The sequence below is a fragment of the Lathyrus oleraceus genome, chromosome 1 (assembly GCF_024323335.1).
Source record: "Lathyrus oleraceus cultivar Zhongwan6 chromosome 1, CAAS_Psat_ZW6_1.0, whole genome shotgun sequence".
NCBI lineage: Eukaryota > Viridiplantae > Streptophyta > Magnoliopsida > Fabales > Fabaceae > Lathyrus > Lathyrus oleraceus.
The window spans coordinates 44,608,847-44,680,935 of record NC_066579.1 but is presented as its reverse complement, the minus strand read 5'-3'; the positions used below and the strand labels follow the sequence as shown (position 1 = coordinate 44,680,935).

Here is a 72,089-nt window from a genome sequence, read left to right as displayed (position 1 = left end):
TTTCTTCGTGTTACTCCGATAACAGGTGTTGGTCGGGCTTTGAAGTCGAAGAAGTTGACACCTCGATTTATTGGTCCTTATCAGATTTTGGAGAGGATAGGAGAAGTAGCCTATCGTATCGCTTTACCGCCGTCACTTGCGAATTTGCATGAGGTTTTTCATGTGTCTCAGTTGAGGAGGTATATTCATGATCCGTCGCATGTAGTCCAAGTGGATGATGTACAGGTGAGAGATAACCTGACTGTTGAAACATCGCCTATGAGGATCGAGGATCGGGAGTTGAAGCAGTTGCGGGGTAAAGAGATTGCCTTAGTGAAGGTAGCTTGGGGAGGACCAGCAGGTGGCAATGTGACTTGGGAGCTGGAGAGTCGGATGAAAGAGTCCTATCCAGAGTTATTTGCTTGAGGTATGTTTTCGAGGACGAAAACTCTTTTAGTGGGGGAGAGTTGTAACACCCCAAATAAAGAAAAAAGAATTATTTAATTAAGTTGATAATATAATTATTAATTTAATTAAATAAATTGGATTATTGGATTATTATTATTATTATTATTATTATTATTATTATTTTGGAATAATAATAATTGGAATATATATATAAGTGGGAATAAAGAAAAGGGTTTCATTCTTAACAAAGAAATTTCACGTGAAACTCAGAGGAGCTGCAGAGAAGAGGAAAAAGGGCAAAGAGCCGAAAAGCACGGTTGAGGAACGAAAAAGCTAAAGCTTAGAGAATTGCCGGATTATCTCAGGTAAGGGGGGTTTATCGTCGGTTAATGGGTATTATAGATTAACATGTCATGGGTAGTGATAAGCCGTTGATTTAACCCTAATTGGGACTGTATATGCTGAAATTGACGTTGGATAAACCGTGTTAAAAACTGCAAATTGAATTGATAGTTGTGTGAGTCGTAAATGTTAGACTATAGCACGGATCACAATTAAAAACTTGATTCGACACTACTAAATTAAAGACAAATTAGGTTTTCTTAGAAAGGGTTTTAGATGCGGAAGCGGCCGGAAAACCTGATCTGCGTGAAGCTGACGGAACTTGGAATAACTCAGAAAAATCTGAGTCTGCGCGCGAGCGGTCGACCATAGGGTCGGCGTGCGCTGACCCGTGGGGCATGCGCCGACTGCATGCGTCGACGCAAGGCATTTTGGCGCCGACCCGTGAGTTAAGCGTCGACCCCATGCGTCGACGCAAGGTGGTCTTTGCGCCGACTCCCTCCAGTTGAGCAGAGCCTTTGCGCCGACCGCGAACTTTGAGCTGACCCCTACGGTCGACTCAAAGCCTTCAATTTTGTTCATAGACGTGCATGATGGTTTTTTTTGTCAGCAGCGAAACTTGATAACACTGTTGCAGTGTGGAAAATAGTTGATTTTTATGTTGTAAATGCGATTGGTAGTTGCCTTATTGCAGTTAAATTGATGAATAAAAATTGTTGGGTTTGTGTTGTGAAATGTTGATGCAATTATGTTGAAAAGTTAAATTTTAAGTTGTGTTGAAAAATACTGAGTTGTAGGCTGATGAGCCAAAGTTGATTTTAAGTTGCTTTGTTGAAAAATACTGAGTTGTAGGCTGATGAGCCAAAGTTGATTTAAGTTGTTTTGTTGAAAAGCTGTTGTGTTGCTGTTGCTATTATGTTGTTAGAGTTTCAAGTCGTACATGTCATATACATCCATATGCATTAAGTCGGAGCTTCGTCTCACACCACGTTGGCCTGGATTGGCAAAAATATGGGGCTTTTGCTCACACCACGTTGGCCTGGATTGGCAAAATTTTAAGTTGAAAGTTGAAGGCTTTTGCTCCTACTTGCTTATTCAAAGAATAATGAGGCGTACACCACTTATTCCTTTATCCAAGTTTATTTAAAATGTATTAATCGGAAGTCGATGATTCGTGCAATATGGCGAGCGCCAATTATTCAAACAATCGAGAGATGGTGAGGCGAACACCTCCCATCTTTTATCATCCGAAGTTTAATTTAAGAAGAAATGTTTTTAGATGTTGTATTTGATATAAAAAAATGATTTGAATTTATTCGGTCACGTTTTAATTTGATGACGAAGATTCGAGCAATGTGGCGTACGTTAATTATTTGAATAATCGAGAGATAGTGAGGCAAACGCCTCCCATCCTTAATTTTCGAAAATTTAGAATTAAAAGAATCTGTAGTTGATTTAAAAGAAATGATTCGGAATGTTATGGTTTGATATTTTAATCGGGCGACAAGAACTCGAGCAATATGGCGTGCGCCAATCATTCAAGTACTTGAGAAATAGTGAAGCGAACGCTTCCTATATTCCTTTTCATCCCAAGTTTATAAAAAGGTATATTTTGAGTATTACCTTAATTTATGAAGATGATTTGTATTTTGTATGATTATTAGGGTTTTAATTGAATGACGAAAATCCGAGCAATATGGCGTACGCCAATCATTCGAATAGTCGAGAGATAGTGAAGCGGAGGCTTACTATTCTCCTTTTCAATCAAAATTAATTATTAAAATAAAGCTTTTAGGATTTGTAATTAATTTGAGGTAGTGATTTTAATTTTATAGAGTTTTTAGGATTTTAATTGAATGACGAAAATCCGAGCAATATGGCGTACGCCAATTATTCGAATAGTCGAGAGATAGTGAAGCAGAGGCTTACTATTCTCCTTTTCATTCAAAATTAATTATTAAAATAAAGCTTTTATAATTTATAAATAATTTGGGGGAGTGATTTTAATTTTATAGAATTTTTAGGGTTTTAATTGAAAATGACGAAAATCCGAGCAATATGGCGTACGCCAATTATTCGAATAGTCGAGAGATAGTGAAGCGGAGGCTTACTATTCTTCTTTTCATTCAATCATTAATTTTAAATAATTTTAAATAATTTTAAGAGAATATTATTTAAATACGGTGAATTTGAATTTATTTAGAATTAATATACTTTGAGAAAGACTATTTGGTATTGGACCAAAATCAAATTTATTTTAGCAACAATTATCATCCATTTGATTGACTATAAGAATCTAACGCCATAAATAACTAAAATAAAAATTAACGATAATAATCGAACTTATGTTGATAAAAATATTTTTACGGTTATTAATCATAATCATTATGCCATTCAAATACTTAAATAAAATTTTGGATAAAATGACAAATGAATAAAAATGCAGGCTGGGTGTGTGAAAGGAGAACGGGGGTGAACCCTTAAATCATGCTGCAATGGTCCAACAGAAGTCTTGGATTGTGAGGGACCCGAAATGGGCTATAAGGCCCATGACCTCCCAAAATAAGCAGTCTGTTAATACCAACACACAAAAAACGAAAGAATGGGCCTTAAGCCCACTCGACCATCCATCCGTAACAATCTGCAAATGGAAGAGAAAAAGGTCCCAAAGAGCAGCTGTACAGCCGTTGGAATTTCGATCGTTAAAGGCCACGAAGCATATAGGGAGTCGTATGAACAGTAATAACTAGTAAACATTAAATATGGCATGATGATATCCTAGGGAATCTGATTCATCCATCACTTTCCATCACAACTCTTAAATGAAGATTTTAGAAGAAATGCAACATAAACCAAATAGAAAACTTGTATACATCTCTCCCTCACGTTAATCATCCTTCCCATCCCACTATTTTATTTTTTTCTCTTTTTTATCCTAAGACCAAACTCAACATTTGAAACAAGCAAATTGGTAATGGCGTAACTCTACGACATCTTTGCACTGCCATGGCGGCGCCGTCGCTAGACTCGGAAACCATATCAAAACTCCTAACCAAACAATCATTCATAAACCCGGATTTAAACAAGTAGATTTACAAACCAAAGAAAAATCCAAAGAGCCAAATCGGAAAACAACAACAACCAGAAACCTAAGTTTTCAACCTAGAATCGAGTCCATGGCAATAGAGATTTCATGCGATAATCATATGATTTACACTCTATGAGGCGACATGCACAAGATAGTAACATCAAATCATGCAAAGAGAAGTTTTAAATACTAGATCGGAGCTAGTCCGATGTTCAAACTCCGGTCAAGGCGAGGTAAGCGATTTTTTAGCGTCTCTCGAGATTCTCTCTTCTTCCTTCTGATCTCTACGCCTTCTTCGCTCCCTCTCCAGCTCCGTTCGTCTTTATCGATTTGGTGTATCTAATGTTTGGCAGTGGTTTAGCTTAGTTTACTCAAAGTTCTAATGATGAACTTTGAGTACACTTCGGGAGTATCGAGCTTTGGTGATTGGGTGTGAGCAAAATATCAGCAGAGTAACGGTGTGGAAATCTCAGGTCTCTATTAGTGAATCAATGCCTCCTTTTTATAGGGTCGAGTACGAGGTTCAATCATTTTCATCCTTCATGAGCTGGCGAATTTTGGAAGAATCATTCCGTTAGCTAGCAGGATCTCTTCCAGATTTGGTGGTCCTCCAAATTGATGTGGTCCCTCAAATGAAAGGATAAGGTTTTGTCTCAAGTGAATCTATGGTAACCATCTATTTTCACTTTTCACTGCGGTAATTGTCCTCTTTTACTGGCGTATTGACTCTTTGTGATTGACCTTCTTTACTGGTTTGAATTTTGCAGTTTTGCTCTTCTTGGTCTTCCACCAATGGTTCATTATGACTTGTGCATCACGCTTTTGGAATGGCTAGCAAGGTCGTTCCTATTATGGTAATGGAATTCGGTCACGTGTGTTGCCTACGTTTGGATTGGATCCACTGTAAATTATGTTGATTTCTCGCTCCTTCTCGCAACTTGTGGTTGTTTTGCAGGTTGGAACATCGTGTCAGTTTTGTTCCCAATGCGCATTGCCATCTTGTTTGTCCCCTGAGGTGCTTTTCATGACAGAGATACCTCCCCATTTCCCATTTATGCACTACTATTAATGTCTATGATAATACACATCTCGCAGCAAGTTCATGATCATGGGAAGTCTTTGTTGTTGATGCAAAGTCTACTCGTGGTTGAACGCTTTGGCCTGCCGAGACCTGCTGTAGTGGTGACGCTTGTTATAGCACACTGCCTTGGGATTGGTTGCGGACTTTAAATAGCGGACTTGAAAATTCATGATAAGTATGCATTTCCATTCATGAATATTGGTTTGATTTGCGTTTGTGTTCATGTCTTACACATGCCTTGATTCACATGATCTTGGTTTTGTATTACAATATATTATCTCAAGCGTTTCACTTGTGACATACATTTTGCAGCAGAGTTCTGATGGTCGTACCATGCTTGGTTCATCAACATTCATGCACTGGAGTCTTCTTGGCGAGTATGCAGGAATCACGGTAACGGGATTAACTCATATGGTTGTTACACAATTACATACGCATGTATTGGTTCTGCAGCAGGTCATGTGTTGGATGATGCAACCATATGTTTGTACCAAAATACCTTATGGTTTAGGTAATTCTAACTTATATTCACGACTTTCATTTTTGTGACTTTGTGGCGAACTTTTATGCAACGACCTTCTCGCTTGTTTAGCACATTCCTATGCGTCGAGTTTTAACAACGTATATTCATGGCTCTGCTTTGTGCTGAATTTTGACTGAATAGTTAAATCCTGATGGTTGGTTTGCTATGACTATTGCAGGTTTGTTTGATAATGCCGGACATTGGCCACGAAGTCTTTATAATTCCCAGTCGGTATACCACAGTCACCTCTTATTCATAGCCTTGGCTTGCAGCATTAGCTACCAATTCTCGCGAAGTGCTAAGCCATGATTCCATTACGCCGTTGATACTCAATCTGGTGCGGTTTCTTGAAGGAACATCGACACTACAAGGGTGATGCACACTTTATCATGTTGGTTCACAAGGTAAGTGTTGCAATGTGCATTTTGTAATGACCTTGGACCTTGGCTTGTCTTGTATGTAGAATCTAAGACTTCAACATCACGGTCAGGACCGGGTATGCTTTATGCAGTAGCTAACCTCTAGGCCATTTGCATCTTTGTTTCGTATTCATGTGTTGCTTTCAATTTCATGACAGTGTGTATTTTGCAACAGGTATTGCTGATTTTACCGATGTAGCCTATGTCATGACGGTTTTGGCACGGATGTGACAACTTTGCGGCCTTTCAATGCGTTGGTTTGCTTTTGAAACGCAGGGATCATCACATTTGTTGAGCCCACTCTCATGACTAATTATTGCTTGCTCCTTTGAAGTCGATTTTTCTGGAAGTCCGTTCGTAGAAGCCAGGTGTATCTTGTCTGCTGAAGCATCACTTGCAATTTTCGTTTTCTGGTGATCGTCTTCTAAATCTTTATCATCTAACATTGTTGTATCATGTTGTATATTTTTATCAGACTGATCTTCCTCACTTTTAAAATCTCCCTCAGAGGTGCTTATTTCTTTCTTAGCATCTGGTGGATCTTCTAGAAGAAAGCAACTCCTTGAAGCAATCTCAGTTCCAAGAGAATTTTCAGACAAGGATTTTATGTAGTCATGAGCTGAAGCAAAAAGCCATATCAGAACATACCAATTGCGCAAGGAAAGGTTCCAATTCCATGACAGGATTACCCACCTCGGCAAGTGAAGACGGACCTTCAGGTTCAAGAGAATAACCAACAGCTGTAAATGCTTCCTTAAGAGTGCTTAAAACGACAATCAGTATCTACTTCCCCTTCCAACTGCTACTTCAATAAGACGTTGAGTTGTCATCAATGTCGTCATTGTGTATGTCCTCATGGCTTGTGGCTTCGTCCTCAGAACATGCTTCTGTCACATTACACGACTTCCATGGTATGCCGAATGTTTGTAGTGATCTTCTACTGTTGCTCACATGTTGTTTATATTGTTGCTCACATGTTGTTCATATTATGTTCAGTATGAGTCTAGGCAAATTGTTATTGCGTATGTCTGTAAGGTTTTGAATTGGTTTTGGACAAGTTAAGACATCTTATGCAGGTGGATGCACAACTTAACGGGAATGGAACGGACACGGAAGATCAACAATTAGACGCCTTTTATTCAGAACTTAATCTTTCTTGACTCAAGTGATGTAACATGTTGTTAACATGGTGTAGCACACTTAGAATATGGGTTAACTCATGAAAAATTGTTACATGCTTGTAATTTTAATTGATGTCCTGTGATTTTGATGCTTACAGGTGTCCCCTTGGGCGCTTTTGCTTCCCCATTTGTGAGATTTGACTTGGACTTCGTAATGTAACCCCAGGCTTGAAGCAATTCTCATACTTATTTAGAATTTCCCTCTTGAAATTGGCTTGGGATGCTTAAAAGGGTAATGATTTTTGACCACTAATTGTCACAAATATTTTGTAAAACCAAACCAAACTTCCAAGATAAAAATAGGATATTCGAACTCAACTTTGGGCCTAATCAATGGTTTTTTCTTTGAAAAAAAAGGTGGAAACTGAAACCAACTTAGAAAGAGGGTTATGACACAATGGTGAATAACACAAGGTGGAATGTCAGTATCCCCTTGGTAAAGAATCCTTAAATTAAGTTGAGCCATGACGAACGTGTGCATATATCAATGACTCGTACACTAGAAATACATAATCAAAAATTAATGACCGGTCCTTAAGGAATCTGGGACTCATAATGTTATGAAGTACGAGGCCCGGGTGAATATCTTGGTCGGAAGTACATGTGATAAACCCTAAAACAAAAAAAAAAACAGGCACAATCCTGCTTGTTTGGATGCCCCCAAAGTTCAAGGTTTGAACGCTTGGCGCACCTCAAATCGCTGATGAAACCAAATATTTTCTAAGTGGGAGTATAAAACCAACTATTCAAGTCATACGTCTCTTTGCCTTTTAAGCCATTCTTATTTTAACGCAAAAGGTAGTCCGGACAAAATTTGGGTATGACATGATGCACCACAGTATACCATGAAAGGTTCCTTTGGGTTTGGGAATATCAACATTTGAGTTGATTTCAACTTCTTTTTCAATTCTCGAAAATTCTCTTCACACTGCTTGTCCCATGCAAAGGCTTCAACCTTTCGAGTCAGTTAAGTCAAAGGTAGAGCTAACTTATAAAAGCCTTTGATAAATCTTCGGTAATAACGATCCAACCATAAGAAACTTATGATCTCAGTAACTGATTTTGGAGCCTCCCACTATAACACTGCATCTACCTTAGAAAGGTCAACTACTATACCACCACTGGAAATCACATAACCTAGAAAACTCACTTCTTGCAACCATAACTCACATTTGGATAACTTTGCTTATAACTTCTTATCTTTCAAAACTTAGAGTAGAATATGAAGATGTCCAACATGGTGTTCATCTGATTTAGAATATATAAGAATATCATAAATAAACACCACTACAAACTGATCCAAATAGGAATGGAAGATCTTATTCATATACTCCATAAATACACCAGGGGCATTAGACATACCGATTAGAACCACTGAGTACTCATAGGGATCATATAATGTCCTAACCATAGTCTTTGGAATATATTCATCTTTCACTCGAATCTGATGATAATTTGACCTTAAGTCAATCTTACTGCAAACATAGGTACCTACTAAATGGTACATAAGGTCATCGATCTTGGTAAGAGGATACTTATTCTTGATAGTAACCTTGCTCAGCTGGCGATAATCAACACACAATCTCATACTATCATCTTTCCTTTTCACTAACAACATTAGAGCTCCTTTAAGGTGATAAACTTTGTCTGACAAATTTCTCCTCAAGCATATCTCCTAACCGACTCTTTAGTCCCCCCAATTCGGATGCATACATCATGTATGGTTCCATCGAAATAGTTCTGGTACCAAGTATAAAATATATGGCGAACTCAACTTCATGTCTCGGAGACAAGTCACTAATATCTTCAGGAGTTCACACACTACCAGCATACCACTAGCCGCCACATCGTAATCAACTCTCAGAGAAGCAAAAATTGTAAGCATGTGATCGTTCTCCCTCAAAGACTTCTCAATTTGACCGACAACCCTTGATCTCTAATCCTCACTCTCTTCGGCTTTGGGAAACAACACAACCTCATCCATAAATCTTCACTCTCGGAATCAGCTTCATGCTGAACTAACCATCCACCCCTGAAACATCTAAGAGAAGCAAACACTTCTCCCCCACTTGTTTCAACCCCCTCCTACTGACAAGAGGTTATAAAAACAAATGAGCACCAACAATATATCACACACATGTAACATACTAGGAAACAAATAAAAATCACAAAAGCCTAACATGACGGACCAACTTGCTCTGATACCACTATATAACATCCTAAACTTAGACTCATAATATAAAATGAAAAATTGTACTATTTAGGATGCTACTTTGCACAAATCAATGCATTTCATAAAACATTTTCAAACATGCAACGAAAAACTCAAATAATCCTCATAACATTAATTAATGGATAAAACAACCAAATAACGAGAATAAACTTCCAAAGAAACTTCAAAGCAAGTAACGAGCCTGTTTCGGGTGTTACAAACCAGAGCAGATACAAACCAACTAAAAGCAATAAACAAAAATAAATGAAGCAAGCTCCAAGGACGTCTTCTACTCACAAGTGACTACTTCTGCTGAGTATCTATACATCAATTGCACAAAGCCAACAAAATAAACAAGAAAGGAATGAGAAATACCTTACAAATGTTAACAGTGAAATTTAGCAACATGATGGTAATAACGAATTCATAAGTACATCATTCACATCAGAGACACAATCAAAGTCAAATAATGATGCAAATGCTAATGCCACCAACTCCTCATAAAAAATGCATGTGGTATCGGATTTTAGGGATCAGAGGTATGTTACTGATTTACCCATGTCTTTGGTTCCTCTTAGACTGTGTCCCTATCTGGACGTAAGACCTCAATAGTTCCTTTCTAAACCAGGCCATCATTGGACCGAAGTCCTACCTAACTCCGAAATAAATATATGCATGACCATGTATAATGTAAGCATGAAACATCATCCACATCATAATCATCATCAACATCATCAAAAACATCATTAGAAGGTTCCACTGTTGAACATATAAGTTGTCAATCATAGACCGTCACTATAATCCTTTCGGATTACTAATCTCAAAATCGTCAAATTAAGGTCGTCATTGCAATCCCTCCAGATTACTATACTAAAAAGTTATGGTTTAAAAATTTATTTATTTTTCATCAAAAAGAGCAAAGTTATTTTATTACCCAAACCTTCAACTCATCAAAAATTATCAGGGAAATTAAACAAATCCCAATACCTCCCAATTCTCAAAAATAACTCTAGAGTATCCCAAAAGTACTCTAAAATAGTCAACATGCTCTAAAGGTAAAAGTTTCACATGTGATAACTCTACTAAGCATAAGGGCGGGCAATTTGACTCAATTAGCTTAAAAGTGACCCTAAGGTTACCAAAAGGGTTCCAACATCAAAAGTTGCTAAAAAATCATCGAAAAACTACAAAACTAAAAAACTGTCAAAAACCTCACAAAACACCTGAAAATCGCCGTCGGAAGGTCGCCGAACGCCGAGGCAAAGCCGCCGCAGGACCGCGGCGCGACCCTTTGCCGTGGCACCCGCCACGCGGCCCTCGAAAACTACCAGCTTTCGTTGTGGCACCTCCACGCGCCTTCGGTCACCGCCACCGCCGAACCGTGATATGGCTCTAGTTGTCGCCATCCGGCGCGACCCCTCGACGTTGTAGCGTCTCCGCCCTACGCGATTGACCGACTTCCCTAGAGTGGCCTCCGCCCCCTATATTCAATTTCCGTTTTTTTCAAAAAGTCCATATTTTTGATTTTCTGCGAAATTTTCCAACTCAAAAAATTTTCCGATTGACGGGTTCTACGAATCTTTTTGAAAAAAAAGGTTACAATTCTGAGGAAAATAGGAAAAATACATCAGTTCTACACACACAAAAAATTGGGAAACCAAACAAAGTAATCCAACACAAAAATCTTATCAAACAACATAGCACAAAATTCATACAATATCATCAAATCTAAAATAAGTTTTATAAACCTACAAACAACAACACTTTAGAGATTGTAGAGGATTTATCCCAAATCCCCTTTGGGGTCTCAGAGCAACTCATACTAACAAACAGATTTATCAATCGCGCCAATAAAGTTTTGCGTAAATCTTATTTGGCTAAAATTATATAGATCGTAGAAAATGAGGGGGAAATTACATTATCCCAAGGCGCTGATGGGAGGGTAAGGAACCCTCACCATCATGGTTGTCCAATTAACCCATCAATAAGACAATTTTCCCTTACCTTGGAATTGCATAGTTTCTAGGATAAGCTATTGCTTCTCCTTCCTAGAGCTCTCCTTATGGTTTCCTAGCCGATTCTCTGTTTATCCCAAATTTCACGTATCGACCTTCTCCCCCAATTTTTAATTTTTCTATTTAAATAACCTAATATGTTTTTGGCAAATTCTCAACTTTCCCCTCAACATTTTATTACTACACCTTAACCCTCAAATTTTATTAAAAACTCTAATTTCTCCCCTCACTCTAATTTTTTTTATAAATTATTATTTAAATTAAATAAATATTTAATTGAAATAAATATTTAATCAAAATTTCTTAATTTTCTACTATCTCAACTTATTACAAAATAATTAAATATATCCAATTATTTATAATAACCTAATAATTCTACTTTATTTTTCTGCTCTCTAATTATATAACTCCGATAATTAAATATAATGAATAAAATACACCAATAATTAAATAAACATACTCGATAAAAAACTAGGGTGTTACACACGATACTAACCATTATGGCGCGATGGGACGCATTTTGGCCTACACACAAATTTTTATTTAAAGGCAATTTAGTTACTTTTTAGGAGTTCTGAATTTTAGAGAGAAAGTGACTGCTAAAGACATTCAATAGGCAATTTTTGAGCACATTGGAGTCATTGGAGAGAGATTACTCCATAGATTTTGATGATGAATGCTTATCAATTCATGGTATTTGTTAATTTATCAATGAGTGACTAAGTTTCTCTAGATTAGAACTTTTTGAGATGAACCTTATTTTACTCTGTTGGATCATATGTATGTTTGAGATTTGTTGAGTACTTTTAATGTTATTATCTTTTTTAAAATTTTCTTGTATTTAATGTTTTTTGTCGCATACGGGCGTATGATTCGATATAGATAATTAGGGATTTCTGACTGTTAGTATAATTATCTAAACTAGACAATTTATTCAACTTTTTTAATGAACTAGGAATAAGAATTTAGAAGTTATTGCTTATGAATTAACGCTCTTAGAATGCCTAATTTAACCTAGAATTAGCATAAATAATTAGAGAATTATCATATAAATTAGTGAGTTACACACCAAGAAATTGGGTGTAGTGATTTTGTTAATTCGTAATGAGATAATAATTTAATTGAAACAAAACAAATACATAGTTCTTCAATAGGTAAAAATAAGGGGATTCGATAATGAATACCTAATTTCCTTTCTCATCTTGAATTTCATCCTTATAATTTCTCATTTTAGAACCACTTTTCTAACAAAAACCCACATTTAGTTACTTAACTTCACACATAGTTATCTTTATAAACTACAGTCCTCGTGGACACGGTCTTTTTATTATTACTTCGACACTTTTGCTACACTTTCCGAGAAGTCATAAGGATCCTAGGAGATATCAACCTCGGACAATACTAAAGCCCATGGGTAAGGGTGAGGGCCCAACCCTTGGTTGGGGATGGTCCTTTTTGAGATGAATAAGGTAGCTCATCTCCCCTCGAACGGGATGTGTAATTGCAAGGGCCCACCTTACCAATCTACACCAATTCCCATAAAATTAACATGTTAAGGTGAAGGGATGAGGGACACACCATAGCCTAACAAACAGACAAACGTTAACTAAAAGACAACATACACTAGAAAAATAATTAAAAATAGTGCATCAAAGTATTCTTTAGTTTATAAGTCAAATGATAAAAATAAGTTACAAAAGAACATTTTTGAGATCAAGTCTTAGCTCGTCACAGAGAACCTAAACATCCAAGTTCAACTGATCCACGACTTTCTTCAAATTAGCATCTTCAATACCCCCTTTCCGACAACTCTATGAGCTTTTTATAGAAGTTGACAAGTTGTCCTGAAAAATCTTCACTTAACATGAGCAAGCCTCTTTTTCTTATTTGGAGGCCAAGGCACATAAAGACAAATCTCTAGAGAAGACTTCACCTCCCAGGAAGTTTTCTTTTCCTCTTCAAGCATGACCACCAGATCAGCCACCCGTACGGCCATTTACGTGGGAGTTTCGTGTAGGTTTCCCTCATCTAAGAAGAGGGGAATTTGATCTAACCTTTGATGAAGCCCATACGACTCTTCCCAGAAGTGAAAAAAGAAATTAATTGACAAAATTGTGTCACATTCACAATGATTCAACCTCCTGAGTGAGAGAACATGGTGCCAAGAGTTCCCTATGACCTACCGTGACTAAAGTCATAATGGAAGCTACATGCGACATCTAAAAGGCTGACTCTACCAACAACCCATACTTTCCTGTTTCAGAGAGGTTACATGCGAAAGCCTAATCATCAATGAACACATGCACTTTATCTTTGGGGAAGTACAGAGCATTCGACAATCGATAGACATTGGGTAGTGGAATGGGAGGAACCCCTCCATGATCGGCCAGCAAAATCATGGCAGGAGCTTTTCCAGATAGTCTCATTTTCTTAGATGGGGTTTCTTACTGAAAACCATCTTTGCCACGGTATCTCCTAGTCCCGGCAAAGCAACGGTCTTATCATCATTCTTCTTGCTTCGCCACTCAGAAAATAATTGAGTCAATCCCAAGGGAACCCCTATTGCTTTAACCAATAAGTCTTTTCCCTCTTTGGATGAACAATAGGTATCTCCACTAGTGCAACAACCAAATAAAGTGTAGATTCAACGACTCATTCACCTTTCCCCATTGGTGGAGTGACAATACTGGATGGAGAGTCATCATCTCCTTCGCCTTTCAAATCATCTGAAAATAAAACAAAGAGTTTGGTGAAGTAAGAATAACCTAATTTAAGACTAATCAAATGCACTAGAGTCAGATCCATTACCAAAATTTTCTTCCTATCTTCAGTAAAACCTGCATCCGCGATGTCTCAACTGTTTATCAACTAATTAGAAAACGAAAGTAAAATCGCCTCCATACCCCCTCTCTTAGGAAGTAAATAAGCTATAAGGGATAGATTAAAAATTAAATTTCTGCTTGTACTGAACCGACGACCAGAACCTCCGATCTCTTTCGATGCGAGCAACAGGCCCCGAAGCAGAAGTTGGAAAGTCACATAATTCTGAATGAGCTGTCGGGGAGATGGGATTTATCAGGAAATAATGTGGTTTAAAAAAATTCTTCCAACTCTCAGTGTAAACGATGAAGACTTTGTTATTACTATTTTGACGAAGGGAAACTAACCCTTGGGCACACCTCTTTTTTCGTTGAATTACGGTTGACTGGAAAAAGATGAAAGAAGAGACTTTTCAAAGTTGAATCCGTTTTCCCTTAAACACATTCCTGTACTGAAACACTCTTACGAAAGTCCAAGCAACTGGGTTAATTTTATAGGGGGAAATACATAGGTGATCCAACACCCCTTTCTTAAAATCATTCAAAGGTAGCCTTACGCACAACTTCTGAAAGCTGCAATCATAAAAGGGAATAGAGCACCCCTAAGCTTGGATGAGAGAGATAGCCCATTCAGAAGATGATCCTACCTCATCAATATAATTCTTAACGATGATCTCTCATATGTATGAGGAAATCGTCCCTAGTTACAGATGATCTACCCTGCGATATTGGTCTGTACCACTCAAATTTAGCAAGCTTTTAGGTCAAACCATATATGTTTATGTGTCATAAAATGGATCATCCCGATCAGCGTCAATAGAAAAATTCTAAAAATAAACACAAACCCTAGAAAGCCTACAAGGAGAATCTTTCTCGAGAGACTAGATGAAGGAACCAATCTCATACTCTGCCTCCTTATATAGAGGAATACCTAGATTAAAGTCAGCACATGCGAGAAAGGTGGGGTGAATAACGATTTCCCCCACCACATGATCATCCTTATTATCTGAAGAGTCCAACTCTGACATAGAACTACTATTGGGAACATTTTGGGCAGGGAGAGGGGAATCCACCCTGTAGAAAATATCCCCAAGGTCTAGATCCTAACTCCAACGAATCATGAAGACTCATCACTATCAGGTTCGAGAGCCATATTTACGGGTACATTCCCTGGGTTAGCCAAAATGGTACACAAAGGGAAATAGAGAAATACCTTGGGGAAAGAAGGAAAACTCGAAAAGAATGAGAACACAAAGAAGAAGAGTGATATGTCGCAAGGAGACATTAAATGGATAGAATAACCGAAACTCATGAATAATAAATGGGCTCAGGAAGAGAAACAAATTTTGTATAATAAACAAAGTAAAAAGAACATTTAGAAAATGTTTCAACCATTTATAGTGGAACTAATAATAATACACAACCCATATTAGAATTAGGGGGAATCTAACAGTGTCAGTTCGATTGTTCCTAGGATATACAAGCGATTCAGATGCACTCAAGTGCCCTAGAGAGGAGCGCCACGTCCTAACCTACGAACTTAAGAACATGTGCATGAAAATCGAATAAATGTCTCAACAATGGGAAATGTATTTGATGTACTTGTTCCCCCATTACTTTTGAGACTACCTCATGGCTTTCCCACTCCTCTCAACTATCAACTTTGGTGACGAGATACCGACCTCAACTTGGAAAGACTTCTCGAGTGATAAAACACCCGACAAGCCTTAGGGGCAACTTTTTTAGGTCGGACAAAATACCAATACTGGTGGGATCTAAATGTCAAGCCCAATAACTCAAGCCCAAGTAAGATTATGTAGGGTATAAAAAATTTGACACACGTAATGAAAATGTACACTTTCTAATCTTATTTTTTCATAACAAACACTTTGGGCTCTCTAACTGACTTGACGTTGGAGTGTTAACCTTTCAGGTCCACCCTACGCTACTGTATCAGATATTAGCACCACCGTATTAAGAGTTCAACATCGTCAATAAATCACAATTATGGTTCCAGTATGAAACATGATCTAAAGAAGAGGATATGTCTGACTAGTTTGTAGAAGGTTTAAGTAAGAAAGTATGGCATGGTTTAGACATTTCCTTTTAGGATGATCCATGGACGGGATCAACCCCTCTAAAAGAGAGGTTTCATGGACCGTGTCAAATTGACTGCAATACAAGTAGATATATGATAGAGGTGGTGGTGCTTTGAGGGATCAGTTGACATGGATTTTCCATTATGGGAGACATTTCTTTATTCGGGAATAGGTGCTAGTGAATATTGTTTTCCACTTTTTGCAAGGGTTCTCTCTCACCTGGTAGTGATTGTTGGCGATGGAAGGTGGGGAAGGACAGGGTCTACTCAGTTGCTTTAGCTTATAGCTCTCTCATTCATGAGAGGCTCAACCCTTCTCTACCCCTGATCATGAGGGACTATGTATTATCTTCTCTTTGGCTTAGTTAGGCTCCATCCAAGGTAGTTGTCTTCTCCTAACAACTTCTTCTTGACAATTTCCCTTCCACAATTAATTTGACCAAGCGCGAGTTTCTCCTAGATGATGTAGGGGTGTCTTGTAGCCTTCGTATGAGTGTCGCAAAGTTGTCTTCCCATTTATTTGTCATTTGTGATATCGTATTGACTCTTTGATATATAATCTTTAGGTGGTTGGTTGGTATTTTGTTGTTAATGGGAATATTATGTCATTTTTTGAGTTTTTTTTGTACCTTAGAGTTTCGCCTAAAATGAAAGGGAGTCTGACATACTGTGATCTAGGTTATTTAAAAGTCTCAGAATAATTTGATTTTCTTCATGTATAGCTAAAAGCATGAAAGACTTAGAGATCACGAGCATCACTTTTTTAAAAGTTAAAATAAGTGACAATACATGCTAAAAAAAAGTTCAAATAATTAAGAATTTGTCAAAGAGTTTAATTAAGGGAAAGAGAAATAGAAAACAAAATTCACTTAAAATATACCGGTGCAAAACGCACACCATTGTAGAAGTGGATGAAATTACAAACTTTTAATATCAAAATAAAGTTACAGGCTTAAAAAGTAATCTAAAACCGTTTCCTTAGCTAACTATTCTGGTGACCAACACCTACATATATGATCAAAGCACGCCTCCTTTGCAGGATATTTGCACTTATAAGATGGACAATGGTGGTCTTCTGTACATGGCCAAGAAAATGCTGCGATGGAAAACAAAACAAAACTTTTACAGTATCATGAAATATTTTGCGTGAGATAAAGAAGAAAGATATTGTATGTGGAAGTTTTAAGTGCTACTTGTTATTTTGTCTACTCACTCACAACAACGAAAAAAGATGAAAAATGTGAAATATTTCTTACCATTGATGCTAATTGGAACAACAAAGAGATAAAGAAAGAGGACCACTATATAAACAAACTCAAGTGTTTTTACCATTTTTGCATGTAACAAAAGAAAAACTATTTCATCACTTTATATAGTAAAATACTCATGCCATGTTTACTTCAACTAAATACTTTTTGTTACTTAGACATATGCAAAAATACATGTTACTAATATTTGAGTAGATATAAAATGTATATTTTTTAACAACTATACATAATGTCTCTTAAGTACGTTGATGTATCGTGTTTAGAGGGTAATGATTTAACGTGATAAATTTTACCAATCATTAATTTTTTTTTTGTTGATTTTTAGCTTTTCATGATAGATGAAGGCAAAATATCAGGACAGTAATAGAGTTTGAAGACTATTCAACAAAATGACAATTCATGCTCTGTTGTTACGCGAAGGCAATTTTGTTTTTATATGCAAAGATTTTGCATTAAGACGGTTGCAAAAATGTCTCTAATATTCAAATATATAGAAAATGTCTCTTGGATCCGTTCATCTCACTCAACTAGTAAGGGTCTAACAAAATATATTTTTACCAACATTTTATCATTTTTTATTTCTTTTATATCTTTTCGTTACAGATAAAGGAGAAATATCCAATTAATGTTAGTTATGAAGCAATGAATTTACAAAAGGTTATGAATAAATTGAAAATATCCTAAAGATAAATTATTGAATAAAAAAAAGGGATATAAAATTGTTATCCATTAAACAAAATGATAGTAGGATATGTATAATTTATTTATAAAAAAAATTAAAAGTATAAATATGAAGTGAATCTCATCAAGTGTAATAATTAATAAAAAAAATTGCATGGATCGTATTTTTCTTTTTGAAAATCTGAGATATCTTGAATTTAAATGAACATATGTAAAGTATTTTGTCATTTAATTAACGGATGTCAAGGAACAATATTTACATTAGAAAATACACGAATGATCAATATTAAATCGGTTTTAAATTAAAGATTTCTTCAATTCCTCCTGCTAGCATATTTTATAACAAGCATGATTCCATGCAATTCAACTTGAAATGAGATGCAAACTCCAATCTTAGTTGAGAAAGCTCACAAGAATGTTCTTAAATTACCTCTAAATATGCCACAACAAGTTGATATTTCAAGATTTTCTCTTGAAGCTCCACCTATGTTGCACTTAATTCAATTATGACTGAGAAAACACCAACTAGTTTATATAATTCTAGATGCAGAAGGAGGTCAAGATTTGATGTCAAAGCATTTAATAATTATAAACTCGTGAATTCAAGAATACATGTGTCCTTTGAAATAAGTAGATGTCTTTTAGACTAATTATTTAAAATGAAGAATGTCTCTATCAAAGTCAATTTTACAGTTTTGAAATCTAACATCATTTCTTGTGTGCCATGTTTTCTAAATAAATATTATGATGAGAGTCACGATCAAAATTTGAGAGCTCAAACTTTAGCAACAAGTGTGAATAAGCTTTTACAACTAGTTCTATCAATGTTCATGCCAAACTATCTCTCCATCAAATGCCAGAAAAGTAAGGTATGCCCACATCTAATAAATAAGTATGCGCTTTCCACATCATGATTTTAGAGAGAGAGCCTCGAAACCCTATGCATTCCCCTTTGAATCAGATTATCTTCTATTGCAATAACATTATGCAGTAGTTTTCCAGTAACTAATGACTTATCAGGTTGTACATAGGGACACCAAATAAATTTTGTCCAAGAAGGCTCAATGTGATCCTTCATGATATATTCATAGGCATCTTTAAAAGATATATTAGCATTTGCAGATATCGTCTAAATGAGTTTATCAGCAATAATATTATCAAATGACAAGTTAATCTTCAAAAAGTTTTCAACTATTTGAGGAGCCAAAATGGATAAGTCATGAGAAATGTTTCAAGTGATGTCTTGGATAATCGAATTGACCTTACAAATTTTCATAAATTGAATATCCACTAGCAAAACTCGATTTAAATCTTTAATTTTGTATCCGAACTAATTATCAGTCCATAAATCAATGTTCTTCCTATTACTAACTCATCATCTACTATGTTCCTCTAGAAGAAAAAAAATGAATGCTTAATATCAAGTCATATTAAAGAAGAAATATAATGCATGATTAGTTTTTTGTGTCTTATATAACATCCCAACTTATTATTTAAGCAATTTATCTCTTCTCCTCATCTGAAGAGAATTCGAGGCATAAGGAGTACCAGTTGAGGAAGAACCACAAAAGCCATCAACTTATGGGTTTTAGGATTGCCGTCAAAAGAAGTTTTCTCAATGGATCCAGGTATTCTATAATCCATTTATCGATCCTATAATTTTATACATGCTTGTATGACTATTTTGATTCCGCATAAAATATATGTCATAGTATGTTGAACATGTAAATATGAATTGATTTAAACTCTAACAAGATTGTCTACACTTAGATGGTGATATCAGGCTTGCAGGATAGTGAGGGTTCCTTACCCTCCTATCAGCGCCCTTAGGTATTATTATGGATTTCTCTTAATTTTCTTTATATATTAATGAGCTACGATGTTTTCTGACTATAGTGAATTTTATTGAATATTGTTTTCTGTATGTTTACTCTGAAACCTATTAGGGGATTTGAGATAAATCTCCTAAGGTCTTTGCATGTGTTGTTGGATATAATATGAATTGATCATATAATTATCTGCTTTGTTTTGTGTTGTCTCTCTTGAGTTGAGTTTTCGCCCCATGGGATTCGAATGATTTTTTTGGGTTATTTGATTCCATGGATTTTTGAGATTGAGAACTTTGATCTATTCTTCCCAAGATTGTTTTCTGTGAATTTTTCTCAAAATTAAAAAAAAAACTTAACTTTTAAGCTGTTTTAAGGAAAATCACTTTTTGCCATAAATTTCGAACTGGAAAAATATTTTTTTTGAAAAATCATATCTTTGGTAAATAGTCTAAAAATTGGAACTTTAAAAAAATCGAAAATATGTTCAATATGGAGAAAAATGCATAAAAGTTGCAGTTAGACGTAGAAAGGGGTTAATCGCCTTATTCAGGCATATCTTGAGTTTCAGGACTCAGATTGAGGCGCAATTTGAAGAGTTGGAAACCTAGCGCAATAATATTTATTTTTATATAGAGAAATTGGATCCAGGGGCACTACAACAGGAACAGTTCACTGGTTTTTATACCATAGGCGTAGTCAATTTCAGTCTTGCATTGGTCATCATGGTTCAGGCATAATTGGAGTTTCGTAAGTCATTTTGGGATGTCGTCAGTTGGGTTAGAAAGAGGATTTAATGAAGTTATAAATTATAAATTTTCGTAATTTGTTCATAAGTATACAATTTTTTACGCCATTTTGAAGTCAGGAGAAACATTTTTCCCGATAAGAGTACTCGCCTGTGTTTTCTTATTAAACTGAACTGATTGATGTATTAAGTCCTAAAATAAAATTTATATTTTTAAAATAGATTCTCTAAGCTTTCAAGAAAATATCCGTTTTCTTGATTTCGACTTTGTTTGATATTTTAAATAATTATTTGAATATGATGTGTGACTAGTAGGAATCACGGTTTTGGTGTATTTCGAATTTTTTTGGCATTTTTATGTTTTTCGAGTTTTTGAGCATTCCCTGGGATTTTTGAAGTTCTGGAGCCTTTAGTGACATTTTGGAGCATCCTGTGGCATTGGAGTCCCTTTGGTGACCTTAAGGACATTTTTTAGCAAATTGAGTAAGTACTTGTCATTGCCCTGTTAGTGGTTTGACACAAATAATAATAACGAATTTTAAGATTTTTTGAGAAAATACGGATTTTGAGAGTTTTTGAGAAAATAATATTTTTTGAGAAAACTACGAGTCATTGGGATTTTTTGAGTTGTTGTGAGTAGTTTTATAAGTTGAGGACAACTGGTAATAATATAACTTTACCTTTTGAGATAAATAAATATATTGTTTTAAGAATATAATTGTTAAGTATAGTAATCTAGAGAGGGATTACAGGGATGGTCTTGAATGACGTTTTGTAATCCAAAGAGGAATTACAATGATGGTCTTGAATGACATTTTGAGTTAGTAATCCAGATAAGGATTACGGTGATGACCGAATATGGCGAATTATAGGTTCAAGAGTGGAACCTTTTATGAATGATTGAGACTTGTGTCTTGTTATGATCTTGAGATAATGATTTTGTTGTATGTTGTGTTATTGTGATCATGCATTCATGTATTTTGGAGATAGGTAGGACTTTGGTCCAGTGATTTCCTAGTTCAGAGAGAGACTATGGCGGTCTCACGTCCAGAGAGGGACATGGTTCAAAGAGGAACCAGAGACATGGGAATATCAGTAACATACCTCTGATTCTAGTGATTTTGATACCACATGCATATGAGATGGAGATGATGGTATTGCATTGTATTTGCATTATAATTTGTTTGATTGTTTTTTGCGTGTGATTGAGAATATTGTTATATTCATTATTATTATTATATTGTCTTGTTGTTATTCATCGTTAATAATTGTTAGATGTATTCTCACCTCGTGATTGTTATAGTGGCGTTTGTGCTCCTTGGGAGTACATGCAATCAGGTACATTAATAGATGTTAAGTTAGGAGATGGTGTACATGCCCTCTTTAGATTTTATCATTGGGTTTTAGAGGAATCGCTCTGATATATAACATTGGGGATGAGATGTCTTATGTTATTGTGTGATGTTCTTTTTTTGTTGTTGTTAGATTCGTTGATGAGACCTTATCTCAAACTTTGTTTAATTTCCACGGCTTACTTTGCATGACTATTTGGTTTTTGAAGTTTTAGGTTTTGGTGACACTCTAATAATTTATTTTATTAAAATTATTTCATTTAAATATCGAGGCAGGGATTAGGGTGTTACACCTGACGTATCTACTAATAGGCATAGAAGGTCATTGATTATTGATAGTCAACAACTTCCAACAAAGAGATAAATAAACAAATTTGTTCATTGTCTTAATATCTCTCAGACCAAAATCTCCATCAAGAAAATGTGAGCAAATAACCTTCCAAGATATAGTAATCGACTTTATATTGTCTATGTTACATGTCTATACAAATTTTCTTATACAAGAATCTAGTATGTTAAGAAGTTCGATTGGTCATTCATAAATCGTAAGTAGCTCTTCTAAGTAGCTAGATTATATGCTTTTGATTTTTGAGAATACGCTATTAAAATTATTAGAATTAAAATTGTCTTAATGAATTATATGCTTTCGATTTTTCCATATTAATATAGTGGCATGAACTTGGTTTAATAGGATTTCAATATTGTATGCTTTGGTTTTAGCGTTACAGTACCATGATAGTTTGGGAGTAATTTGAATAATATAACATGATTATATTTTTTTTATTACGTGGATTCAATGTTGATATGGAGAATAAGTTCAACTTTATTATCATTTCAATTGAATACTACTACAATAACATGATTTTGTTACAGTACCATGACAGTCTGCGAGTAATTTGAATACTACTACAATACTTTATTTCCATTCCAATTGATATCTTTATTATCATCGCCGAAGCAATTTCAATGTTGTAGTCATTGCCGAAACAAATTCAATACGTGAAAGAATTTATGTAATTGCAATTTTATTTTGTTTTGTTTTATTTTACATATAATAATTTGAAAATAAATTGTGTTACAATTATGTTTTCTTGTATAAAATATGTATATTTAATATTTTTTTACATGAGTGTTAATTTAATTTGAATTTTTTTTAACACTCTTCGAGTACAACCGGTTTATTATACCGGTATGTACATGATATTAACACAATCGTTAAGCAATCAAGTAAACATATAATTTTGGCATTACATTTGCGGATAATATTTATGTGAGTTTTAAAAATCTTCCCGTTTAGTTTATTAAATTATAATTGTCTAGTAACTTTGATTGGATTAGTTGAAACAACAAGTTGCAAAAGTGACATTTGTTATTCGAATTTGATTCAATTAGAATTACAAAAGATGTAGTGTGTAATTTTTCATGCGAACTGTTATGGTTGGCCAAAAGGAAGACACAGTTAGGCCAGAAATTTGCATACCTGTGATGATAAATATGTAGTAATTATCAAGTTTATCCGTGTGGATAATGATTGATGTTAAAGGCATCCATTATGTGACAAGACTTATTACTAATGTTTGATCATTACGTGAGAGTACCGTTTGTAGTTAAATTTTACAATCAAAGATTGAGAATTGATGGTGTTTTTTAGTATCTTGTCTAGGTCTTATTAAATTTTCATATAAAGAATATTGTGCATGCCTATATGGTTATTTAGCATGCATACTAATGTTATTGTATATTTGTTGTTCTTTTCAATGGATCTAGTTGCCACTACTACCGCTTCAAATTTTGTTACTCGGATTAACTATATCCCTATGCTGAGTGGGATAAACTTTAAGTCTTGGAAAGAATATGTAGAGATTGTTATAGGATGAATGAATTTATACTTATCTTTGAGGGATAAGCGTCCCACCGCCACTACTGAGAATCCAAATGAAACTAAAATAGAAAAATGGGACCGATCTAACTGAATGTGCCTCATGATAATTAAAAGATCCATACCTGAAATGATTAGGGGCTCGATTGCTAAGAGTGAAAGAGCCAAGAAGTTCTTTGAAATTGTGGAGCAATTCTTTGCTAAAAATGATAAGGTTGAGACAAGTAATACTCTTCCCAAACTCATTTCAATGGTCTATAAAGGCAAAGGGAACCTAAGGGAGTACATCATGGAGATGTCTAATCTCACATCAAAACTCAATGCATTGAAGTTAGAACTTCCTGAGGATTTGATTGTGCACTTGGTTTTGATCTCTCTCCCGACACACTTTAGGAAATTCAAAGTGAGTTACAGTACTCATAAGGACAAATGGTCTCTCAATGAGCTCATATCTCATTGTGTGCAGGAGGAAGAGAGGCTAAAGAGAGATAAGAGTGAAAGTGCTAACTTGGCTACCAATTCTCATAATAAAAGGAACAAACCTACGGGAAATTTTTCTCAAAATAAGAAGGCAAAGGAACAACCTAAGGAGACCACTTACTTCTTTTGCAAAAAGGTTGGACACGTGAAGAATGAGTGTTCCAAGTATGCTGCATGGCGTGAAAAGAAGGGTAATTTTCTCACTTCTGTTTGTTCTGAAGTTAATTTAGTTTCTATGCCTAAGGATACTTGGTGGGTATTTTGGTGCTACTACTCACATTAGTATGTCCATGCAGGGTTGCTTGTAGAGTCGTCCTCCAAATGATGCTGAAATATTCATCTATGTGGGCGATGGAAATAAAGTTGCAGTAGAGGCTATAGGGACTTTTAGATTATTATTAAAGACCGATTTTCATTTGGATTTGATTGAGACTTTTATTGCACCGTCTATTAGACAAAATTTAATTTCTTTTTCTATTTTGGACAAACCAGGTTATACTTGTTCGTTTAGAAATAATAAATTTAGCCTCTCATATGATTCAAATGTTGTCGGTTACGGTTCTTTGAATTGATAATCTTTATATACTTGATATTAAATGTCCTTATAACAAAATAATGCAAATAGAGTCACATGGTACAAAAGAAAAATTAAATGAGAATTCGGGCACTTTATGGAATAAACGATTAGGACATATATCTAAACAAAGAATTCAGAGGCTTATGTCGGACGGTATTCTTAGATCCCTTGATTTGTCGTACTTTCAAGTATGCATTCAATGTATCAAGGGTAAGCAGATAAACAAGAAGAATTTCAATGTTGAAAGAGCTAAGGATGTCTTAGAACTAATTCATACTGATATATGTGGTCCTTTCCCTACAGGTTCTTGGAATGGACAACGGTATTTTATTACGTTCATGGATGATTACTCGAGGTATGGATACTTATATTTGATTCATGATAAATCTGAATGTTTGGACGTGTTCAAGTCATTCACAGCTTAAGTCAAACTTTAACTTGGAAAGAAAATAAAATTTGTCAAATTCGACCGTGGTGGTGAATACTATGGTCGATATGATGGATCAGGGGAACAACGTTCAGGGCCTTTTGTGCTTTTCCTCAATGAGTTTGGAATTTTTCCGCAATACACAATGTCGGGAAAACCTAACATGAATGGAGTTGTAGAACGACAAAACCAGACTCTTAAGGACATGGTAAGGAGTATGATTAGTCATTCTTCACTTCTAAAGTTATTTTTGGGAGAAGAATTAAAGACCACAGTTTATATCCTTAATAGAGTACCTAGTAAAGAAGTAGCTAAAACCTCTTATAATCTCTGGACTAGGAAAAAGCCTAGAACTATACACCTACATTTTTTGGGATGTCTAGCTGAAGCGAGGCCTTATAGGCCTCATGAAGGTAAGTTGATGCAAAGACATTTAGCTATTATTTTATTGGATACATTGAACGCTCTTACGGGTATAGGTTTTACAATCCCTTCACTAGAACAATTTTTGAAATGGGAAATGTAAGATTCCTTGAGGGTGTAGAGTTTGGAGGGGAAGGAAGCATAAAGAGTGTTGTCTTTGATGAAGAAACAGTTTCTCACAATGATTAAGTCTTTGTACCTATCTTTGTTCTAGAAATAGATCCTGAAATAAACAATGATATTATTCCTAACATCCCTCAAGAACAAGATAATACTGAGTTTCTTCCCCCAAGCACCACCTATAGATCAAACTCAACAACCTCAAGAGTCACCTCCACTAGAGAGAGGAAGAGTGCAATTTAAGATGATTATGTTGTATTTCTTTAGGAACGTGAGGATGACATTGGTTTGACTGAGGAAGATCCTATCAACTTTAGTCAAGCTATACGAAGTCCAAACTCTCTTAAGTGGGTTGATGCTATGAAGGAGGAGATGAAGTCGATGGCTGACAATGATGTTTGAGATCTCGTTAAATTACTTGAAATAAAGAAACCCATTGGTTGTAAATGGATATTTAAAATAAAAATGGATTCAAAGGGTAACATTGAGTGATATAAATCCCATCTTGTAACAAAAGGCTTTACTCAAAAGGAAGGAATTGATTATAAAGAGACTTTCTCTCTAGTTCCATCGAAAGACTCTCTTAGGATCATGATGCTATTGGTAGCTCAATTTGATTTAGGGTTGCATCATATGGATGTAAAAACTGCGTTTCTAAATGGAAACATTGAAGAGACTATATATATATATATATATATATATATATATATATATATATATATATATATATATATATATATATATATATATATATATATATATATATATATCAGAAAACTTTGTATCAAGAGACCCAAAGTCTATGGTTTGCAAACTCAAGAAATCCATATATGGCCTTAAACAGCCTTCCCGTCAATGGTATTACAAATTTCATCAAGTAATATCCTCATTTGATTTTGAGGCTAATCTACCAAAAGTTCAGTGGGAGTAAATTCATTTTCTTGATACTATATGTAGATGATATGCTTTTGGCAAGCAATAATATAGGCTCATTGCACAAAACCAAGATATTTCTCATAAATAAACTTGAGATGAAAGATCTTGGGGGCACCTTCTTTGTCTTAGGAATTCAAATACTTATAGACCGTTCTTGAGGTATTTTAGGATTGTCACAAAGGACCTATATTGATACAGTTCTGGATAGATTCTCCATGAAAGATAGTAAATCATAAGACACACTTGTTGGTAAAGGAGACAAGTTTTGTCTCAAACAGTGTTCCACTATGAATCTTGAAAAGGAAGAGATGCATAAGGTTCCATATGCTTCAGTTTTGGGAAGTCTTATATAAGCTCAAGTTTGCACCCGTCCCGACTTAACACTCATTGTAGGAGTTCTTGACAGATATCTAAGCAACCCTGGTATGCAACACTGGATAGCAGTAAAGCGTGTAATGCGCTACCTGAAGAGAACAAGAGACTTTGTGATCACTTATCGGAAGTTAGATAACTTGGAGATCATTAGGTATTCTGACTCAAATTTTGTAGGATGCCCGGATAGCAGACGTTACACATCTAATTACATCTTTCTCTTGGCTGGAGGAGTCGTCTTCTGGAAGTCTTCCAAACAGACTTTAGTGGCTCCCTTCACCATGGCAGTAGAGTTTGTGGCATCAAATCATGCAATATGGTTGCAGAACTTTGTCACAAACCTACACATTGTTATGAGCATTGAAAGGCCCTTTAAGATTTATTGTGACAATAATGCAGTTGTGCTCTACTCCAACAACAATATGAGTTCTATAAAATCAAAATTTATTGATATCAAGTATCTTGTTGTGAAAGAAAGAGTTCAGGATAAGAAATTTTTGATAGAACATATAGGGACAGACTTAATGCTAGCTGACTCACTAACCAAAAAATTTGACACCTAAGACTTTTCATGGGCATGTTGGTCACATGGGTCTTGGTTTTAAGATTGTCTTTGATCAGTGAGAGTTTTTTCCTCATTTTTCTATGTTCTATATTTTGGTTTTATTTTGATACAAACTTTATGTTATATTTAATTTTCTGCATAAATAAAAAAAAACTTATGAGATATAATTGTTATAATAATATCAAATTTTTGGTTAGTGGATCATCTAAATTTATTTTTTATAAATTAAAAGATTGAATTGTTCATTATATAACATAAATATACATTATTGAAGATCAAAACATAGTCAAAATCACAAATTTTAAAAAAAATTGTATCTCAAAAATGATTTTTAGAAAAAACTATTTGAAATAGCTTCAAAATTAAGTGATTTTTTTAAATTTTGATATCCAAAAGAAGTTTCAATAAAATGATAAAATACCTAAAATCACATTTTAAGAATAACTATTCAAACAAAATTTTCATTTGAAGCTTTTATGAAAAGTTTCTTTGTAAAATTTTTTTACACTAAAATATATAACACTATAAAAATCATTTTTAAAAAAAGCCAAAACAAACGGGCCCCTATTATACATTTCAATCAAATTAATTAGTTACTCCCTCTGTTTTTTATTATAAGTCATTTTTGATTTTTCACGCGTATTAAGAAATTTTATTAATTGTGGTATAAAAAAGAGAAATTATGAAATATTTTATAAAATTGTTCTTCATTAATAGTATTGGAAAGACAAATTGATATAATTGAAATGAGAGAAAATACTCCAATAAATATCTAAAGATATAATAGAAAAACTAACATTAATAATTGATTGATTTACCTACTTTTAATTATGTTATATTTTTTATTCAATTGATAATAAAAACTCTATATAATAGCCAATTAATTCTTTTTTTTTAAGTGTAAAGTCGTAAAATAATATCAATTATCAACATACTTAATAATCTAATACTTTTTCTTAAAATTTCATTCTTTAATTAAAAAAATTCTATATTTAAGAAAGAAAGTAGTACTAAATTAATCTTTACACATTACTACGTTCAACGTTACATTCAACGTTGATTCTTAAAGTCTACCTTAGTCATAATTTAATGTGTTGGAACGCAAACCGTGCCCGGATTCCCGATTCCCCATTTCATTTTGACGCAGAAGGGTTCTTCACTCACTCATTGACCCAGAAACGTCCATATTTTCATGCTCGTCTTATTCTTATTCACAATTATGCACTCGTTTCGGAACCTACGTAAGATACTCCATTTCACATTACTCGTCTTATTCTTATTCTTATTCTAATTTGAACGTCAGATTTAGAGGTTTTTTTCCTCCAAACATTTATTTGAGTTCTATTCACTTTTATGTGAATGTATCTAGATCCGTGGTGGATCTAGATCGAAGGCACGGCCTTATTAGCTCCTGGATTGAGTCTTGCCTCAGTCCAAACATATATTGAGATTGATTTTTATGATCTTTATTCAATAACATTGTTTTGCAGCTTGAAGGCTAATTGGTGATTATTTTAGTTCAACAACATGGCAGAAACAACTTTGATGGGTCGAACTAGAAGTGAAGTAACAGTGTTAGGCAGGACAGAGACACTTGGTTTTCAAGGGCAACTTCTGCAGAAGTTGTACGCGGAGTTGGATGAAGAAAGGGAAGCATCCGCCACAGCAGCCATGGAAGCAATGGATATGATACTGCGTCTCCAGGGAGAGAAGGCTATGGTGGAGATGGAGGCGAGTCAGTTCAAGAGAATGACAGAAGAGATGATAGAACACGCCGAAGCAACCTTTGAAGCTTATGAAGAAATTATGTATGACAAGGAGATGGAAACTGCCTCTCTCAAGTTTCAATTGCAGGCTTACAAAAACAAACTCGTCAGCTTAGGATGTGATCTCAATGCGAGTGAGTTTCAGTTCGTGCACTCGAATGCGAGTGATCAAAGTAGCGTTAAGGCTATGAGAAGGCTGAAGTCATTTCCCTCGACTCCGATTAAAAACGAGGCTCAGAAAACGGAAAGATCGGTTTCGAGTGACCAGGAACCTAGCTTGGTGTGTGAAAGTGAGACTCTTAACTCATACTGGAACAAGATTAAGATGCTGCATGCACAAGCGAGACTGATTTCGGATTGTAATAACAAAGGAGCAAACTCGAAAAGTAGAGGAGGGAGGTCAAGTTCGATATTGCCAAAAGCTAGCAGTAAGATAGCCTGCGAGTATGGCCAAACACATAGATTGAACTCTTCCAATTCTACTGAAGTAGTAAATCATTGTGATCTTACACGCGACAGTAAAAGACTCGCCACTCGTCCTTCTTCGACTAATGTCCACGATGTATTTGAAGTCCCGCAAGCTACTGCGAAGCATGAAGTTAGAAGAAGGCATGAGAAATGGAATTTTTTGGCAGATATTATATTAACAAAACCAGAATCAGTGTCTGAGGGAATGATTGAATCGCCGTTTAAACATGATGCAGTGACAATTGTTGGACAGAAGAAAGAAAGGATGGGTGTGGATTGTAATCCTCAAGCTGAAGTTGTTCAAAAAGTTGCAAAGCTTCAGAGGCAGAAAACCAGTAGAAGGTATCAGGAGATTACATCTGGATTAGAATTAGGGGATAATGAAGAGCAGTTGCGGCTTTTGAGGGAAATGAAAAGTGAACTGAAATTAATACAGTCAGAGATGAGAAGCTTGAAAACCAAAAATGTCACCCCTGTGGAGGATGCTGTGTCGTTCGGTCTTCTCGAAGAGGTAAAGTATATACAATGTGGTGGTTGAGAAACAGAACATAAATTATCGTTGTCTACATGCATGAATTATTGATGTTTATTTTATCCTTTGAAATACAAAGAACTAATGATTAACCAATTATATGAACAGGCAATGATGCACTTTTGGATTTGATCAAGTAACTGCATAATGACCATCTCAGGCAACGGATCAACTCACTGCATCATATGCTTTCTCTACCCACAGATTTATGTCGGATATAGATATATGTTGTGATTTGAATTTTAGAACTGAAAAATGTATACATTTCCATACAAACATGTTTTACATTAGGCACTCTATGGAGGCAATTTGAATGTCTTGTAGGTATAAATTAATAAAGTTTCATGTTTTCCTTGTTTTGAAATGGAACCAAATAATTGAGAGTGCCTTCAACTCCTGGATATGTCTGTTTACTTTGAGAAATTTATGGGATTTCTCAAACTAGTTTCATTGCTCCTTTAATTACTTATTAACAAGATACCAACGTTTAAGTGTCTCACATACAATATATTATTTGAACATGTGTTTATAAATGAAGCCAATTCTCAGTTACACGTCAGTTTTGTAGAAATAAGTTAGATCTAAATCACATTTCGCTATCAATTTTTCGTTAGTTAAACTACCTATCATTTATTACCACACTCTTGATGTCCAATCTTAAATGTGACAGAAAGTGTCAAGTGTCACACATCAAATAATATATAATTTAAACAAATACTTATAAATAAGAATAATTCTTATCCAAAGAGACGATTTTATATTTTTTAACATGGTCTGACTTATTTGTTAGGGTATAATAGGCTCAATGCTACCTTACCTACGCAATTTATACAAATCAGTCCTTGCCATCAAAAATATTAGATGGTGATAAAACAGTTTTGCTCGGTAGTCGGTAGTTACACATTTATAAGTAAAGAGAAATACTAAATAATACTAAAGAGAAATTATAACCTAAAAGAAAAACCATGATTTTTAGAATGAATATAAATTTTCCATTTGAAAAACATTCTCATCGACGTATTTCTATGATGCGATTTGGTTTTCTAGTGTTTTAGAAATTAGAATGATAGGATTGATCAAGAAACAATGTGAATTTAGTCAACTATAAACAACATAGATGCAATAGGAATTTAGTTTAGAAATGTGTCCCTTGATTTGATTTTATGTATGTGATCCTTTATTTATATATATATATATATATATATATATATATATATATATATATATATATATATATATATATATATATATATATATATATATATATATATATATATATATAGGTTTTTTAGAGTTTTTAGATACTTAGAATCTTCGAACAAATGACTGCAGTTCAGATAGACATGTAAGATGTATTTTGTTTTGTCATATGACGACCTATTTTCAATCATTTGCTTGGATCAAGTGTTTTCCTATGGGAGGTCCATGCATGTTCCCGAGGTCCTAGAATATTCATTTGGTTCACATCTATGGATACAGTATTTTATCCCTAGACGTCATTAGGGTATACTAGCCTGAATGCCTATTGTTTTATTGGGCTTCAGACCTCTTTGGGTTGTGATAATGGTTGTGGACCGGGTAGGAATAATCCCCCCAACATAGTTTGTCGTTGACTGAGTGTGGCTTATGATCTTATATCATGTTTAGCCACACCCTCGCGGCCTTTATGCCATTTGACTTCTATCAGGTTTCAAGGTCTTTGGAGTGGTCTTTTATCTCATTCGTACAAGGGAGTAAACTCAATCTAATATAGTTTACTTGCCGTACTTTGGTCTTGGATTGTGAGATAAATCTTAGTTTGTGAATTTTTGAGTTATTTCTTGGTTTGGGCGAGCTTTCATTAGTGGAAAATCAGGGTGAGCAAAGTTTTCAGAAAAGGTGAAGACCAATCTAGGTTATTCTCCTTTATTGTCTTTGTCTCTTAGGGTGGCGTAATGTACCTTGATCATACTTCTAGGGTTCATAGGTAAGGAGTTCTTTTTTTCCTAGGTGGTGAGTGTAATCATTGTAACATGGGGAAATGCTGCTAGTTGTGCTTACTTGTGCCAGGTGTTGATTAGTGATAGTTGTCTTATGTTTGTGGATCTTTTATAAATAACTCTTTCTTTGCTCATTTTTAACCTTTCATTTTCTTGGCTTTCTTAGAATTCTACATTTTTTGTTATTCATGTTGCTTCGTCTTCTTGTGTTCATTATCCTTGGTGAACTTTTCTCGATTCTTTACTCTTTTTTTAATCTCTTTGGTTTCTTGCATTCTCTTCATACTTTCCCAAGGTGTAGATGATTTTAATTTTTTATGATTTTTTTGCAGGACCTGGAATCTTAGGGTTTTCTGAGTAATTTTTTGCTTGAAATTAGAATTCGCGAGATTTTAAATATAGGATTTTGCTTTTTAGGAAACTATGTAGTTGCTAGGTTTAAGCATATGGTTTCTTAGAAAATATGAATGTGAAACTTTAAACGTTTAGTTTGTTAGAAGCTTAGAATGTGAAAATTTTGAACATGTATGGTTTTTGGGTAATGTTGTTCTACATACCATTTCCTTGAACAAATAAGTATGGGTGACTCTTTGGTGTTTCCTCCGGTGGATCCATCTCAGGCAACACATCAACTCACTGCATCATATGCTTTCTCTACCCACAGATTTATGTCGGATATAGAAATATGTTGTGATTTGAATTTTTATAATTGAAAAATGTATACATTTACATACAAACATGTTTTACATTAGGCACTCTATGTAGGCAACTTGAATGTCTTGTAGGTATAAATTAATAAAGTTTCATGTTTTTCTTGTTTTGAAATGGAACCAAATAATTGAGTGCCTTCAACTCCTAGACATTTCTGTTTATTTGATAAATGTTTATCGGATTTCTCAACCTAGTTTCATTGCTTCTTTAGTTGCTTATTAACAAGATACTGAGTCTCACATAAGACAATATAGTATTTGAACATGTGTTTATAAGTGAAGGTAATTCTCGCCCTACACGTCAATTTTGTAGGGATAAGTTATATTTAAATCACATTTTACTTTCAGACTTCTGTTATTAAACTACCTATCATTTATTACCATGCTCTTGATGTCCAATCTTAAATGTGATGGAGTGTGTTAAGTGTCACACATCAAACAATATATAACTTAAACATATATAAATGAGAATAATTCTTGTCCTAGAAGTTGATTTTATATTTTTTGACATGGTCTGACTTATTTGTTAGGGTATAATAGGCGCAATTCTACCCTACCATCGCAATTTATACACACATTCCTTGCCAACAAAAATATTAGGTGGTGACAAAACAGTTTTGATGTGAAATCGGTAGTTACACATTTATAAGTAAAGAGAAATACTAAATAATACTAAAGAGAAATTATAACCTAAAAGAAAAACAATGATTTTTAGAATGAATATAACTTTTCCACTTTAAAAACTATCTCATCGACATATTTTTATGATGCGATTTGGTTTTCTAGTGCTTTAGAAATTAGAATGATAGGATTGATCAAGAATGAATGAAATATTTGGTGTATTTGGTTGTTCGAAGAAGATTTTCATGGAGGTCGGTGCTTCTCAATTTCAAGTGTGATCTTTCTTCACTTGATTGTCAATTTAGTCAACTATAAACATCATAGATGTAAGAGGAATTTAGTTTAGAAATGTATGTATCTTGATTTGATGTATGTGGAGAGAGAGAGAGAGAGAGAGAGAGAGAGAGAGAGAGAGAGAGAGAGAGGGGGGGGGGGGTTCTACAGTTTTTGGATGTTTAGAATCATGTTTAGAATCTTCAAACGAGATGTATTTTTTTTCATATGACGACCTATTTTCAATCATTTGCTTGGATCAAGTGTTTTCCTATGGGAGGTCCACGCATGTTCCTGAGGTCCTAGAATATTCCTTTGGTTCACATCTATGGATATAATGTTTTGTCCCTAGACGTCATTAGGGTATACTAGCCTGAATGCCTATTGTTTTATTAGGCTTCCGACCTCTTTGGGTCGTGATAATGGTTGCGGACCGGGTAGGAACAATCCCCCCAACCTAGTTTGTCGTTGACTGAGTGTGGCTTATGATCTTATATCATGTTTACCCGCACCTTTGTGGCCTTTATGCCATTTTACTTCTATCAGGTTTCAAGGTCTTTGGAGTTGTCCTTTATCTCATTCGGCCATGGGGAGTAGACTCAATCTAATATAGTTTATTTGTCGTACTTTGATCTTGGATCGTGAGATAAATCTTAGTGTGTGAATTTTTAAGTTATTTCTTAGTTTAGGCGAGCTTTCATTAGTGGAAAATCAGGGTGAGCAAAGTTTTGATAGGAGGTGAAGATCAATTTAGGTTATTCTCCTTTTTTGACTTTGTCTCTTAGGGTGACGTAATGTACCTTGATCATACTTCTAGGGTTCGCATGTAAGGAGCTCTTTTTTCCTAGATGATGAGTGTAATCATTGTAACATGGGAAATGCTGCTAGTTGTGCTTACTTGTGTCAGGTGTTGATTGGTGATAGTTGCCTTGTGTCCAGGGATCTTTTATAAATAACACTTTCTTTGCTCATTTTTAACCTTTCATTTTCTTGGCTTTCTTAGAATTCTACATTTTCTGTTACTCTTGTTGCTTCGTCTTCTTGTCTCCATTAACCCTGGTGAATTTTTCTCGATTCTTTACTCTCTTTTTTTAATCTCTTTGGTTTCTTGCATTCTCTTCATGCTTTCCCAAGGTGTAGATGATTTTAATTTTTTATGATTTTTTTGCAGGACTTGGAATCTTAGGGTTTTATGAGTAATTTTTTGCTTTAAATTAGAATTTGCGAGATTTTAAATATAGGATTTTGCTTTTTAGGAAACTATGTAGTTGTTAGGTTTAAGCATATGGTTTCTTAGAAAATATGAATGTGAAACTTCAAACGTGTAGTTTGTTAGAAGCTTAGAATGTGAAAATTTTGAACATGTATGGTTTTTGGGTAATGTTGTTCTACATACCATTTCCTTGAACACATAAGTATAGGTGACTCTTTGGTATTTCCTCCGGTGGATTCATCATCCCTGATGAAATGGGTCATCTGAGTGCTAGTATAAATAAAATGTATCTAGGTTGTAGATCTTTTTTCTCATATCCGTGTGGTATTAACTGTTTTAATGCTTGAACCTCTTTTAGAAAACTAGAGGATCGGGGCCATGGTCCTTCCTGGCCCAAAAGACCGAATTTCTGGGTTGTTTCCTTTATGTTGTTTCCCTATACACGAATTCAAATATGTGGTTTCCTTTACTTTCAAGAATTATGGTTTTTGTTTGCATTTTACCTCATTTGAGCATCAGTTAATGTTGAGTTTGATGTTGGCCCCTTATATGATCTCCCTCTCTTGGAACCATATTTGAGCCTTTCAACATTTATGCGTTTATCTTCAGATAAGACCTCAAGATGAGATATTTTACGATATATTCCAAATTACTTGGGAATTTCCTAGCATTAAGCATTGCTTGGTAATCTTCATGTTCTCTATCTTGAAACATTTACCCATGTCTGCTGAATATTTTCATTATCACTTTGTGCTTCTTTACTCATTGTTCTTATCTGCACATTATTCAATATGTCTCATTCGTAGCTCTTTCCTGACACACTGTGTTTACTGCTGGTTTACTGACCCTTTTACAGAACATCTGAAGGAGTTGCACTTTGGCCCAGAGAAACTAAAAAAGGGAGACTTTGCTTTGTTATAGAAGTTATATGGTTATGTTGATTGTCTGAGTGGGCAAGTTCCACTATATCCTATTGATATTTTTTATTTTACTTTTTGTGATGAGGGATAGGGTCGCGGTTGACCTCATCGTGCTTTTAGCATTTTGACTTATGATGCTCTTATCTTCCTTTTAATTTCTTATTTACTATTTTTTTATCCTTTTGGTAGAAGAGACGGTAGGTGGGACGATTCTTCATAGTCAAATGATGTATGAAGTTAGTTTTTCGGGTTCCAACCTTATTACAACACACTTTGATTTCCTCTGATTCTTGGAATAGAGGGATCATGTCGCACGAGACTCGAGTTGGGGGAATTACTCTGCCTCCCGAGTGAACCAAGGTTGATTATTTCAGGTGATAAAGAAAACCTTGACACCTCCCTTTTGATGAGGGACTATTAATTGATTTCTTTATTTCTTTTCCACATCTAATACATCTATGGTACAGGCTCCGACTCCCGAGGTAGACTTAAACAGAGTTGATGATTTTGGGTCTCTTGGTCATCAACCTATGTTGGATAAGTGTATTCCTTAATGGCCAAAGTGGTGCCTTTGACCTGCCATTTCCTTGCTCCATATGATACTCATATGTTAAGGGATATTTATCTCATCTCATTAAGACACTGAGACCCTCATTTGGGTTCAATTTAAACATGGAGAAGTCAATAAAAAACATGATGAGGAGTTATATAGTTTCCACAGGGGTTTGAAAATGGTTATTGAGAACATCTCATTAGTTAAAAGATACCTTTGAGATCAAATATAATTCTTAGCTGAAGAGAGAAATCAATTTGAGGCTTTGGTGGCCATAAGAAGTAAAGAGAAGAACATAATGGAAGTTCATCTCTTGGCCTCAGAAAGAAAGATTTCTTCCCATCACTGAAGAGGAATTTTTGTTGGCCAAGTTTTAAAGGGCCGAAAGGGAAAAGTTATTCATTAGCTTTGAACAACGTGGAATTAAGGAAACCATGTTGGGGTTTGTCTTCGGTCCAAGAGGATGTTGGGGGAGAATATGGAGTATTCAATGGTCTATAGGGGGTGAATATACCTTTCAAATAAAAACATCGTTGAAAATAATTTGAAAAACTTTTATCAGAGTTTTAAAAAAATGATTTTGCGTGGCAGAAGTAAACTTTAGAGAAAAATAGATTATACTTATAGATTGGAGTTTATACGTAATGACTTAAGCAGTTCATAGTACAATCAAGATTAACACACAAATTCAATCACATATACAAATGAATGATTGTCAAAATTACACGAGAAGTGTGATTTCACAACACCAACACTATTTAGATTCTATAATTATAATTTCCAGTTTAATCTACAACAAGACAAAATTGAAGTTCCAATTATAATAAAACCTACACCTTAACAATAAATCACTACCAAAAGAAATCTCAATGGTATGTAATTCAAGAAAGCAATAAAGAACAACCTAATCATGCAATGTCTATAAAATTAAAAATGTGTGTGTGAGAGAGAGAGAGAGAGAGAAAGGTGCACACCATGATTTATACTAATTCGACGCTTTCGTCCTTGTTTTGCGTCCACACTACTCTCTAATGGTTGTCCATTGAAAATTTGTTGATCTTCAAAAAATATCTATGAAAAAATTACAAGAGTTTCATACAATCATAATATCTAAATTAACGTTGAAAATATAAACATCCTCTTTTTGGATCTTTAACTCGTACACAATTTACAAACTGAACTCTTTGTAAAATCTTCACATGAAATCGACTCTAATCTTTCAGCCACAATAACCTACTCCTAAGTCTCCGATCTGCAGAAATCTTTACTCGATCCCACCGGTATCTTGAGACTCGATCCCACCGGTATCTTGAGAGTTGGCATGTCTGAAGATTGAGAAGAACTCTCACCTTGTTCATAGATTTCCACACAGCACTATAAAGGTGAACCTGGAGAGATGAACCTCTTTATTTTCCACTAGAGTTGTTAAAATCAGCGACAACACCGCACACCTTACAACCCTCTGAAATCTTAACCAAATCTTCAAAAGAAAGTCGAATTCAAAAACAAATCTCCTCAACAACCAAAAATCTCCAAAGATGAGATTCAGATCCATACAATAATTGAGAAAGAATGAGGTAAGAGATTAAAGAAATTATTCTCAAGTATTCACAAATCATCCACATTGAAGAGATGTCATTTTTTATGCACAAATATATTTAGTGGATTGTACATGTTGTCGGTGAAGACAATTGTGGTTTTTGAGTTGTTTCGGGTTTGCTCGGTAAAAGAGAGGAGGACCACCAACTTATCTGACTTCAGCTCATACAAGAGATGACGATGCATAGGAAATCATACACAAAACTATACGAGACAAAAGAAAATTACAATGCAATTCCCAACGCTTTTGTTCCTTGTATTAGTGGTTCGACACTGTTTGACAAATGGATGTGCTTCCCAAAAATTTGACATCTTATAGCAACTACTTTTAATAGGGTGTATTGATTTAACACAATATGGTTTCTCATAAATATTTTTTTAACTTCGGAGTGGACCACCTCAAAATCCATCAGGACGCATCATGTGTATTGGGTGGCTATAAAAAAATATTTTGTTCAGGTTTATTTGAAACTGGGATGTCCTATACCAAAGACATCACCAAAATGGACGACAAATTTCATCCAAGCTGCTGAAATTTGGCCGAATCACTTTCTGAAAAGGATGGAAGAGTTCACCAAGTTGAGAGACGTTGAAAGAGAAGCAAATAAGGTAATTTAAAAGAAGAAACCACCAATATATTTAGATAGTGACACATGTTTTGATACATTTTAGCTTTAATCTAACAATATAACTTATTTTTTTGTATGTAATGTTGTCAATGATGTAATCTCGATACAATTTGCATCATACGGAATGTTATAGAATTTGGGGATATATTTTGGACAATGTCCCAATTTTTGTATTTTTGTGTATTTTACTAGTTTTGTGTCAATAATGGTTATGTAATGGGTGGGTATGGATATGTGTATTCTGACACACCCAATTTTAATTTTAAAAAATAACAAACATGTGTGTGTCCGGAGATACATCTCCGGCCACACATTTATTTTAAATAAATAAATATGGTGTGTCTGAATATGCATATCTGAACTATGTCCTGATGAAAGAATATGATTTTTAAGGTCCAAATTGATCTATAACTAGTATAAATAGAGGTCTATCATTCCATTTTCTTTACAACATCAGAATGAATACATATCTTCATCTTGTATTTGTGTATTTAAATTGCACAAATCTCCACTTCAATTTAAGGTCTCCAAGGACATACTTCTCGTCGATCTGAAATCCAAATTAAATACTCTCTTGCGATATTTATAAAATCGGAAAATTATCAAACTTGAGTACGATCACCCTCGATTGACAATAAATGGAAGATATGTTTCACCATGCTTGAACTGAAGACAGATGATGATTTTAAGGTTATGTGGAGTACATTATATTGTTATTCAACAGATGATCTGTTTGAAGTGGATGCAATGATTGCAAGATCGACCGAAGATATTCTAAGGATGTTGCAACGTCCTGAACCATCGGTTTATGATTAAATGTAATGTTAAATTCATGTTAACTTTAACGATTATCTATGTAATATTTATTTTCGTGTTAATTTATGTTGTTTTTTCATTATTATGTCATTGTTCCTGGTTGTTTTTTGTTTGAATTAACAGAGCATATTTTTGAGATGCATCTTCAAAATATTGAGAGTTGATACGGAGATGCATCTCCTGGTTAACCAAATATGCAAAATAGGATGTCTCATCAATTTGCATTAAAAAGTTTGAAACAAATATACGTCCGTAGATACATCTCCGAACACCAGGTACATTTGTGACTTTTTACAATGGTGAAAAACACCCCTAAAGATGGAAGAAATAACCCCTAAAAATTGATCTCAAAATTCCACGGAACTAAAATCCTCAAAAAAGACCAAAACCATAAATTTTAAAATGGGAGACCAAAGTTATGATTATACCAAAGTTACAATTAAATCAAATAAATGTTAAAATACTTAATAAAAATAACTTAGTAAAATTATTATTCTTTTATTTATCATATTTAGTAAATATGTGTGAAAATGTCAATATATGTATCCAAATATAATATTAAAGTGTGTTAACTCTGTAGATAATAAAGATAAGGATAATAGTAATAATAAGGACTGGATTATGAACATAAATATCGGCACTGAATAAAGTCAAAAGGATAAAGATGTGGAAAAAAATTGCCCGACCAATACATGATTCAATTGTAAATATCTAGAAAGAAAGAAAAAAAACACTATTTCTTGTCAGTCAAATGATGTTGTTTGACAGTACACACTAAAGATCAAATCAAAATACATGGAGAAAGAATGGTAGATCAAAATACAGGGAGAAAGGATTGTAGATCAAAATACATGGAGAAAGAATGGTAGATCAAAATACAGGGAGAAAGGATTGTAGATCAAAATACATGGAGAAAGAATGGTAGATCCATTTGAATGCCTAACTTCCAGGATTAGGACAGTAAGGAGCTACAAGAGCTCTAACTAAATGCCTAAATTTTTGTTTATTGCAATGGGCGTTTACAAAAGATATTTTACAACATTGAACTACGTTTTTTTATCAAGAAACATTTAACTTCATGAATCGTCTTGTGCTACAAACTTGACATACAGCAACCCATGAGTGGAATCTATCTCTACTAACTCCTACATTCTGAAAGGTATGATAGCGCCAACAAAACAAACTTTTCTTTCTGCCTTTTGTACTCCTTGTATCGATCGAAAAAATAACCAAGATAATCAAAATCTATTGGGGACATCTTTGCCTGTTTATCATAGAAAGAAATATCAATAGTCATGGATATCAAAACAAGCACAAGAGAAGGAAATATATTATTACCTGAATTAACCCCCACAAAGACCAGAAAAGGTGTGAGGCCAGTGCATATGTATTTGCCTCAACATACAAAGTTTTAAGATCATTCTCAGACACCTGTTTTGTGAATTGGTATTAAAGATCTTATAGAAGTAAAGTACAGTCGGAGAGGAAAAGAACATATATTACTGAGTTATACACATAATTTACATTCTCTCAAAAGTGCAACAGGGCTATCAAATCAAGGTCAAGTTGCAAAAGTGTTGACTCTTGAGAATAAAACTGCTGATGTTACAAAAAGATTATAAATATATGTCACAGATACATGAATAAAACTGCATAGCGAACCTAATAAAACCGATTCACTGAAGGACTGTAGCCTGGCTAGAAGTGATACAATTTATATGATGTCAAAGTCACCACCACTAGCCAAATAAAGTCCTTAAGTATCAGTTTGACATTTTCCATTCACAGCAAATAAAGAGATTAATCACTGACAGATCAGTGAATTTTTTAGCAAATATGAGAAAGAGTCAGCAAATAAGACCACCCACCCAAATATATAAAATATACCTTACAAATAATAAGCAGCACTGAGCTTGTTTTTTAATCTAGACATTACAGACCTAAATAAACACGCCTGACTGAGAAGATATTGACTATGTGCATCTCATTTTACAGATGATTGATGATTAGGAAACAATGAAATGAAATGCAATTTTAAATATTAATCCCCTTCACTATGATTATTACCTCATGAGGTCTGTCCGGCTGTAAGTAATGCCTGAAGAAATGATATTGGTCATTCATATTTGGGTACCTGCGTGATAAAATGTGGGATAACTAAAATTGATTGTGACAATGTGAAGCAAGAAAAATAAGCTTAAAGTGTGTTTGGATAAGATAATTGAGAATTTTTAAAGAATTCAAAATTCTAAGCAATTCAAATGACTCAATTGAGAATCATTTTGCAAAATTTGAAATATTAATAACAAACAATTTAACATTTGCATTATATAGATTGAAGGAGCAATTTCAAATTCTTTACTTTTTGATGTCATTTGAAATTCCTTAAATTTAACTTGAATAAAATACATTATAAATTTACATCATTTTAACATTCTCCATATTTTTTATCCAAACAATGGATTTTAGTTAAGTCATTTTAAATTCCCTCAAAAAATTAATTTTCCTCATTAAAATGCTTCATCCAAACATACTATTAAAAAACTTACAAAGAGTAGTCACATTCAAAACCAGCATATTCTGCAAAGTGATTCCCTATGTCATAGCCTCTGTAGTTGTATGATGCATATTCATAATCAATGAAGTAAAGTTTATCTGGACATTTGTCAGAACAAATCAAAGATTAAAATCTCAGATGTACTAAGAAATAGGTCGGTTATCTAACCATTCTCTCTAGACATGAGAATGTTACATTATTTCTGATGCCAAATGCCAATTCCAAAGGCGTCTGTCTCCTTATGACTTTGTTATAAACTAATAGAATATTCACATCACAAACTCCTGTTATCAAACAAACTCAGTAAGCTCTAGATCACCATTAATCTAGTATAATCCATTTTTCCTGCTTCAGTTTAACTCGTCAACTTTGAAAATAGGAGATATTATAACAAGCTCATGGGACCTTTAAGGTAACTTTTGTACTCAACTATTTCAAAACCATTGTAGAGAGTAGTAACACATACATTTTTTAACATACAATGCAGCACCATTACATTTGAAATTGCTTCCTAATCGATAATTTTGCAGTATGGGTTGGCTCATTGAGTCATATATTCAAGTTTCAACAACATCAACACAGTTTGAAAGAAGAAAGACAGAAGAAATGGTTCATAGTCATACTAGATACTCCCAATGGTTCATATAAATGTCACATATAAAAATGACAATCATAAGAAAAAAACTATGAATAGAAAGAAACTAACAAAGTATGTACAAAAATAAAATATACAGCAACAAGACAGAGGCATAATTATTCCATAACTGAGGTATGTGGATACCTTCTTCGTGATTAACCATTATGTTTCCAGAGAGCAAGTCATTGTGAGAAAAAACTACAGGAGATTTGAGACGATCACACAGCACCTGCAGCAAATTTAAAAATACAAGTATATGTCAAAAGAATTTTTTTAATATAAATGCATCGATCACTGCCACTATTTCATTTAAAAAAAAATAGAAAAGCTTACTCATAAATCACCAACACGAACACAAAACTGGAAAGAAAAACGATCATATGTTATATCCCTAAGCCTGGACAAATGGAGCATGATAAATCCACTTCATACATGGATTTATAGTATTTCCTTTCAATTGGTTTTGAATGAGTTAGAATTCTTTGTTCTTACATGATTCTTTAATCATAGATTAAAGAGAGATATCACATCAAGTTTATCATCTTGCAATCAAATTTTCACATTTTGATTGATGTAAGAATCACATGAGATAGAGAAGACAGCAAAATTGGATGATGAAAGAAGTCAGTGTGGCCACAGAAGTCTTTCGGGAGGAAATATATTAAAAAGAAAGGAGTACTCTATTTTTTATACTGTGAATGTAGACACAAGGCAAGTTAGCAGGTGTGTGCACACGAACCACTGTTATCAATTGCAGATAGCGGAAAAAAACAGATTGTTAAAATTCCGCTATGCAATAGTGCTATAGCGCCCATATAGAGGCTATTTGATATCATTCTCTTCTAATTAATAAATAGTGTATTGCAGAACAATGGCAGCTTGTCCAAATTCCGTTATGCGATGGCGGCATATCGCTGCTTTTTAACAATCCTCTACGCTAAGGCAGTATAGCGCTGCTATAGCTGCTATTCAACAAAATTGTTAAAAACACAACAAAATTTTGACTTGGTGGTGCCCAGTCTTGTGTGCCCACATTCAGCCTCCTAGAGACATCTATAAATAGATGTTGGCAGCTGAATACTCATATGCTTTTAGCGGGAATTCAAAAGAAACAACTTTTTGTAAGCCAATTTGCAGAGTGAACATAACGCAACTAGTTCTTGATTCTCTCGAATCTATAGCTTAGGGACTTAGGATTCTCAATCTGAACTATATTTCTGATTTATCTGATTAATTAAAATTTAGGTTGTCCTGTTGATTGATTATATTCTTGTCAATGCCTCCATATACCATGATTTAGCCAATTTCAGAGTGAACATAATGCAATTCACACAATTAGGAAATTGATGAATTGACTTGGATCTAGAGTACGGAGACACAAATATATTATTTCTTAGGAATAGAACTGAATATTTGAGTGATCTTGTAGATTCCTGAGTTTAATGGACATATCGATCAATTTCAGCCTAAGTATTAAGGCTTTGGGTCAAGAAGTATTGAAGCTTGACTATAAATGTGAACTTCTTCATATATTTGGACTCTAAACCTGAATTGAAAGTGGTAAAGATTGCACATGATTAGACTCTGGGCCAATCAAATCATGCTCTAGAAAAATTTCTATTATTTTACTTTCAATTCTGTTTTTTAATATCTTGGCACTTTACAATCACTCTAGAACTTTAATTTGATAACTGGAGCCACAATCTTGTAGGAAGTAGGAACAAGAATCAACTCATCTACATTACCTGTACACTTTGGAGCACTTGGTAATCTCATTCATCAGAGTACTTTCTGTCTAGGCCCCAGTCCTTTGGTAGTTTGAATATTTAGTAAAATGATCGTAAATTTAACAGGACAAAAGATGGCAATAGCCAATCTTAAAATCTAAAAGTTCACACATGTGGTTAGCATTGGACTTATGGCGGTAATTTATCTGATCATGCATTACATAGAAAGAAAATACAAAGATAAGAGCTAACATACAAATGAAAAGAACAAGCACCTGGAGCTCATTAATTTCATCTTGAACTTCCCTGAACGAAACTGTCTTGTAAGTTTTTTGCTTTTCACTATCATCAAATTCTAGAACAGATGCTGTAAGTGAAAACAAAACAAAAATTTGAGGCAGCTCAAATACTAATAATAATACAAACCTTTCAACCACATACATTAACCCATGACAAAAGAAATCTGCACGAGGTAGCTCTATTGACAACCATTTTAATACTTTGATCAATCAGTTTTTGCATAGGACTAGGGAGAAAGAATGACAAATGTAAAGAAGTCTAAGCCAATGAGGCCAACAATCCAAAAGATTCTTCACAATAATGATTCTAGTATAAAAAAAGTTATTTCTCTCAAACATGAAATCAGGGGAAGTACTTAGAGTAAGACAAAGCTGAAGGGAAGCTAAAAATTTGGCCCCAGAGATACGGTTGAAATTCTACAACTCCGATCCACACAAGTCCAATTCACCTTAAACAAAATTACAAAAATAACTAAAACAAAAGAAAGAGAAGTGAACAAATATCACATTAGTTAGAGGGAAGAAGAAAGAACCTTTCTCAAAAAACATCCAAATGTCATTCCATAACTGAGGTTCCTTAGAACCTGGAATTTCCACATGGTGAAATCTTTTAAGTTGTTTGGCTATTTTAGGAACCAGTTTTGGATCTCGCATATCTGCCATCAAGGAAAAGCATTCACGGTGCATTAATCAGGTTGTAGTTCTACAGTTTGTCAAAAGTATGTAATTGAATGAGGGTGAATATCATAGTATAAGTTTACTCCAGATAATACTTAATTCAGACATTACAATGAAGCAATATTGTGTGTCTGTGTGTGTGCGTGCGTGCGTGTGTGTGTGTGTGTGTGTGTGTGTGTGTGTGAGAGAGAGAGAGAGAGAGGGAGAGAGAGAGAGAGAAAGGGAATTTGGCAGGGGGGACACAAAAATCACAACTCTAAAACTATTCCTACCTACTCAATTATTGCCTTCCTTCCCTCTCAGGTTGTTAATCTCAGATAGCGGCGCGTAGCGCCGGATCCCCAAAATGCTATAGCGGCATAGTGGATAGCGAGATGACCGCTATTGTGAGCTTTAAAAGCCAAGGTAAATACTTAACATACATACATCTTCCTTATAATCAGAAGATGCAACAACATACATAAATTCCAACAGCACCACAGTATAAGTTCCCATCAAAATCAAATCATTAATGTGCTCAAAATGACTAAACCAAATTATAAACGTAAACAAAATGACTAAATCATATTCGTCTCATCTTCACTTCTAAGTTTCACCACATTAATATCATCTTGCTCATCACTTGATTCAATTTCAAAACTCTTCTTCTTCCACCTCCAACTCCTCATCTCCATTAGACACTAATGTAACAAGTCTAGAGTTATGTCTAGTGACTCTTGCTGGTTCATTAGCCCAGCAGCATTACCAAAAACTTCCCAAGTCAAACCCTCTTCTCCCAAAACCAAATAGATGAGAAATCAGCAAAACACAGGAGAAATAGATGTGAATGGATGAGAAAGTAAAGAAAAAGATGAATAGGTGAACAGGAATGTGGAAGAATGGATGAGAAAGATCCACCGCTTGCTGATTTTTAGGTTGAGAAGAATGTGGAAGAAGAAAATTTGCGGAGAGAGAACAGCAAATTAGATCCACCGCTTGCTGATTTGAGTGAAGAGAGAATTGGAAATGACCTAGAGCATCACTGGGAGCTTTTATATTAGTCAAATAGAAGGGAAAAGTAGCAATTTCCTTGAAAAATATTCAAACTTACAATATTGCCCTCATCTTCACAATAGCGGTCGGTAAACCGCTACAAAACCGCTATAGCACTGCGCCGCCCCGACATCACAAATAGCCGCCGCTATTTCTGCTATCGCAGATAGCAGCCCAAAAGCGTGGCGCCAAGGTCCCATACTGCTACGCTATAGCGCGCTATCGACAACCTAGCCCTCTCCTTGACAATTGACAATGTAATTGCTGTTATAACCTTCCCACTATCTTCCAAGTTCCAATAAACTGTTCCTTTTGACATTTCTTTTATATTTTTTAACTTCTCTGTTACATCTTCTTCCAAACATGTTCATTCATCCCTTCACTTCCATCCAGCCCATCCATGCCCGATTTATTCATTTTTCTAGCATATCTAGTAAGCAGTTTACTGCAACTCTAAAAGCATCCCTAATATTATCGCAACATATGCTTAATTTTCTTACAAATATTACGAAAAACACCAAAACGCTGGCAATCTAACAAAATCTATTAACATTTATCAACTTGGATTTGTCATTTGTGCTGAAAATGAGTTTTCAGTTGTACCTGATGGTTCGAGAGTATGTGCATTAATAAAAGATTGCACTATGCCATTTCCAAATATTCCAAGCCACGTCGCACCAAATCCTGCAGAAGTGATGTATTTGATGGCCTAAACACGAAGTTCACAAGCAATTACAACGAGTAAACTTCAAGTAAGCTATTGAGTATATTAAAAGATGCAATTAATTTATCCTACTGCCTCAAGTTAGCCATTAGAATACATATTTTTTATGCCCCCTCCTCTAACTTAGAAGCACTCTAAATCTCAAAAGACTGATTTCTGCTACTTCAAAAAGAATGATAAAAGATACTAAATAAAACAGCAACATCTATGTGAAATGAATAGCAACATTTGAGTTGAAGAAAACAAGTTTTGTAAGTAAACATGCAGAAAATTGTCTAACCTGCAATTCTCGATGGCGATCAATAATATGCTCAGTGTTAGGTCCATACAATCTGATTGTTATAATAGCATTTACAGAATCCCCTTGTTCAATCGAAACCTTGAGTACTGACAGATAATAACAAGTTTATCAAATTTTAATTCAGTTCTAGATGTCAACCACAAAATGCTATGGATGAACGAAAAGTAATTAAGCTAGATATTTTTCTGGATTTAGCAAGCAAACCATTACAAATAAATTATTTCCCTTTGTTGTAAACCATTACAAATAAATTATTAAGCAAGTAAACCATTACAAATAAATTATTAAGCAGAAAATGAGAATGATGAGAAAAAACTGACACAAATTAGTTATGCCTCCAGAAATCTTGTCAACAATAAAGCAAGAATCATCTAAATTTGACCAATCCTTGAACATGTCCTTGCACAAATTACTGCATTGAATGACAAAGTAAAAGAAAAATAAATAAATTTCTGGAAACAAACATTGAATTGCAAAATCCAGAACAGTTTACAAAACCTAACGAGAATCTTTACGCCACAGATACAAGCAAGAACCATACAAGAAGAAAAGAAAGAAATCTTTACGAACATACGTGACGAGAGGTGTCATTTGAGGAAGGGAGAGAGAGGGATCAATTGTAAGAAGAGAGGGAAAAATCTGCGAGGCGTAATCATTTTTGGCTTGTTCGGCGATTTCAACGGGATTCCAGATCTTAACCTTTCCACCCATTATTAATGGAATCGAACCAGAAATGAAAGAATGTAAAAAGGAGAAAGGAGAAAGGAGAAAGAGAAAGTGTAGAGTTTGAGAAAGGGGAATGGTGAATTGTGGTAGTGGTGTTGAGAAGAATGTAGTCCTATCAAATGACCAATATAGCCACCACCATTCCGTCGACACTTCTTTCTTTCTTTTTTATTGAAAACATAATACTTGTTTCAAGATATTTTAACACATTTTATTTGTTTGTAAAGTTTAAAGTTAGTGCACATTAAATATTAATGTGTAATTTAATATGAATCTAAATTATCTATACTATTCTTTTTTTTTTAAATACATCTAGGATAAAATTAAAAAACTATTTTGCTATATTTTTTCAATAATATATTTTATTTTAATAAGTTTTTTTATACTTTTTATTTCTTATGCTAACTCAGTTGATTCTTTAATTATATTTGTCACTTTTATTTGTTTTATTTTTTATGTTTTATTTTTTTTAATAAGATATTTATGCAAGATTGTTTGCGGCGTGTTTCTTTTATTGTGTTAAAATATGTAAAAAAGAAAGTTAAACATATAAAAATAAAAAAGATGGATATGGAGATATGAAGTCGATTGGAGCGACCACGAGTACTTTGGTGTACGGCGGAACGGATGGGTATGCAAGGTTAATGTTCTGGATCATAACAAGAATTATGCTTGAATTGGGAAGTTTGACTCCTAATGTGATGTTGCAAGTTTTCAATGCAATGGATCATGAGGGTTAGACCTGGAAGATTAACATTAAAATGTTCAAGTCGCTGATTGAGATCAAAAAGGGGTAGAGTGAAAATGTGGAAAAGTATGAATGCACCTCATTTTCTTACGTGCATAGAAGTAGTTATCCCTAGATCGAGTTTATTGGGCCTTATTTGGGCATTAATGTACCTCCTTCCAATCGACCCAAAAATGTTTCCCACAAGGCTTATCGTGGCATGTTGGATATGAACTCTTCTAGGATTTGTGTTGTCCTTGTTTGGTAAGTCGTCTGCTAGTGAGACTTGACGTGTCCGATTGAGATAGAGAAAAGAACAGGTGCAATAAATTCCCTTCCCATCATTGGGGTGCTTCGAGTTAATTTTAAATGTGTGCCCCTAGGTTAACAAGTTAGGGTGTGGCGTTTCTACTTAGGGTGCTTGAATGCATTGGAGTGTTGCGGTACTCCCAAGGTAAGATCTGATCGTTCTTTTTCATCTTCTCATTTCCTTTCTATTTGGGTCGTAGCTTACTTGCTTTATTTCTCTATATAAGTATCACTCGATTTCGCAAGTGGATTTTCGCTTTTAGCACCATTTAAACCACATTTTACCTTTTGAGAAATGGTTTGTTTTTCCAAGCATTTTTTGCAACTTATGATTAGAGTGTTACTTCCTTCTTTATGGAAGCAATGTGTTCTCTGAGTGACTCTCCGCTCCGTCTGCTCGCCTTTCTTTATTGATATATATGTGTCTTAGGTACCATCTTCAAACCCCGACCTTTATCGCATAATTGTTATTCCTTTATCTTGCTATGATTGGTACAAATGATTCATCTACTACTTAGGTGTTAGACGATAGGCCCAGATATATAGGGGTGAATAGATCCCAAGTTAAAAAATCTATTCGAAAAATTGATTTAGAAAATTTTATGGTGCGAAAGCAAGTTTCAAATATTTCCCGGATCCAAAATCGTCTAATTGAACCTATTATTGAAAAGTCCGAATATGCATAAGAGTACCAATTGTATGATAATAATCCACAAGTTGATTAATAAATACTTCAAGCACTAAATTGAATACTCTATTATAGTAGCGGTTTATCTCCAATAATAACAACACAAAAAAAACTAATTGAAACAATTTTTCAAGCACTTTGTGTGCGATCAACAAAGTTTGGATATTAGTATAGTGTTTGTAGTTCTTAGAAATTCAATCACTATCAAATGGTATATGATTACTACAACAACACAAACTTAACAAAGAATTCAAAAGTTATTATCCAAACAATATTGATCAAGAGATCAAAGAAATCAAAAACTTGTGAACCGAAAAATAAGAGAGAGAGAGAGAGAGAGAGAGTAAACAAGGATTTGTTTAGGCAGTTCCTCAATCGACATCGCTATGGGTACGTCTGCCCTCAATTCGAATTCGAATTGAGATATTAATATAAAAATCTTACTTTGCAAATGTATGTATACAAGATATGAGAAGTCAAATCCCATAAACCCTAAGCTTGTTCTTGACTCTAGCACCTCCAAAAACCTTGATCAAATATTGATCAAGTCACCAACAATGCCATTTTAATTCACTTGTTATTGCTATTTCCTTGCACGACATTCTTATCTCAAGGCTTTCACACGACTGAATTAATCCCAAGCGCACACTTGTTGAACCTAAGATTTGTCACCATGATCCACCGTTTCACGCTACTCTGTTGTTGACACACCTAATCTCAAGGTCACTCGATCGGATCTGAATTGCACAATCTTGTCCAAAACCTTAAAACTCTAAGGATCTTGAAGGAAAACCACACCTCAGTTTTCTTATTTGAATCCCTCAAAGATCACAATCCAATATTCTCGGTACAACAAACCTAATTAGACGTTATCAATCCTAATCTAGATGTCACCCAATTAAAAAACGATTATGTGTAGTTTGATTGTGTGTATGCATAGATTGAACTGAAAATGATAAGATGCTTTGCAATCCTGGATTCATATAGGTTTTACTCACTCTAGAAACCCTATTAGAGAATGATGCATATATGAAGTATTTATATGCATGAGTGGTTTAAGGCAAAAGGAAATGCAAAGAACTTGAGAAAAAATTGAAATAATACATTGGATAGGTCGGCCTATAGAGGTTACGTGTCGACCTGTTTGATGCATAGGTCGACCTTTCCAAAGTCATGTGTCGACCTATGACTGTTATGTACTTCCTATGTGTCGACCTGAAGACTCGGAACATGAAACAGAGGCCACAAATTTTAATATAGCAGCATACATGTCGACCTATAAACTGCATGTGTCGACCTATAGCCGGGAAAAAAATTCCATAGGTCTACATGTAGTTGCATGTGTCGACCTGTACTACTATTCTTCACAAAAATTGATTTTTATGCATGTTTGATGCGTGAGACCTTTTTCACATTGTTTCCAAATACTTTTATATTTCCTAATGCTAAGTGAAGCTAGCTGAAATGTGCCTGCCGAACGCATCGCTCGCTCGAAGGTACAACATAGTCGCCACCAAACTTTATTTATCCCAAAAGATATGGAAGTGAAAACATCGAGAAAACCCAAGGGAAAATAAACAGAGAAACGGGTGAGGGAATCAGTTATGCAAGGGGAAGGTATTAGCACCCCTCACATCCATGGTACTCCATGGGAACCATTTCTAATGATTTTTCTTGGATGGGTGTTATAATTTTCATGTACCTGCTCACTATATGACGAGGACAATAAAGCCCAGTTTGCTCACTATAAGAGTTTTAATGGGAAGAAAGGGAATGATAAGAATCATGGGAAACTATATAATGCTTCAGGTGGCAAAGGGAAACATAAGGCTGATCAGAAGGCTATAGGTGGGAAAGAGCGAGGTGAGGGATGAACTCCTATTTTAGTGAGATGTTTTAAATATGATAAGTTTGGACATCAGGCTCCTGAGTGCAAGAGCACAATTGTGAATTTCTTAAAAGGTGGGAAGTCAGGTCACCGAGTTGCTGACTATAGGAGTAATAATATGACTTGCTTCAACTATAGAGAGTGGGATCATATTAGTACTCGGTGTGAGAAACCTAAGAAGGCTCAGTCCGGAGGGAAATTATTTGCTTTGAATGGAACAGAGGCTCATGCATCTGATAACCTGATTAGAGGTACATGCTTTATCAATAATATTTCTTTGATTACTATTATTGATACGAGTACGACACATTTATTTATATTTGTTGAATGTATGTCGAGGTTAAATTTGGAAGTGTCTGCTATGAATGGCAACATGGTCATTGATACTGTAGCGGTAAATTCATGACCATCAAGCTATGGATAAGCTAGACGTCAATTAAACCAGAGTCGCCACCGCGCTTTTTTTATTTCCAAGGGTAAAGGGAAAAGTACGAACAAAACCCAAAGATAATAAGTTTTCAAATCAAAACTAATAAAATGCCAGAGATTACATGTAAGGGGGTTGGTTACACATAGGGAAGGTGTTAGCACCCAAAGTGTCATAGGTACTCCTAGGCAGCCCTTTCTTGTGTGCATATGTGTTTTTGTATAAAATGATGTTTGCAATAAATAGAGTGGAGGGATGAGAAAAGAATTCATTAATTATATTTTTGTGTTTGACAAGACCTTCGGACTTGTGCCTACGTACCAACATAAAAATGAGGGATCAAAACCTCGTAGTTCGTGGTAACAATTTCAAAGTGAGTGTATTGCTTTTAACAAAAATTTAAGTTTGACAAAGGCACAAAAGGCCTAAAAAGGTTTGAAGGAGTGTTAGTTCTTTTTGTCTTTTGAAATTTTAAGTCAAACATAGTTAGGTTCATTTACAAGTTTGATTAAGAAAAGAGTTTTAAAATGCAATGGCATAAGACCAAAGTTTCTAATTTGCAATATGGTCTAAGTTTAGAAAAAGAACAACACAAGCAAATAAGATTCTAAAAGGAGGGAGAGATTTGAAATTAAAGAAATGGGGAAGAGATGAAGAGACTAATCCTAAGCAAAAATTAAAAGTTAAGAGTTGAAAAGATCTGACCATGGGCTGCAATCCAATAGACAAGAATGTCATATAGAAACCCAAATTTCCCTTGGACTTTAGAATCAAGCAATATCAATACACAAATAGCAAGATAAAGAGAAGGGCATCAAATAAAGATATCCACATACAAGCTTAGCAACTTCATGATCTTCTTCATAATCTCTCATGTATCAGATGAAATCAGAAATAGGCATAAGGCATAGGTTCAAAGTAACAGCTTCAATAAGACTATGTAGCGGATGAACTCAAATGGATCTTCAATACTTACTTCAGATGAAATTTCAATTCACAAGCACTTGGTTTCATGAAATTTGACATTGGCCAAGACCTTTTGCATAAGGAGTGTTGCCTAATTCTAAGTCCAATGTCTCAGATCAAATCCAACAGTCCGCACAAATGTCTTTTAGGGTTTTTGTTGTTATTATGTACATTAAGGTCAAAAGACCACAAACACAAACAAGTATATACAATCACAATATAATCACAAGATAAGGCCCAAATGAGCAAAGTGAAAATGACATTAAAGTAAACAAGTTAAATGGTATGAATAATGGCAAATGAATAAAGACTTAAAAATTAAAGTACATAAAAGTAAATGGCTTGAAATTAAATGTTAGTTGTTAGTTGATTATAAGTTAGTATTGCTTTTGCTTTTGTTTTGTTTAAGTCATTCTTTGGAGAACACTCAACCCACTATTCACAAGCATGGATCCTTGAACCAAGACATCTTCCAAAGGAAGGAAAAAAGGCCAAGTTTCCACACAATACCATGAAAGAGGGGAGACTTACAATCTCACTTACTAGAATGATATGCCTTTTGTGTCAACCATTTAGCGCTATGTTAAGCAATCATAATTGGACTTATGTAGAAGTCACAACTATTTAAGACCGGGCAATAGAAATTTTAGCGTTAATGCATATTAGAGATATGGTATTATGAACCATACTCCTAAAACATACCACACTTAAAAGAAAATGGAAAAGGGGTGGACCTAATCTCATCCACACTTATGTTGATTTTGCAATCAACTAGCCTTAGGATATAGAGACATCATAGGTCCATGAAATGAATGAGAAGAGAATGGGATTGAGATGAAGAGGGAAGGGAAATTGAATCAACACAAATTGGTAAAAGGAGGACTTTTATCAAATTAAAATCATTCATTCATTTTGGGAGATGAAATGTACATTGTTTTTCAAGGAGCTGTTAAATTTTCTTCCAATATCGATTAAATCATCTAATAGTCTTTCCTTAGTGTCATTTTCATCTCTCTCTCTCTCTCTCTCTCTCTCTCTCTCTCTCTCTCTCTCTCTCTCTCTCTCTCTCTCTCTCTCTCTCTCTCTCTCTCTCTCTCTCTCTCTCTCTCTCTCTCTCTCTCTCTCTCTCTCTCTCTCTCTCTCTCTCTCTCTCTCTCTCTCTCTCTCTCTCTCTCTCTCTCTCTCTCTCTCTCTCTCTGTATATATATATATATATATATATATATATATATATATATATATATATATGATTTTATAGGAACTAAACAGATTCTCAAAATTAAATATTTCAATTAATTATTCCAGCTAAATCATTATTTAACAATAATAATAAAATAATGTCACACCTTAAATAATTATTTAAATAATTATTTAAATTAATTAAATATATATACAAATAATTATTTAAAATACTAAATTAATTAAATAGATATTTCTACACTCCCTGTTCTCAAAACCAATCAACCCTAGTAATTATAAAATTATCAAAATTCCCCTAATCTTCATAAATAGTTGATAACATACAAAAATAATTTAAAATAGCAAAATTCCTAAGTCGATGCGTTATAACTTTCCCCCGCTTAGAAGATTTTCGCCTTCGAAAATTACCTGATAAAAATAGATCCAGATGAGACTCTTTATCCGACGTTCTGACTCCCGGGTCATGCTCCGTCCAACAGGTTCTCCCTAGACGATCGTCACAAGAGCAATCTCATTACCCCCGAGTTGTTTCACTTCTCGATCCGCAATCCTCAAAGGTAAAGCATCCATAATCAGATTATCCCTCACATGCACATCATCCATATGAATTACATGAGAAGGATCAAGAATATACTTCCAAAGCTGGGACACATGGAATACATCATGCAAATTTTCCAGCAACGAAGGTAAGGCTCTTATGTAAGCAACAACTCCAGCCCGCTGAGTGATCTTGTATGGACAGATGAAACGAGGTGTAAGCTTCTTCGACTTCACTGCATGCCCAACACCGGTCAGTAGAGTGACTCTCAGAAAAACATGATCACCCCTACTAAACTCAAGAGCCTTCCTCCTCTTGTCATGATAACTTTTATGCATGCTTTGAGATGCCTTCATCTTCTCTTGGATCATCTTCACCTTCTCAGTGGTCTACTGAAAAATCTTGTAAGCTCCCCCAAAATCTAGACGTGAACCTTGGGTCTCTATCAGAATTAATACTAGATGGAATACCATGAAGCTTCACAATTATGTTGATATAAATCTCTACTAGCTTCTGCAACGACAAGTTGATCTTAATCGGAATGAAATAAACCGATTTAGTCAGTTTATCCACAACGACCCATATAACATCATTTCCTTTTGTAGTGTTTGGTAAACTTGTCACAAAGTCCATCGATATATTGTCCCAATTCCACTCAGGGACATCCAAAGGTTGCATTAGTCCACATGGTCTCTGGTGCTCCCCCTTCACTTCTGACAAGTCAAGCATGAACACACAAACTGAGCAATGTCTCTCTTCATTCTCGGCCACCAAAACAACTTTTTCAAATCTTGGTACATCTTAGTAGCACCTGGATGAATACTCAAACTGCTTCTATGTCTCTCCTCCAAAATCATCCGCTTGAGCTCTGGTACATCAGGTACACAGACCCTATTCTAAAATCTCAAGACACCATTATCGTCACATCTGAAATTTGCATCCACAATTTAGTTATCTGAAGACAAACGATCAACTAAAGTTACATCCTTCCTCTGACCCTCCCTAATATCATCAAGAAACCTACTGGTCAACTTCAGCATACCCAATCTCAAACTAGTAGTTGTCACTTCGCATACTAAACTCAAGTCTCTGAATTGTTCTATCAATTACTACTCCCTAACCATCAAAGCTGAAATGTGTAAAGATTTCTGACTCAAAGCATCTGCTACAACATTGGCTTTACCGGGATGGTAATTCAAACCAAAGTCATAGTCTTTCAAGAATTCTAACCACCTCCTCTGACGCATATTCAGTTCCTTATGATCAAACAAATATCTCAAGCTCTTATGATCATTGAATACCTCAAATAGGGAGCCATACAAATAGTGTCTCCACCCTTTAACGCAACACCATTGCTGCCAACTCTAACTCAAGGGTAGGATAATTCTTCTCATGAACTTCTGTTCTCACAAAACATAAGCTACTACCTTGCCATCCTGCATAAGTGCAGCACCTAGACCCATCTTGGACGCATCACAATACACTACAAAAGGTTCTTCTGCATCTGGTAAAATTAGAACTGGCACCATCGTATACCTTTTCTTCAGTTCTCAAAAACTCCCATTGCACTGGACTTCCCATACAAAATCTTGACCATTTCGAGTTGAATGAGTCAAAGGTAGAGTTAACTTTGAAAAACCCTTGATGAATCTTTGGTAATAACAAACCAGTCCAAGGAAACTTCTGATCATTAGTAACTGACTTAAGAGCTTCTCACTATACCACTTCATCTACTTTAGAAGATTCTACCACCACTGAAGTTTACGTGAGACACTGTAGGTAGATTACTAATTACAGTGTTTCCCTCTGTCTTCAAAGAAACCAACATCATAAACACTTGTGCACCCTCTTTCACAGACTCATCCACTTGCTTAGCATAATAGATAACTTTTCACCTCTGTCAAACTCAGGTTCATGCTCTAGAGGCAAGTCGCAGATATCTTCAAGAAAAATATCAGAAATCACACCCCACTCGTACTTCACTAGCCATCACATTTGTTCTCCATTCTCCGAGAAGCAAACATCAACAATACCTGATTGTTCTCCCTTAAGGACATCTCAACTTGACCGGGAGGCAAGAATATCGAATACACATCCATTTCGGTTTCGGAAAAACCACACAACTTCAATATCACCAAAACTCTTGCAATCAACAGCTTACTAAACCAACTCTCCATACTTGCAGAAAAGCATAGAAACATAAGCCTCTCTCCCACTTATTTCAGTCCTGCTCCTGCTAAAAAGCAATAAAGGAAACATGCAAGTATCGTCTGTGTTCCACACACATGTCGCATACTAGGAAACAAACAACATTACAAAAACTTGGCTGAATGGACCAACCTACTCTAATAGCACTATGTAACACCCTATTCCCCAAATCGCAATTATAAAGTAGAAAATACACTATAGGATGTTACTTCAACACATTAGATATTTCTCATATATATAAAAAATCATACTCGCGGTGGAAATTAAAATTATTACATCACCATATTATCCAAAGATAAGGAAAATGCAAATAAAGTTCAATAAATATTAGAAATCAAATTCCCGTCCCATGATGTTATGTAATTAGAGCAATATCCCTCTAATACAACGGTAAATAAATATAATATGAAAAGGTAAGATGCATAGCCATATCCCACTCACAAGGAATCATTGATGTTGATTATTTGTACAATAAGTATCGAAACATACAAAATAAACCAGAAAGGGGTGAGAATAATCCTTACAAATGTTAACAGTGAAAATAAACAGCTGGATAATTAAAAATAAAAATAAAAATTATTTTCACACAACAACATCAGTAATAGAAATTATAATGCAAAGCTAATGCACCAACGCCTCATCAAAATAGAGGTGGTATCAAGTTTTTGGGTATCAGAGGTGTGTTACTGATATTATCCCACATCACTGGACAACAACCATAATACCACTAGACCGAAGTCCTACGTCACTTCGAGACAAAAGTCCCACATCACTAGGTTGAGGTCCTACGTCACTGGACCGAAGTCCTACCTAATCTCCATATTAGTATGGTGCATGAACATAACAACTCATCAACATAACACAAACATCATATACACATCAAAATAATTATTATGCATAATCACTCCACAACACTCCAAAATATAGGTTCCACCCTTGAACCAACCCAACAATTATTTATATAATTAAATTCAATAATTATATAATTTCTCAAAATAATTACCACTTTTATATTAATTCAACAGAGTTATCAAAGAAACTCTAAACAACTCTCCAATAATCATTATATCTCAAAAATAACTCTAGAGTATCCAAAAATACTTTAAAATGCTCAAAAGTGATCTATCAATAACTTACGAGTGATAATTCTACGAAACTCTAAATAATTAAATATTTTTAACTAAACTCTAAAATGTTATAATTAATAATATTAAATTATTATTATTATTATTATTATTATTATTATTATTATTATTATTATTTAATTCAATACAACACTATAGCTAACAATAATATCCATTAATAACTTAAATCCAAAACAATTTTTAGACTAACAATCAAATAAACATTATTGGCATGAATTACATTATTATTATTATTATTATTATTATTATTATTATTATTATATATTAATTAATTTAGTTTATTATAATTTATAGTAAAAATAAAATGAACATATTCCAAGCATACACATGAATATAGTAACAATGAGTTATCACAATCGAATTGCAGCAATGGAAAACCAAATTTCTTATAACAAGCATTAAAATCAAAATAATGTAAAGAATATAATATTATTTCACAAGCATTTCAACGCAGTTAGCAAAACACATAGTGTTTTTAAAACATAATGTAAATGCCAGAATTGAGGATTCAAAAAAATCAATTTCTTTGATTGCATAGATTTATTGTACTCGTATGATAAAATTAAAAATTGGGATCACAATGACCATATAAATTTATTCCAAATCCCATAATAACATAATTCATGTATAAACATATTCCTATGAGAGTGGCCTCAGGGGGTTTGGGCCAAAACTCCTTTGGTTACAAACAAGGCCATAAGCCATTGTCATACCCCAATTTTGTCCGGGTATTTTAAAAATTTCATAAATTCGATTTTTATTTCAATTTGCATCATATGCACAGCATGACATGCTTTCCATCATGAATAATAACTAAAATATCAGTCGAAATAAATTCTTGAAAATACAGACGATTTGGTTAAATCATTCCTTAAGTACGTGCAAAATCAGCGGATAAAAAATTTCGAAATTAAACTTACAGACGCCAGTATTATTAATCTACGGTCTGCGTAGTTCAGCCTGGTGTACTCGTTATATTTTTCGACGACTTTTTCAGCTGCATTTTAATCCGTTTGAGCCTTTTAACCGGTGAAAATTTATTTTTAAATTCAAAGAAACACTGTATTTTTTCAATAAGTATATTTTGTGCTGATCATTTTAGTGCATCCAATTTAATTTTTCGAGTGAATTTATATCTGATTCCTATTTATAATCGATCATTTTATTTCTTTATTCCTGTATTCAAAATGAAAGCAATTAGAGTTGTTTATTTTATTTAATAATGAATAATAATGATTGATTTTAAAAAATAATAATAAAATACATTTGACATTGGATTCCATTGGCAATTGACAACTAGCAACAACTCATTTTTTTGTTGGATTTTTGCAAGCTGTTTCCATCCACAAAAAATAGGGGGAAATGAAAAGGGGATAGTCACACATTAATTTCCCCAACGTCTCTCTCTGACAAAAAAATAAAGGAAAGGATTAAAAACAAAAAAAGAGAGAGGTTCATCTCCACTACACGTTTTCTCACTCATATACTCTCTCTCACACTCATTACACAGGGCACCCATTCCCCTCTTCAATCTCTCTTAAGCTCTCTCTCTCTCTCACAGACTGGCACACTCTAAAAAAGCGAAAAGAAGAAACAAAAAAAAAAAGAAAATTGAAAAAGAGACAGACTCACGGTTCTCTCTCTCTCTCTCTCTCTCTCTCTCTCTCTCTCTCTCTCTCTCTCTGAGAAAGGAGAAGAACCTTGTCTTCTTCTTCATCTTTCCATCGCCATCAAGCAAAAAAAAACTCTCCGCCGCTCGTCGGAAAACCTAATCACACAAACTAACGTAACCCCCTTTTCATATCACCGCGACCCCTTCAACCTCGTCGCGGTGCTCACCGGTGCACCCTCAATCGTCCGCCATCCACCACCAAGCCCCGTCCAAATCCCCCACAAAACCAGCGAAAAAAAACACCATTGTCGGCACACCTTCAAAACCCGCTGCGGAACACCACATCGACACCATCGCCTCGCTCATCTATTTTCCTTCCGCCGGAATCGACACGGCTCAGCTCATCACCGACAAACCTCCGTTCGTGTTCGAATTCACTATTCACACCGTCGACCACCAAACACGCAACCTTCTCCATTGCGGTAACGCCGGTGATTACATCCTCCACCTTCCTCTCCATTCGCGATTCGCGTCGGCAACCACCCCTTCATCCATCAAACGCCGTCACCGTGCCATCGCCAGAATCCGTCGCCGCCGAAGTCCTCAACGAAATCAGCAAACCACCATAAAGCTTCTGAGGAAATTTTGAGCCCCTTCAGTTGTCGTTACGGTAACCAACTCAGCATCGGTAATCTTTTCATTTCAAGTTTAAAATTTTAATTTGATTTTTTAACTGCACAAATCTAACATTGCATCGCATATTCTTAATCCTCTGTGTGTTGATAAAATATATTCTTGTTGTGCGTATTATAGAATATATTGTGTGGAGAAGCAAATGGCGTTAATCTTTGTTTTCATGTTGTTATGACTATTGTGAGTATCAATTTTAAGTTGCAGGATATTTATTCATGAAATGTAGAAGGAAAGTTGCATCAATTCTGGAATAATACAAACAGTTCGGTATCGGTTCGTTGTGTTTCGATCACGTATGAATCGGCCCGAGGGATTATCAACATTGTTGGACTGATTTTTAAGAGAGTTGTTTGGATATAAATCGTTATAGTACCATTTTGATTGTTATCCCGCAAGAGCCTTCATGCCGACTTAATATGAAGTGTCGATACATATGTTTTAATATTGCATTTGTCGGTTATCAATCGGGATCCAAATGCGTTTTGTTTGTGTTTAATTTAGAGGCTGCATTTTTATATACTGATGCGTTCATGAATATATGCATATTAGGTTGCCAATGTTTAACAGTGTTTGGTTTAATGTTTTTTTACACAGTATGTTGTTACCGACTCATGAGCATTGTGGGTAGTGAGTTACATCTTAATCAAGTGTGGCGGATTCCTGTAATTTATTTTCTTTCATTTAAACGTTGACATCATCACTGCTAATTATCACCTTATTTCCATTAATTATCCTAGCATTGCTTGCTAATTATCACCTTATTTCCATTAATTATCCTAGCATTGCTTGTTCTAATTGATATGGATTAGTTCACAGTAGTATATAGTCATCTTGTCAACTACATGTTTGGTTTTGACTATCAAAAGTTAAATTATATTATTGATTGTTTGCTGAAATTTTATAGTGTATATAGATTTCGCTCTGATTATATAGCCTGGTTGTTAATCTTCGGTAAAATATTGTGCATAGCATTGAGTGGGTTCTATTTGGTTTCAATTCCATTATGATAAAAGGTGGAATTTTGACTCAAGGATTAGATAATTTTGAATGTTGCTTGGAACACATTATATTTAATTTGTTTTAGTCCCTTTTGAACCAGATTTGTTCTAATTGATTTTTTTTTGTTTTTGTTAATACAAATTGGTTTAAAATACTTGATTGTGATAATTTCTTACCTTGGGAATTTTATTTACTCAAATAATTTTGATGGTAAATTTTGATTAAATCAATTAAGTAGCTTATTTAAATTCTAATCAAATAACTTTGTTAATCAAATATGGGCCGAATAATTTCATCACGATGTTAATCCTTTCAAACCAATCCAATTTCAATTTAGTTGATTCAAAACCATTCAAAAAAAATCGCACAATTCTCGATTCAAAGTCGAGCCCATTTTTCAAATACCTTTGTAAGTCAATCGCTTTTAAAGCATCGCCATCAACCTCACATAGCTTACTCTTGGGCTTTCTTACAACGAGACCTATTCAGTTATTAATTAATCGAGTAGATGATTGACTCACTAAAATCCAATTTATTCACAAAACACGAATTTAAAACCTCGATCCAATGTCAAGTATTTTCATTCAAATTAAAAATCATAATCAAACACCATTTCATTTGGAAATAAAAAGGGGGATGGCTTTGAGTTTTCAATTGCTCTCCTCGATTATTTGAATACGAGTTCTCTTATTCGGTTAGTCAAATAGTCGTCATTTCTATCCACCTAAGCACAATCAAATCGAATTCATACTCATATTAATGAAACAAAAAGGGAGATGACTTTGAGTTTTCAATTTTTCTCCTCAATTATTTGAATACAAGTTCTCTTACTTGGTTAGTCAAATAACTATCGTTCCTCTACAAACCTCCAAACCCCGATAAAATCAAATTATTTTCACAACAATGAAATGAAAAAAGGAGATGACTTTGAGTCTTCAACTTCTCTCCTCATTTGTTTGAATACGAGTTCTCTTACTCGGTTAGTCGAACAATTGCAATTTTTCTGCAAATTAATAAATCAATCAAAACTATACGAAAAGGGAGATGGTCTTGAGTTTTCAATTCCTCTTCTCAAGTGCTTGGATATGAGTTGTCTTACTCAGTCATTCGAGCACTTGTCGTTTATTCTAAAATACATTAACCATACTTAAAATCATTTTTATAATTAAACGATGAAAAATAAAACGGTTTAGAGTCTTCTATTCCTTTTCCTGATTATTAGGATACGAGTTGTCTTACTTGATTATCCGAGTATTCGTCATCCATTCAAAACACTTTAACTATTATCAAATCCTTTCTATAATTAAGGATGAAAAAGAAAGTGGTCTAGAGTCTTCTACTCCTTTTCCCGACTGTTAGGATACGAGTTGTCTTACTCGACTATCCGAGTAATCGTCATCCAACCAAAAACATCTCAACTAATCAAAACATCTGACATATTGATCCAACTTGTCACCCCCGTGTGACTGAAACTCTTTTCAGAAAGAACACTGTTAATCCTTTCTAATGCGCACAACAAACCAATGTTTAAGTCTCCGCCGAGAGTAGACAAGTCAGCGTTTAGCCTTTAGGATGCGATCCAAACAGTTGTTCATTAAAAAAACACCAACCAACTGTAGTTCCTCGAACTACGAATGCTCTGATTTCCTTATGACCATAAGGATACATAGGCAGTAGATTGATGTATCTTCGCGAGCACACTAATAAGTAAACTCCCCTTTCTCCTTTCTGAGGTTCTCATCCATTTCTATTTTCAACATTTTATAACCCAAAGAAAATAAACAAACATAAATTAACACTCGAAGCTCAAATTAGAACTAAAAGGTTCCCGTTGAGTACAACGGACGTAAGGGGTGTTAATATCCCCCTTACGTAATCCATTCCCGAACCCAAATATGGTTGCGAGGACCACTATTCTATTTCCTAAAGGTTTTATCGATATTTTCCTATTCCTTCTTTAGGATAAATAAAGTTCGGTGGCGACTCTGTTCGAACATAATTTTTTCCGCGACCATCGTGAGGAATCGTGTTTTTCGAGATGCGACAGATGGCGACTCTGCTGGGGACTAGCTCCAAGCAAAAGAGAGTGAAGCCTAATTTAGTTCAGTTTCTGTATTGTGTGTTAATCTTGTTTGTTTATCTATTATTTTTTTTATTCTGCTATTATTATTCTGTCATAATTATTATATTGTGATTTATTGACTATGTCTAATTTGAGGTTCTCTGGTTGGTGATACTTTGTGAGATAGGCTCTCCACCCGAGTCTGAGAAAAACCATAAGATTAAGTTGGTGGTTGCGTAGTGGGCGCCCACAAGGAGTCTTCCTTGTTGGGAAGATACGAAGACCCCGCCTAGAGGAGATTCTCTTGAGATATTATTGTCCGACGAGTCTTCGTCACGACGATAGTATTTTCAAGTTGGATCAATGACTCTAGGGACCTTTTAACCCACTCTATCCGGCGGTTATGTAGTATTAACCTACGAGGTTTCAGACTTTTTGGGTTAATACGAAAGCCCCAATCAGATGAGATCCCTTGGACGTATTACTATCTTACAGTAATATTTCCAACCTCGATCTATGACTATGAGAACCTTGTTAGAACCCTGGACTCGAGAGTCGTGTAGTAGAATCCTCATGGAGTTTTCCTTGTTGGGATAATACGAAGACCTCACCTAGACGAGATCTCCTTAAGGATATTATTGTCCGATGAGTCTTCGTCACGGCAGTGACGTTCTCAAGAAATATCCGTGACTCTAGGAACCTACCAATTGTATAGCCTACCCGTGGGGTTCCATTAATCAGAGATACCTGTCATTCACCCGTTATTTTGTTCCATCTGAGAATGCTTTGAACCTGTGATCCTAAACATGTCACTACATTCATACACATATCATTGCATTTGCATTCATCATCATATATTTCATATCATTTTTCACCAAAAAAATAAATACAAAAAAAAACTCATTCATCCTTCGTCCATAACCTGTAGTTGATTTCCCGACACTCATATCAGACTTGAAGTAGCTCTTGGAAGACCATGGATCCGTTGGAGCAAAGTCATATTGCATTAAGAGGAGATGTTGACTCGATGAAAAACCAGCTAGACCAACTTGTGGAAGCTATGATAGTTTTAGCAAAGAAGGAAGACATCCTCAACACTGGAAATCGTTGGACTGATTTGTTTCTATTTTTGCATTTGTAGTTTCTTTGTTGTTAAAAGCTTCTTGTGTTTAAGCATTGTTGTTTTTAATGGTAATATTGATGAAGTAATGATGCATGTTTTGAATTAATTATCTCGCATTTGCTCATTTTTCTTCTCTTATATCAAACAACAAAAAATACATCAGTGTTTCTCCCATTCACTTTTCTTTATCATAACTTTTGTTTTAGCAAAGATTTGAGGGAAAATGACGAAAACAAGATACCTATAATTGCTGACTATATGCTTTCGGATAAAATCCTGCTGATGATGTACATGCATTGTTTCGAATTCCCAAACACTGGAGAGATTAGGAGTTAATCCCTAGTCAAACACTTCGAGCCTAGAAGTAGGCGTTTCTTTCGGATATACAAACCCTTACATTTAACCTGGGGCAGGGTAGTGTTCAGTTAATCTGACTATGCATTCAAATTACAAGATGAAATATCCCGTTTGTGGATCAACTACATGCCATTCTTCGCACACATCCTAAAGTGTCGAAGGAACCTTGAAAAATCCAAAAGTTATGGCGTTTGTTCTTCAATGACCATTGACTTGGCAGTCACAACCTATCAAAAATAAAATCAATGAAAAAGCCCGCTAAGTCGATACCCCAAAAGAAGACTTAGGCAAAAACCGGGGCAATCCCGATGGACTAAAGCTTCAAAAAGCGGTCCATGCAAAAGTTAGGGATCAAAACAAAAATCAAAGGAGGTCACGAAAACCCTCAACAAAATAAAAACAAGATTTAGTGACCACCATATCAAGAATCAAAGGGTCACCAATATCCATGAAGAGCAAAATAAAGTGTATGTCATTTCAAGAGATCTTACACCTGCAAACTCTCTTAAAAAGTTGAATGTGTATGGCGAATTAACTGAGCATAGGATAGGAGATCATCATGAAGAATGGGTGGGTTAAAACAAAATTTGAGCCTTTACATCCTTTGTTTCAAAAAAAACCGTGAACCAAGCCACGTTACAACCCTTAAAAGACCTAATTGAAGTAGGGTTTATTCCGAAAGCATATTACATCAAGGTTGCGTAAACTGACTGTAACACCTCAAAATTTGCCCTCTCCTCTCTTGGGACTAGCATTAACATGTTGCATATCATTTTAGGTCATTAGGCATTGCATATTGCATATCATGTGGTTACATTGTGCAAGCCATTCTCCCAAGTCTTGATCAGAAGATGAGGAAGTCGAGTGCAAGCCTAGGGTTTATTGACTGATCATTGGCCATCTGAGGATTGGGCTGTGAATTAGGGTTTTGTGATTCTCAATGGATGTTGGTCTTCATATTGATTACAATGATACATCATCATCATCATGGTTGGATGTCATCAGGAGATTGAAGAAGATTCCTTGAGATTAGGGTTTTGACCACTGGTCAACCCTAATCAGTTGCATTGGGCCAATCAGGGCATAATCAGGAGATGGGGTTTATGATGGTTGTGGGGTTCATTCTATGATTATATTGTGCTTATTGAGGCTAGGGTGTCACCCTTGAGCCATTTCAGTTGAAGATTGGGGCTTAAATTGATCTATGCATTGCCTGATTTATCTATCAGATGAAAAGTCAACTATGGTCAACTGTACATGATCTGATGGATTTAGAGGTGGAAATGAGTTAGATACACTTCATTCATGTTGGAACAAGTGTTATATGACATCTCAAAGCTTAAGAATGAAGAAAATCAAGTCAGAACAAAAACTGCCAAAAATAGAAAGTGACTTGTAATTGAAGTTTCCAAAAATGGAAAGTTTTTGACCTCAAAGCCACGTGTCCAAGGAAGCTTCAAATGAAAAATTGTTTAACATGAAAGTTGTAGATCTTGTTCTCACCTTTCCAAAAAGTCCAAGAACTTGAAAATCCCATGTATGGTTTGAAAATTAGGGCTCAGTGAATTTCAGAAATGACCCATAATCAGGAGGCCATAACTTCCACATGGTTTGTCCAAATTGCAAGTTCTTTATATGCACAAACTCCATTTGACATGTACTTTCATGGTGCATAATTGGATTTTTCCAAAAGTGGTCAATGCAAAAAGTCAATTTTCAACTGGACAGTTAAATTGGACCAAGGGCAAAATTGTCCAACTTTCAAAATAATTGGAATTTTTGAGTGGGGATTTTTGCAACACCTCACAAATGGTATTTGAAATTTGTTGGAATCATCATTTCATGGCAAAGGCTTGTGGTTTGGAATTTGGCTTGAAAAATGAAATTGCAAAAATTGGACATAAACCATACACATGGTGAAAATGAGAATGGCATATCCAATGAGCATGAACCAAGTGGAAACAGCTCACACATGGTATTTGGAGGTTGTATGAGCTGTCAAAGAGGTGGTAAGGAGCTGGCATTATGAAATTCCAATTTTGCCCCTAAGCTTAAAATTGCATTTTCACTAACATGTGCATTTTGGTTAATTACACAATTAATCATGGTTTAAGCCCACATATATAATCTTAATCACTTTCTAAGCATAACAGAAAATCACATTCCCCAAAATTGGATCTCAAACTTTCCAAATTCTCTCAATTCTTCAAGAACACCAAAACCTTCAACTTCATCAAACTTCATCAATTGTTGATCAAATTCCGAATTCTTTTTGCATTGATCTTGTATCATCATGTGCTAGATCTGTTTTTGCTTCTCATCATCAATCAAGCCTCCAAACACGACTGTCCAAAATGCATTCATTCATGGCAAATCGCGATTTGATGCACTAGAAGCCACCTGGACCTGAGGCAATTACTCTATTCACCTTCCTCATCATCCTTCTGCTACTGTTTCAAGGAATTGAGCTTCAACACGTCAAGAACAACTCTGCCATTCCAGGTTTGGCATTTTTTCGAATCTCAAGATATGCTAAATGTTTATGTGCGTTTGGAAGTTCATTTCATGTAGATTATGGTGATACTTTCAATTTTAGGAATGGATTAGTGTAGAGGAAGAAATCTGGATTCGAAATTTTGAGACCAAACCCTAACATGCTCGATCCATAGAACCTAGGAAGAATTGGAAGGAATTAGGTGGATATTCGTAATCTAGGTTCAAAGACCTTTCCAACGAGTATTCATTTGCTCGTTTTGGTGAAGATTTCGTGTTCATCATGTTCGTGTGGATTCTGGAATTTCTGGATTAAGAACGAAGCATTTTCGTGTGTTTGATCCAAAATGTGGTTTGAAAATTTGAATACAGCGTTTCCCGCTCCCGCGCCTGGTTTGTGGTATTTACAAATCTGCCACTGTTAACTTAATTAATTCAATTAATTCATGAAAAATTCATAACACCTTAAAAAATTCATAGAAAATTATAGAAAATTCATAAAAATATGAGAATTTTTCCTTTGACTTCCTCGTTGACTGTAGATTATTTTTGACCTATTGGTCAAAGTTGTGCATGGTAGAATTATTGTTTGACTTAGGCTTGTTTCACATGTACTCATTTTTGATACCTTTGGCCAATTCCATTGTGAAATGCTCATAGTGTAAAATAAATTCTTGAAATTGTTTGTGGTAATTGTGGACTGGTTGATGCTTGTTTACATGTAAATTTCATGAGTTTTTGATACCTGGCCATTGAGTTATGAATTTTGGAACTTAGGTGTGACAATTTGTGTCACACCTCATTATGCCAACTTGCTGGATTTATTTGAATGACCTAGACTTGTTAGAATGATATGAAATTTTGCATGGTGAATCATTAACATGTTGAGATCTTGTATGAATTTTTGTGGAATTTTACATTGCATTTTCAAATTGATTGTGATTTTTCATTTCTGTTGGTCAAATATGCAAGTCCATGTGGTACATGTTTGAAATTTTGATGTGAAATGCTCATATGGTATTGGATAATCATGAAATTTGGCATGCTTGTAATAGACACATTGTGTGACATCCCTGTTTTGGTCTCACTCATTTCTTTACTGTTTTCATTGAGTTATGAATTTTTGAAGTGGATGTATGTGTTGATGTTGTGATTTGGAGCCTATAATTGTGTCTGTTTTTGTTGATTTTCATTGACATGGTTCTATTTGCCCAATTAAGCTCAAATTTGGTGTGCCATACCTGGATTAGGTCCTGTTTAGGTGTAATTTATTTGAGAATTTTTGAAGTTGTTTTGATGTGGATTTGAATGCAATGGTTCTGTTTGCATGTTTGATGCTTCATTTGACCTAGTTTGCCTTGTTTTGTGCATAACATGAACATGATGAATGATATGGACATGAGACTAATGGTGTTGGCTCTTGTTTGACATTGATTTGACTTTGGTTGGTGAATACCTTGCTGTTTAGGAATTTTTCTTGCCTTTGGACCCTAGGCTTAGCCTAGTGGTCTTGTTGCTAATATTTGCTTGATTTTTCAGGATCAAAAGCATAATGCACATGGAGAATGAATCAAGTTAAATGCAATTGATGTTGTTTGATGTTTGTACACTAACATAACATTGTTTTGTAGGTTGTGAAGTTTGGGATTGAGCTTTGAGCTTGCTTTGTTGTGCATTGATCTGTATAGATTAACTGATTGAACTTTTGCTGTTTAGTTTGTCTGTCTGAGTACTAACTGTGTTTGACTGTTTCCAGGTACTTTTAGTTGCTCAGTTCCTTGTGAACTTTTGCTTTGCTTTGCTTAAGCAACTTGCATTGAGGTATAACTTCCTAACTTCATGTAGTCTGGAGACCCGGCTGTTACCGGGCCGGGCAAATAAATGTCTGAAGTCCTCCTTAAGAGGCGATGATTGTGATTGTTTAATATTGTGCCTAAGCAGGTAAAGTCCTTAATCAAGGCAATTGGTGGAAGTTAGGGATAAGCAATCTATCCCCCACTATTCTGTGAGTCTTCTCCTTGCTCCCATTACATGGTTGTAGCATTGAGATCGCAAGCCCAAGATCTTGTGCAGTGCACATTGTGTCAGAGTCTCTGAGTATAGAAGGGTTCCCCCATTCTGGACCCATGCTCATTTGTCAGAAGCTCTCCCTGGTCAGGGATAAGAGCTGTGAGGTCTGATCCTCACTTCACCTTTCATCTGCTTCACCTTAGCCTCGTAATGGCAAGGTTAAGAGCAAACACAGCCCGTACAAACGACTCGCTTCGGCAGTCAAACCTATTGATTGAGCCCCCTTGTTTGGCTATAGTGCGTGCTATGTGGATATCTGATTGAGATGCTTGTTCTCATTTGATGTATGCTTATATTCTGTATGCTTGTGTGCTTGCTTCTTTCCTGGATAGGAGTAGTTTGCTTATGCAAGTAGGATAGAAAACTGAACTTAGGGATGACTGTGCATGACAACATCTAGGCTCGAGTAGTAGTCTCCCTAGTGTTGTGTCTCCTTCTGTTCTGGCTAGTAATTCAGTCCCTTTCAGGGGAACTACATCGCCCTGATCCTTGTTCCAGACGAGGTATGTAGGCAGGTGGTCGTGCGAGACCACTCCGGGCAACCTTTTTCTTTTTTGCGTGCGTTTACTTGTTATCTGATTGCGTGTTTGGCTTGGATGCCGACGTAAGTCCATTGATTGGCAGTCGGGCTCCCCGTTTGCCGTTTTGTGCGTGTTTTGGTTCGGATGCTGACGTAATTCCATCCAGTGGTTGTCGGGCTCCATGTTTGCCACCCTTGCTTGTTTGTATGTTTTGTGTTGTTTGGCGTGCGTAAGCCGAACTACAGTGGCTCTGATTCTTGTTCCAGACAAGATATGTAGGCATAAGGTGCGATACCTTATCTAGCCCGTTTCTCCTAACCCCACCTGCGTTCCCTTGTGTGTGTGTGTGATGTTTAGCAACCTTTTCTTTATTTTAGAACGTGGATCCCGTCGAGTACGACGGACGTGAGGGGTGCTAATACCTTCCCCTTGCGTAACCGACTCCCTTACCCTTTCTCTTTGGTCGCGAGACCATTTCCTTTCCAGGTTTCTCTGAGCGTTTCCTTTCCCTATCTTGGGATAAATAACGCGCAGTGGCGGCTCTGTGTATGTTTTGTTTTGAGTCCCGCCGGTTGATTTTTCGCAGGATGCGACAGCTGGCGACTCTGCTGGGGATCTCGATGTAGACCTATGCTGGTCCATCGTCCCTAAGCGAGTCCTTCCTAGCGTTCTAGGATTAGTTTAGGTTGCTTGTTGTGTTATTTATTGCATTTATTATTCTAACCATTGTATATATTTGCATTAATGTCTGCATGCATCATACTATCATGTTGTTGCCGTCCTCTTTGCAGGTGGTTCCTCTGTGTGGGGTGGGTGTTCTGAGTGGGGCTAAAACCCAGGCCTGAGTATACACCTAGGACTAGTGTGGTCTCATGTCGCCTCTTTCATGTTAAGTCAACATGTGCCTGGCGGCGTGATGTACCACAAGCCGGACGAGGCTCATTTGGTAGTGCTCATCTTTGTGGATATTCCGCTTTGTTTGAGTTACTCCATCTGGGTTATTGACTCTGGTGACCGATCATTTCCCGGATCTTTGGTTTAGACGGTCTTAAGGGAGCTACAATGGCACACCCGAAAGGGCAAACCCATTGAGTATCTTTGCCCGATTGTCGAGACTATTATCCGCCTTAGGATGACCTGTTTAGAATTTACCTGTGAGGGGAGGGTTGATTCTGTCAGATGCATGATCAGATGGTGACTCAGTTGGTGACTTTTTGTTCCGTGGATCAGAGTCCTATTTATAAGTCGGATTTATGGCCATTTATGTCAGAGACGCCGGAGTGCTGTCCGAGATTTATCAGTGGGGATCCGTTTATTTCAGGATTCCCCGGGCCGAGTTATTTATCAGTGGGGATCCGTTTATTTCAGGATTCCCCGGGCCGTTTCAGATGATTGTGGGTGTCTGCTCAGGGACTGATGGTGATGATGATGGTGTATCTTTCTTCCGTTTATTTCGGAACCCGTGGGTCAGATTTGTGGTTACA

The 72,089-nt window shown here is 35.2% G+C and overlaps 3 protein-coding genes and 2 long non-coding RNA genes across 12 annotated transcripts; 3 read left to right on the top strand and 2 right to left on the bottom strand.

The window, feature by feature from the left end:
- Positions 1-3,421: 3,421 nt before the first annotated feature.
- On the top strand, positions 3,422-7,262 carry LOC127096176 (uncharacterized). 6 transcript variants are annotated; one of them, XR_007792713.1, is made up of 8 exons: positions 3,422-4,050; positions 4,171-4,485; positions 4,585-4,671; positions 4,773-5,073; positions 5,214-5,409; positions 5,600-5,825; positions 6,016-6,208; positions 6,316-7,094. It is a non-coding gene; the product is annotated as an uncharacterized LOC127096176 (long non-coding RNA). The 6 variants fall into 6 exon arrangements; XR_007792711.1 differs by having other exon boundaries at positions 3,423-4,050; positions 4,773-4,832; positions 4,913-5,073; positions 6,016-7,094; XR_007792710.1 differs by having other exon boundaries at positions 3,423-4,050; positions 6,016-6,253; positions 6,349-7,094.
- A 21,641-nt stretch (positions 7,263-28,903) lies between these two features.
- Positions 28,904-30,996, top strand: LOC127096058 (uncharacterized). 2 transcript variants are annotated; one of them, XM_051034739.1, is made up of 3 exons: positions 28,905-29,060; positions 29,310-30,564; positions 30,694-30,996. In XM_051034739.1, exons 2-3 carry the CDS (start codon positions 29,347-29,349, stop codon positions 30,715-30,717), a joined length of 1,242 nt encoding a protein of 413 aa, XP_050890696.1. In that variant the 5' UTR covers positions 28,905-29,060; positions 29,310-29,346; the 3' UTR covers positions 30,718-30,996. The 2 variants fall into 2 exon arrangements, with proteins under 2 accessions (XP_050890658.1, XP_050890696.1); XM_051034701.1 differs by having other exon boundaries at positions 28,904-29,060; positions 29,310-30,996.
- Positions 30,997-32,998: 2,002 nt separating this feature from the next.
- On the top strand, positions 32,999-36,456 carry LOC127095978 (uncharacterized). 2 transcript variants are annotated; one of them, XR_007792701.1, is made up of 3 exons: positions 32,999-33,146; positions 35,590-36,065; positions 36,238-36,456. It is a non-coding gene; the product is annotated as an uncharacterized LOC127095978 (long non-coding RNA). The 2 variants fall into 2 exon arrangements; XR_007792700.1 differs by lacking the exon at positions 32,999-33,146 and adding an exon at positions 35,138-35,227 and having other exon boundaries at positions 35,340-36,065.
- A 4,294-nt stretch (positions 36,457-40,750) lies between these two features.
- On the bottom strand, positions 40,751-48,745 carry LOC127095894 (probable ethanolamine kinase). Its single transcript, XM_051034557.1, has 11 exons — positions 48,428-48,745; positions 48,174-48,265; positions 47,833-47,939; positions 47,432-47,537; positions 45,652-45,774; positions 45,095-45,186; positions 43,237-43,321; positions 42,448-42,553; positions 41,966-42,032; positions 41,237-41,329; positions 40,751-41,162 (listed from the first exon to the last, which is right to left on the bottom strand). Exons 1-11 carry the CDS (start codon positions 48,562-48,564, stop codon positions 41,037-41,039), a joined length of 1,134 nt encoding a protein of 377 aa, XP_050890514.1. The 5' UTR covers positions 48,565-48,745; the 3' UTR covers positions 40,751-41,036.
- A 6,525-nt stretch (positions 48,746-55,270) lies between these two features.
- On the bottom strand, positions 55,271-55,678 carry LOC127090307 (uncharacterized). Its single transcript, XM_051029393.1, has one exon. The coding sequence runs from the start codon at positions 55,676-55,678 to the stop codon at positions 55,271-55,273; it is 408 nt and encodes a 135-aa protein (XP_050885350.1).
- Between the last annotated feature and the right edge of the window lie 16,411 nt (positions 55,679-72,089).

What these genes read in the sequence shown, in the direction of transcription:
- LOC127096058 (XM_051034701.1), top strand. Translation starts at nt 29,347, where the DNA reads ATGGCAGAAACAACTTTGATGGGTCGAACTAGAAGTGAAGTAACAGTG.
- LOC127095894 (XM_051034557.1), bottom strand. Translation starts at nt 48,564, where the DNA reads ATGGGTGGAAAGGTTAAGATCTGGAATCCCGTTGAAATCGCCGAACAA. An exon ending in AATGGTTAATCACGAAGAAG is followed by an intron (nt 42,554 to 43,236) that starts GTATCCACATAC and finishes ACAAATGTCCAG; the next exon opens with ATAAACTTTACTTCATTGAT. An exon ending in TTTGAATGTGACTACTCTTT is followed by an intron (nt 42,033 to 42,447) that starts GTAAGTTTTTTA and finishes TTTATCACGCAG; the next exon opens with GTACCCAAATATGAATGACC.
- LOC127090307 (XM_051029393.1), bottom strand. Translation starts at nt 55,678, where the DNA reads ATGAAGGCATCTCAAAGCATGCATAAAAGTTATCATGACAAGAGGAGG.